We start from the raw sequence: 59,395 nt of genomic DNA, 5'->3' as shown, positions 1-59,395 counted from the left end.
TTTTATTAGTTTTTTTCAACTTAACAAGTTTACTATATAAATTGTCATAATTTAAATCATTTATTCCAGATTGTGTAGTGTTTTTGATTTCTTCATCAGATTCGATGTTAGAATCAACATGATCTGCATCTGGTCCGATATCCAGTTCTTGTTCGTTTAAAATTTTGTCAGCCATGGCTAATCGTTGAGATTCATAATCCATATAAAATTGAATTTTAGGAATATTACCGAAAACATGACTTGATATCAAAAGATGTCGAATCCTTCCGCTCAACCTGTTGCAAATTACATGAAAAATTTAAATGCACTGGGAAAGGCCAATACTACTAAAGATCAAAAATAGCAGTTAGAGCCATGTTCAAAAATAAGGCATAAGCTGTGATAACTATCACCATACCAAGACTTGTAATGGAAGCTTACCCAGAGGTTGCTAATCAGAATATAATTTATCTAATTGAAAAACTTATCTCTGTCCTGTGGAAAACATGGAAAATTTTCCTTTTATCATGGTCATATGCAAACGCAATTCTTACATGTTTTTATTTTTGTTATTCAACTTTCTGCTTCCATTCAGTGAAGTCTGTCAGTCATTGTACATCTTTACCTAGTATTGTTAGTTGGGGTGACATGACACTATGGTTGCTTCAGATCAGATGTGGAAAACCTGACCAGCACAGGAAGGCTGCATAAACTGCCAAACATCAAAGCGCATTTTGATATTGAAATACGACACCAAAAACATTCAAAGCATGTGTTCAGCCATGTGTCAGGTTATTTAAGAAAGACGCTAAACACATCCCCTGATGGTCAGACCTTTCAATACAATATTTACTTTTTAATTGAAATTTCATGTTTAGATATTATAGTGCTATCCAAAAAATATTATATTGAAATATAAATGAAGAGTCCGTCCGTAAATGAAGAGTCCTAAACCCAGCCACTGGCTGTAGTTTCTCCATTACTGCAGACTATCTTATGAAAAATTTATTTGGCTATAACAATGCCAATCACCTACCCATTCAAAGTTTCATATATTTCCACATCTTTTGCCGAATTATCTGGTTCCCATAAGATTCTACAAATATCCTGAGATGCCATAGATGATTTGGTGAATGTTAAATTTAGTTCTTGAACCTCACTGCCCAGTTCTCCAGATTCCACCAAATTCTGTAAAACAACAATAAAGGAATATAAAAATTCTAGAAAACAAATTTTTCATAATGCTGAAACCTTGCAATTCAGAAGGGGTCATTTTTTATCAAATTATACGTATAGTAGGATTTCACAAAAAAAAAATTTGTTTTTGAAAAGCACCGATGCCAGAGTGTCCCACAAGAGTATTGCGAGTTGCAGTCAAAACATACCTGAATTTCAGTTTTTAATAGGTTACTGATATTCCTCTCTCTAATGATGACATTTTCACTTAGCTTCTTTGTATTTGCTTTCTTGGGACATGTGATTGATGATGATCTGGTAGAAGAGACAAATTCTTCTTCATCCATGTTGAACTTTTTAAATTTTTTTTTTCTTGTCATAAAATTGTTCATCTGAAAAAAATATTTCTGTGATATACACAAAATGCAATTTTCCCCAACAAAATGAAGACAACATGCACCATATACTACGGGGAAGTAAATACAGCAATCAGAAATTTATAGAAAACTAAATAGATGTTTTCTTGAAGTGTTGCATACTTTCACTATAAACAAACACCCCCGATAACAGATGTGGGAAATCAGAGCTGAGAGTTCTCTTGACTGGACGGACCTAAATCAACAATATAAAATTCAACAGAATACGAATCAGCTTACATAATTATATTACTAATTCTTTGGTTCATATCTAGCTAATGTTAGCAATTACTTCCCACATTATTAACAAACTTTCTATATACTTACTAACTTTTGGGAAAATTTCTATAATACACCATAATATTATTGACAAAATTGAATTTACCTTTTGTTCCAACTGCGCTGGATTAATTTTAAACTGATTACGTCTTGTTCTTTTCTGAATGACTATCGGTGAACCACAGATGCAGACTTCACGTCCGAGGCTTATATAACCTAACCAACTCCTTTGCATCATATTTTATCACTTGTAATGAATTACAAATGTTACAGTACAAAATTCACCTAAACCAAAAGCCTAATTACATGCTTATGAAACAATAATTACAAAACAATTTTTTTTAATTTTATTCTTAGATTTTGTTCAATCAATAGAAAAGATGAATATACCATTTTTCACTGATATTTTTTCGTTTGGAAAACACAATATACTTAGCCTCAGTGATAGGACCTTAAGTAAACAAAGTATTGATCAATTATCTATAACATATTAATGCTACAAATTCCTGTTACACAGAAAAATTAGATGAAACTATTCATTGAATTCTTTATAGCCCACAAATAACTGTTCATTACTAAAAGCTATTTTATTTACATATGAAATAATAAAATAGTATTGAAAGCAAACACAGCAAAAAGCAAATCAAGAAGTTTATACAGGATGTTGAAACTGTTGGTTCATTGCGATGGGCGCATGGCATACAACCATTAGAATCAGTAAAACATGATGTGTGACTGCGTTACTGGATAGATTAAAGAGGGACTGGCGGTAAACGTTTTTCTAACATATGCCAAAGTCTTATGATGAATCCAGTCTTATTAATTTCAGCTTCTTGAGATGGATATAAAAATCATATCATTGTTATTCACCAACTCTGTGCAGATGGTCGATCAAAGAATATTTTAATCGATGGATCTTTATAAGAATGAATTTCAGCCCAAAAATGGCCATAATTTTTACTTTCATTTGCACGTAATATTTGTTCCATTTTTTCATAAGTTTCCTTATCACCTTCTTCACTTATCCAATACGTGCGACAACGATCTTCACAATATACCATGATCAATTTATCTCGATCGGATATATTATTAAGAACTTCAGCTATGTGCACTCTTACGATGAATTGTTTTCCCACATGATGAGAAACATCTGTTTTGAAGTCTTTTCCCTCTGATGGAGGACAAGATGCTCCAAGTTTTTTAGAAAGTGTAAACATCCACTCCTGATCTTTTAGAGAATCAACTTCGACCTTAGCAATCAAAAATCCCTTACAACTTTGTCTATGACCTCGTTTCCAGTCTGCTATTTGACAGTTTTTGCTGCAGTACAATTTCGCACTGCATTTTCCACAGCGTTTCAGCTTCTCTACTGAAGAACTACAATTCGCACACACCGCTCCCCTTTTCTCCTCTTTCAGATCTAAACATCGAACCATATCACAAAGCAATGATTTACACTCTTTACTTCCATTCATTACTGCAACATTGAGAGCAACTCTTCCTTCCGTCGAAGGAATTCTTGGATTCCCACCATATTGCCATAACAATTTGACAATGTGTGGCTTTTTAAAATAAGTAGCAAATAGTATTGGAGAAATGCCATCAGGTTGACGTATAAAGTTTGGATCTGCACCATTTTCAAGCAAACACTTTGCTGTCTCCAAATGATCTTTTTCACCAGTCGCGTAAAAAAGAGGAGTGTAGCCATCATCATCATGTAGATTTGGATCTCCACCTTCAGATGTCAAAAATTCAATGGTACGACATGACCTTCCAATTGTCGCATAAAAAAGTGGCCGGTTCCCAGTTTCATCTTTATGATTTAAAAATGTACTTCTTTTTTCCTTGGGAATGTCAGCAATTTTAGATTTCAGTGCTGGAAGTGCATGCGTATTTGATTCCGCATCAAGACAAAGGAATCTAACATCCATGTTATATGGAACCACCTTCTTTGCCGCCATGCTGATGGTTTACTGGCAGGTATTTAGAGTTTAGGGACTAAAATATTGAATAAAACAATGTTTTCAGATAAATAAAAGATTGACTAATTTGAGCATTAAATAACTAGTCTATTTATAAACACTGAAATAGAGTACATATAGACTATTCATTATGTTTTCCAAATTCATGACTTACCGGTGCGGTAACTACAACAAACTGGGTCCACATAACTATATACGGGAATACTGCAAAAATGGGATATTGAGCCCGTTGAGCGGTCTTACTACTTACTGAATACAGCGCGAAACACCGCAAAGAGCGCAAAACAGAGGGAAACGGCGCAAAACAGTGGGGAAACAGCGCAAAACAGCGCGGAAGAGCGCAAAACAAAGGGAAACAGCGTGAAGCAGAAAAAAATTTTGCGATGAGTTCGGGGCGCCTTGGCAGCAAATTAAAAACACAAACCAACGTATGTAGCCAGTAATGCTGTACCGATGCTGTAATGGCAGGTCTGCCCCTGCTGGTGACACATTTTGGGTACCATAATTTAAAACATTTTCCATAAGGATATGGTTGGCTTTAGGGTTAGGGTTAGGTAAAAAGGGACCTCCGGAAGTATGTGCATCAAGATAGCGCACAACCTGAAAATAGTATGTGTGTGTGTAGCGGATTAAGGTTGTGCGACATGTTGCTGCACATACTTCCGGAGCACCAAAAAGGTAGATAAAATTTTGCATGATAACCTATAATCCGGTACATAACCTTGTAAATATACCGGAAATAGCGCCATAAAACCACGGCGAGAGGCGCCGTGGTTCTTTCGTGGCAGGAGGTGGTAATGACTGCGTCTCCTGTTTTGCGCTGTTTCCCTCTGTTTTGCGCTGGTTTCATTCTGTTTCGCGCTATTTTGCGCTGTTTCGCGCTATTTTGCGCTCTTTGCGGTGTTTCGCGCTGTATTCAGTAAGTAGTAAGACCCCCCGTTGAGTCTTCGGGCAAACAAAAATGTTCACACTCTTGATCCCATACTGCAGTACTGAAAACTCTGAGTCCTTTTTTGTTTCTGAATTCTGTCTGTGCTCAACACTAATGTATTGATTCTATGGCATGTATGGCGAGTTTTTACGTTTTACATCTGTCACAACCGGATAACACTAGAAGACTGAAAGAAAATACGGATGAAGTGGTTAAAAACCGAAAGTTAAAGAGTTTTCCGTAAGATGAAAAACACGAAAACTAAAAGAAGGAAGTGAATGAAATTCTTTCTAGGTAGTATACCGGTACGGTAAATTTACGGTTTACTAAAGCCGATATAGGGTACCGTACTGTCTGACGGGTATGTATGTATGTTTATTCGTCTCGTAAAAGCAATATAAAAGAGTAAGTACTTATAAATACTGAAGACGGGATGTATGCACAAGACCATATTGGTCTAAAACACAGATGTGCGGCATACACCCCTTTGATTTATATAAATTATAATAGGGTAAATCAAATATGTACAATATGGTCCTTTATACAGGCAGTTGTGCGAGGAGGGTGGGTGGATGCGGTAACAGGGATATGGGTGGAGTGTACAAAACTGTTTGTACAAAGGAGTTTGTTAGACAAAACAACATCTATAAATAGAGACACAACACAACATGAAACACAATGCATATGAATATAGTAATAAAATTTTTTTTTAAAAAAAAAAAATTAAGAATTTGGATGAATGTACAATACCATTGAGTGATGATACCACATACTATAAAACGCGGGAATGGTCAAGTTTAAAGGGTGTGTACATATATGGTATGCACCACTCAAGGGCGACAGTGTTATAAGTGGTCTATGGCTGTTCTGGCCAAAATGTGACCCTACAGGTTTTGGCGAAATATGATAGTTTGCTGTCCAAGTTTGCAGATATAGCTTTATGAACTTATATTAATGGAGTACCTACTCTACTATAGTCTATAATATCTTCTCTGCAATGAATAATTGAAACGTCTGAGTAAACCTACCAACTTTAACTCAAAACATCAGTTACGACCTGTGGTTTAGGATCTGGAAAGATGTCAACTTCAAAATCTTGTGATGTTCCTCCAGACCCTCCAAAACGCAAAAGCCCCACCGATCGACAAGCTGGTAGTACTTTTACAGTGCCAAAATTGTCGGAGAGTAAAATCTCTGATTTGGTTACAGTGCTTGAAAGCACAATATTAAAAACATTGCGTTTAGAAATACCAGCAATCATTGAACAACATCTGGAAAGACTTGCTCAAGATGTCTCTTTAACCACTCCCACCAGCACTGGCATCCAGCAGTCCTTGTCTTCACTGGATGATTCACTGAAGGAAGTGAAAACCCAGCTGTCCTCCTTCAGTATAATAAAAGATGAAGTGGGAGAGATTAAAAGAAGCCAGGACTTCATTTCAAAAAAATTTGATGACCTTAGTGCAAACTATAAGGATCTGAACAACAAAACAGCAAAAAATAACAAAAAAATTCGCGAACTCGAACTTATCGTCGAAGATCTTGAAGAAGAAATAGATATCTTGACCGAACGCCAGCAAGATCAAGAGCGCAGATCTAGACTAGATAATCTAGAGTTTCACAACATCCCATACTCCACAGATGAAGACTGCGAAAACATAATCATGAAAGTAGCAGCTCGAATCAATGTATCACTTCAACCATTCGACATATCGAACTGCCACAGGATGTCGAAAAACAACAAGAAGAAACCATCACCGATCATAGTAAAGTTTGTCAACCGAAAAACCAGACATAATATTTTAAAAAATCGTCGTCAGCTAAGAACAGCCAACTTTCGTACCGACTTTCCACAATTACCATCATCCACCAAAATTTTTGTGGTGGAAAATTTAACCGACACTAATAAAGACTTATTTTATAAAGCCAAAGATCTCAAAGTCATTTGTGGATATAAATTTTTATGGACGCACAATGGGAGGGTACTCATTAAAAAGAACTCAATGACAAAAACCATCCCTATTGTCACTGAAGATGACCTTTCATTCATCAAGTAGGTTTTTTGATTTTATGTCTGGTCGTAATAATAATAATAATTCAGTTGTATGTCTATACAATTATTGATAGTTATATATGTTTGACTTTCCTAGATTCTGTATTTTCCTTACAATTTTTTTTTCTCACCCTTTTAAATGGCTTGTAGTAGTGTTAGTAATAGTGAATTCCAATTAGATCATCTTGATAATTCTGTCACATGCAACAATGTGGAAGTTGCAAATTTATATTCAATTCAAACCCTGTCAAACTTAAGTATTTTTCATGTGAATATCAGATCCCTCATGAAAAATTTAGATGAATTGACCACGCTTCTATCCAATTTTTCTTCACCTCCACATATAATTGCAATAAGTGAAACAAAATTATCTGATAACCATGATTTTAATATACCTATTGATGGGTACAGCTTCATACATGCGCCATCTGCCACTAAAGCAGGTGGTGTTGGTGCATTTATAAGAGATGATATCACCTACTCTGAAATTACAGAGCTTGACCTTAATAATTATTCTAACTGCGAAAATCTGTGGTTCGAAGTCAGTTTGGTGAACACTTGCAATAACCTAGTAATCGGCGTTATATATAAACATCCTCGCAATGATATTTTAAATTTTACTGATGCATTTGAAACATCTTTATCCAAAATGGCACATAAACACTTTTTGATTGTAGGGGATTTTAATATTAATTTATTTTCAACTTCTACTAATACCCAAGTTGCCAATTATGTTAACATGCTTATGTCGCATAATGCCACTTCCCTGATAACAAAGCCCACTAGAATAAGTCGTACTTCAGCAACGTTAATTGACCACATCTACACTAATATGGGCAATTCACAAATCAATTCTTATGTCATTCTGTCTGATATCACAGACCATTTTCCGATTTTGTGTTGCCTGAATGGCATAAAACCAACATCTTCTAATAATTGTGTATTGTCAAGGGACATGTCCACATTCTCTCTGGACACTTTTCGTTCAGATATAACAGGCATTCTTAACAACCAATTCACCACACTTCAATTAAATTCACAAAACTTTGACAGTGTCTTTGACGAATTTGTACAATCATTTGTTTCTTTGATTGATCGACATGCCCCTTTACAACCACTTTCACGTCGTCAGAAAAGGATAAGACTAAAACCCTGGCTAACTAAAGGATTGATTACTTGTATTCGACGCAAAAATAAATTATTCAAATCTCATTTTTTGAGGGGTAACAGCTCTCAATGCTCGTACTTTAAAAATTATCGGAATGTTCTGACAAGAACTGTAGATAGAGCAAAGCAAATTTATTACCAAAACCTTATTGCCCTAAACAGAGGCAACCCGAGATCGACATGGCAAATAGTTAACCAAATTACGCACACGCATAATAAATCAAGACAAAAAGTTAAGGAAATTTATCTGAAAAATGGCAGTATCACCAAAGATGACTTTTCGATATCAACTGAATTTAATGAGTACTTCTCAACCATAGGGTCCAGCCTCTCAGAAAAGTTTTCTAATGATTCGGGTAACTTCAAACAACTTCTTCATAATCCTCTGAGCCAGTCTATATTTTTGAGTCCGACTACTTCTAATGAATTGTTGGTAGAAATTCAAAATTTGAAGGATAGGAAGACAGTTGGGCCAGATAATATTCCAGCTCGCTTTCTTAAATTAGTTGCTGACCTCATCGCTCCATGTCTGACAGAGTTCTTCAATTGCTCACTCTCTCTCGGCATATTTCCTTCTTCTCTCAAAATTGCAAGAGTAATTCCTCTTCTAAAATCTGGAAATAAAAAACTCGTGTCAAATTATAGACCGATATCAATCCTTTCAACGATTGATAAAATTTTTGAACGACTGATTCATAAGAGGCTTACTAGTTTTTTCAATAAATATGATGTCATAAATAAATCTCAATTCGGTTTTCAAAACAGTCATTCCACATCGCATGCTATTTTAGACACTACATCATTTATCTATGATAGACTAGAAAAGAAAGAGTATGTTAGTGCAACTTTTTTAGACTTAAAAAAAGCTTTCGATACTGTAAATCATGACATCCTGATTTACAAGTTGAAACATTATGGTATTAGGGGTATAGCAAATAAACTCATTTCTAGTTACTTAAGCGGTCGATCACAGTATGTTCAAGTAGGTTCTTATTGTTCTCCTCCCTTACCAGTGACTCATGGAGTTCCACAAGGTAGCTGTTTGGGTCCATTGTTATTTTTAGTATATGTTAATGACATAACTTATTCTTCTTCATTATTCTCGAAATTATTTGCAGATGATACCAATCTCCTTGACAGTGACAAATCCTGTGCAGCCCTTGAATTAAGGGTGAACACTGAAATTGCTAAAGTAGCAAACTGGATGCGATCAAACAAATTAACAATAAACATAAATAAATCTAAAACTATGTTAATATCACCTAAAAGTAAAGCACAAAATGGTTTAGTAGTCCAAATTGATGACACAGAACTTGAAAATGTAAATTTCTATAAATATCTGGGTATTCATATTGATAACAAAATGAAGTGGGACATTCAAATATCCAAACTGGCTGTTAAACTATCCAAGTCAGTTGGGATACTATATAGACTTCGGCGATTTGCTTCACTCACAACATTACGTATGATCTACCACTCCTTATTTCAGTCACACATTCAATATGGCATTGTTGCATGGGGCTTGGCTGATAAAAATTTATTACGTAATATTGAAATTATGCAGAATCGAGCAATTCGCGCTATCTCCAATGTCGGTTATCGCACTCATCTGACTCCTATTTACCACAGTATTCGCATAATTAAAATGGTGGATATGCATAAATTCGAAGTGCTAAAAATAATGCACCAACATCACAACAAAAAACTCCCTCCTGCATTCACTAATTATTTTATGAAGCAGAGTGATGTTCACTCATATGGAACAAGGTCCTCGACCAGTTGCTCATATTTTTTGAATCGTTTTTCAACCAAACTAACCCAACGCTCAATCAAGTTCATTGGAGTAAAGTTATGGAATTTGCTTCCTGAAACAATTCGTACAAGTAACTATAATTCTTTTAAATGTAAATTGAAAACTTTATACCTTGAAGCTTATAGGTGCTAGCAGTCTAACTTGTTCCGTTATAAGTAAGTTTCCTGTACCCATCCATGTTCCTCTACTGAACAGCTGTATCCATTATTTTTTTTTTATATGACAGCTGAATGCTGTACCTGTTTTGCTGGCTGTTTCATGTTTTACTATGTCATTTTTTGCCAACTTCTCATGTGCAATTTATATAGTGCATACCGGTACTTCACCTTACTGTGCCGGAAACTCGTCGTCGTCTACTTTCCACATATAATTGCTATCAAACGGCAACCCAGTTGCTTGGGACGCTACTTCAGTCCTTTTTAGTGCTGGGTCGTATGACTCAGCATTATTTTATGTTTTGAATTCATCGATGCGCATCTTAAACACCAGATGTCGCTAATGAGCCTTCTTCTGAATGAATCGTACTGGCGGTTCTTGTAGTGTGGTTATTTACAATTAAATTTATTTCGAATCTATTGTTGTCTTTCCATGATTTGTGTATTTTATTTCGGATCTATTGTTGTCTTTCCATGATTTTTGTATTTTTGAAGATAATTTTTCCTTTTTTGTTGTCGAAACCACTGTTGTCTTTCCATGATTTGTGTATTTTATTTCGAATCTATTGTTGTATTTCAATGATTTGTGTATTTCTGAAGATAAATTTTCGCTTTTTTGTTGTTCTATATGCTTCATTGCTATATTTGCTGCTTTAATACAGCACCAAGGTGTCGCTGACTAGATGACTCATTGAGTCTATTCGCGACCCCGCGTCAATTGCAATGAATCAATGTTTTTCGTTTTTTCAGTTTACTGTGTTTTCTTTTGCCTCATATTGATTCTTGCATGACGAAATAAAATATCTGAATCTGAATCTGAATCTGTATCAAATGACTCACTATTATAAGGTTTTTTTTGAAATTCTGGATTCAGCCAAAAACAATGAAGTTTCAAAAAAAAATAAAAAAAATTAATAAAAAGCATTTCCACAAAACCTATTATGGTTGCATTTCAGCCAGAAGATTAGAAAGGTATAAAGGTACAGTGGGATAGGGAATGATAAGTTATAAAGAGAAGCCATTTTACCATGTCATGGATTTTCCAATGTAAATTAAAATAATAAAATTATATGGTATCCTGGGATGAGCAGAAGAAAAAGTGTGATTCGGTGATAGGTAGCAACAATGGAAATAAATTGAACAGCATGCTACTCAAACAAAAACCATTGTCCCTACTCCCTACTATTTGAGCATTCTATCTATAACCTAAATTGCTGTGCTTTTGTTGTTGTCTAATTACGCATGATAATGAAATTAGAATGGTGTGCTAGTTATTAATTCAGTCCATTGTTCTATATTGAATCCGGGTGAAGTATCCTGTGGAGTTATTGAAATTGTCAGCTGGGTTATGGTGACTGAAGAGGAGGACAGTTTCCTGATAGTTCATTCAATCCAAATAATCAACAGCTCTCCCTTTCAGTGTTGAACTGACCTTAAAAAAATAATCTCCAAACAGTAACATGTTCAAAGCAGAGGAAATTGCTAATATGATGATAATATATATTGTTTAAGTTTGGAACGAAATTCTGAGTTCGATTTTGAATTTTTGATGTCATCGGGTAGGGAATTCCAAGCTTTTGGTCCACATATTGCGATTGATTCTTGTGAAATACTTTTACTGACAAATGGAATAAAAAAATTATCTTTATTTCTGCTGTTTGAATTTGGGTTTGCTTGGAACAGGCTGTTCAGGCTGGACGGAAGCTCTCCAATGTGACAAGAGAACATCATATTACATAGTTCGAATTTAGCTAAATCCACAACTCGTAGTAGCCTATGCTCTTTAAATAAGTCATCAATTTTTTCGCGATTACCTCTATGAAAAACTCTTCTAATAAAGCGATTGCAAACACTTTGAATTTTTTTGAGAATGGACGATTGGCGATGAACATAAGCTGAGGCACAATAACGAATATGGCTTTCTATCAGAGAGTGGTATAGAGATATTAAACAAGATGTATTTAAGTAGTTGGCTATTTTCGTAATGGCACTAAGAGACGACCTTGTTTTCGATAGAACCATATTGGTGTGTTGTTTCCAAGACAATTTATCATCGATCGTTACACCCAGAAAGCGAGTCTGATTAACTCTTTCTATATTTATTCCATTTAATTCCAAATTTTGTTGCAGAGTTGGACACTTTTGCTTCGGTGTGCTAAATATCATATATTTAGTTTTATCGACATTAATAGTGAGTTTGTTCGCAGACAACCAAGCTTGAATATTTTCTAAGTCGGTATTTGCCTTGGTCAAAAGTTCAGGCAAGTTTTTGCCTCGAAGATATGGCGTTGAGTCATCAGCAAAAAGTATGATATCAGAGTGAAGAAGAGAATTCGGAAAGTCGTTAATAATGATTGAAAAACATAATGGAGCCAAAATAGAACCTTGTAAAGTACCTACAGTCAAATTACAGTATGTGCTAGATGTTACATCATTGTATATAACTACTTGTTTCCTTCCTGATAAGTAGCTTTTAAACCAATTATAACTCTGACCTCTAACGCCAATATGGTGCAATTTGGCTAGTAATATGTCATGGTCAATACTATCAAATGCCTTGGAAAGGTCCAAGAACATACTGAGAGTATACTCATTCTTATCAAATCCTTCTAGAATTTTACTGACAAGCAGGGATGTTGCATGAGATGTTGAATGATTTTGACGAAAGCCAAATTGTTGTGAATAAAAGAAATTTTTTTGGTCTAGGAAATGGTTGAGTCGTTTGTACATAATTTTTTCTAGAATTTTTGAAAATGCGGGAAGTAAGCTGATCGGTCGGTAGTTTTTTACATCTTTTGCATTTCCTTTTTTGAACAATGGCATAACTTTGGATAATTTGAACTGGTCTATGTATTTACCAGATTGTAATGAGCAGTTAAAGATATGTGCGAGAGCACAAATACAATTCCAGGGCATCATTCGTATAACTTTAAAGGGAATTCCATCTATTCCACAACTGGTTTTGGGTCGAAAAGATTTCAGAATATTTTGGACTTCGAAAGCTGTTGTCGGGGCAAGAAACATGGAGGTTTTACTGGGATGCCCCATATATTGCTTAAAGTCATCCCTTCTAGTATGAGTAAACCGTTCGACCATTTTATTTCCAATTGTAGAAAAGTGCGAGTTAAAATGATCTGCTATTTCGACAGGATCCGAGGTTTCCTGGCCGTTAATAGAAAATACTTTTGTTAGATTTGGTTTAGAACGCCCAAGCAGATCGTTCATAGTACGCCAAGTTTTCTTAAGATCATTACGATGTCTACCTAGTAATGACTTGTAATAATTTTGTTTCTTAGCAGTTATCAATTTCTCATATTTTTTCTTGCATTCTGAATATTTAAATTTGGTCTGCTCTGATTTTTCAGTAAGATAGTTTTTGTATAGTTTATGCTTTTTTTTCTGCATTTTTAAGAGTTCCTTGTCAAACCATTTATTATTATTTTTAATATTTCTTTTCTTCAGAGGGAAGCAAGTTTTAAAAGATTCAGAAAAATACTCATTAAAAATTCTGAAGGCTATATCAGGATCTGTTTTGCTGAACACAGCAGAAAAGTCACTTTGTTCTAACATGAGTTTAAAATTATCTAAATTTGAGATATTATATTGCCTGAAGTATTCGTTTTCTGCCTTGCGAAGTTTTTTTCTTAATGGAATGCAAACCAGGACTGGCAGGTGGTCTGAAATAGGATCCACTATTATTGCACTGCGGGGTTTACAATCAAAGATGTTTGTCCAAATATGGTCAATGATTGTAGAGCTGCTTTGAGTGATTCGAGTTGGCTTTGACACCACAGGGTAAAATGAAGCCGAATTCATCAGCTCACAAAATTCATCTACAGTCTTGTTTGTTTCCAGAAGATTATAATTGAGGTCTCCCATGATAATACAATTTTTCGATAAGGTTTGGAGTGTCGATTCCAGAATACTAATAAATTGATTATTGCTTTGACTATCTGATAAGGGAGATCTGTAAATTGTTCCACACGTCACAATTCTATCCTTCAAATAAATGTCTACGAAAGTGGATTCAAAAATTCGCTCATTCATAATTGAAATGTCAGGTCTTCAAACTATGCGAACTGTCATCCAAGACGCGCAGACGAGAACCCGAAATCGCACAGCCATTTCTCTCGTTTTCTCGTCGCAACAATCCCGATAGGAGAGGGATCGCGGACGTTAGTCAGTTCTTTATCGTCGGCGCCGATGCCATTTCGGGCAATCGTACGAGAATTTGGCAAGCTCTATGACGTCGTAGTAACGTAATTTTTGGATGGCGTAGTCAGGTGAGGGTTAGGATTGGCATGTCAAAAAATTGTTATGTTACGCCTACTAGAAGTACGGTACGTTAGGTACCGGTACGAAACTACACGAGACCCCTGTCTGACTGTATAGTCTCTCTTCTCTGCAAAATAGGATGCACCCACTACCTTCTTTTTTTGCATCCACTTTTTTTTTATCCTTGCGTCTTCTCAACGGGTGGAGGCTAACTCGCCATGAGGGCTAACTCGCCATGGACCACTCGCCATGCGACGGTGGTTAACGGGTTAGCCTGCAACTGTGCGAAGGCTCTTCTTGTATTGGGAGATGGAAAGGTGGCTGTTTGTACTAACAACTTCAATTGTATGGATAAATATATTAAATTAAATGTGTTTGGTTACAATACCTGCTGCTGTACTGTGCAATTGGTAACAAAGTGACAAGAAAACGTGCTTATATGTCGGAAGGCATACCGGTACCGTACGGTACTCGACGAGCAAAGGATGTCTCAATTTATCATTTTCATCTAAGCATGCTAAATATATCATCATATTAATTGATTGTATGAGCACTAAATCAACAACAACGCTAAATATATCAAAAGTTCTATTTATCTAGCCTTCTCAACCACAACAATAGCCTAATCCCAATTTTTGCTAAAAGTCATCGCCAAACCACTGAACAAAGAGAGAGAGAATTTATTATTTCGTCAACCAGAAAACACATAATATTAAATATAATAATAACATAATAAGTGAAACAAAAGTTTTCGGTATGACTGGGAGGTAACGATACGACCAGTTACGGTCATCTGAGTCAGTTACCACACAATACAACACATGAATAAATACATAAATTGACACAGGTTCTTTTTTTTTAACTCTCAGTTTATAGAGAACTATTTACAAAACGAGGATAAATTTTGGATTCATCTAATCAGGGTTGGGAATTTATTGTGAAAAATGACACATTTATAACAGTAACATAGGTGTGGTTTTTGTTTTAAATTAATTTAATGGTAGAAAAAGAGGAGTGCATTTCCAAAATAGATACTTAATTCTAAATGAGCCTATATATGAGAATTAATTAGTACATAATTTTAACACTGAAAAAATAAAAAAAATAAAATACTACAATAGTACATAAATAGACATATGCAAATTTAAGCAGATATGATTTATTAAAGACAAAGATGAGACAGTTACAATAGTCCAAAAACCATTTCAAATCTTACAAAAATTCATAGACTACCCCAAACGTAAACTTTGGTGGTAGTAGTATAAAAAAATGGTTAAATTGATTAAGATATCGCATATCGATAAATTTTAATCACACTCACAGTTAATTAAATAATCCATAACAACCGCTTAACAGTAATTGACAATGTAATTATATTGAGGAGCATCACATGAATTTAAAAAGTCACTTAGCGGAGCAGTGTTGGGTTACTAGGGTGGTATAACACCAGACCTAATGTTGTGCATAGATAGGATAGCAGAAAATGAATGGAAATGTTTGCAGAATGATAATGCATGAGATATATATAAAACAGTGGATTAATTTGGTTACCCCCAAACGTAAACTTTGGTGGTAGGGGTATCAAAAAATTGCCAAATGTAATAATTTATTGCAATATCGATAAATGTGATTAAATAAACCATAACAACCACATAATGGTAATTGAAACAGTAATTATATAATATCAAACCTATTGTTGTGCATAGGTGGGATATCAGAAAATGATTAGAATTGTTTGCAGAATAATAAATGACAGGAATGAAATATACATAAAACGATGGATTAATTTGGCAGGATAGACCAAGAATAATACATACAAGTACACTATAATCTAATTGTAGGGCCAAAAGAGGCCAGTTTCCAGCCATTGTAGCATGAACCGCAATTAAGGAGTGGAGGAATATATTAGAATGTAGCAAGTGAGTTTTATGATTAGAGAATAAAAAATTTATATAACAATTATATTAATGCAATTAAACAAGTTATGAATATCAATTTTAGACAAACCATGAATTCTTGAATCGTCAAAAGTAAACTGGTTGTTATAATGAAATGGTATTGTGATTCACATTCAACAGTGCATGCTTTTTTAACTATAACATATGAGATTTAATATGAAATTCACAATATGAAATTCTGATTACACTACACATCTAATTATTAAAATGAATTAGGAATACTGGATTGTATAATGAAATTCATTTAGGTTCTCACATTCAGATTTACCCAGTTAGCCCAAGTCATTGACTACTGAAAAGCATAATAACCACATATTTAAAATTTGCACATGTATGTGTACATCTCAGGAATGTCTAAGCCACTATGTAAATATATATGATGCCGTACATGAAGAGCATGTAGCAAGTATTGATAAATCTTGAACCTTGGTTTGGAAAGAAGAATAGAGTGAATAAATATCACAAAATGCTACAAAAATGTATCCTACATAATTCCAAGATCTAGCTAGGTTTTAAAACATATTGACTTGCAATTTGTTAGCCATATAGTTGGACTATACCATGACACATACAGGGTGGCCCAAAAGTAGGTTTACAGTTATTAAATTAATAACTATGAACTATCAGGCACTAGTCATATGTGTAAATCCACTAAACCAATACATGGAGAACAAGTTAAAATAAGCATATTAGACACATGTCCACATCAGTATCCCATTGAAATTGGAGGACTTAAACTTTGCATTTAATATTTGGATATGATGTATTTCATGAACTCAAATTTAAATTTTTTGTACGAGAATGTTTTTAGAATGTCTGGGATATCATTCCAAGTTTTAGGGCCTATGAATTTGATAGAATTTTGAGCAAATTTTGAATTTGTTCGTGAAATAAAAAATGCTCCCTTAGAAGCGGAACGAGTACCATAAGAATGCACAGAACTACAATCACTAAAATACAAGTCAAAGGCCTCTGGCAACATACTATGCCTGAATAGAAACATTAATTTAGCAATTTCATAGATATAAACATCATTTAATTTTAGGAGGTTCATACGCTTGTAAATGGGGCTCATACTATGATGCAAATGAGTATTGGTCATAACCCGAAGAGCTCTATTTTGTAATACAGTTATAGCATTAAGTCTAGTTTTATCAGCGGAACCCCATGCCACAATTCCATACTGTAAGTACGAATAAAAGAGAGAAAAGTAAACAGTTCGCATGATTTTTTTAGGAATCAAATTTTTTATCCTTGTCATTATTCCTACAGACCTAGATAGTTTCAATTTCAGGGAGTTGATGTGTCGGTCCCATTTGAGCTTGTTATCTATGAATATTCCAAGGTATTTAACTGCGTCATGCACGTTTAGTCTAACACCACTCAGAGTAAAATCAGGACAATGTGGATACTTGATATTTTTATTATAGGGATGATTTATTAGTAGTACCTGTGTTTTCTCAGGATTTATAGTTAACTTATTAGATTTCATCCAATTAGAAATATTTTGTAAGTTTATTTTGACTAGATTGGACAAATCAAAGATACTGGAAGATATTGACGTTATGCTTGTGTCATCAGCGAAAAGTTTGAATATTCCTGAACTACAATTAACTACATCATTTATATAAACAAGAAAAAGGGTTGGGCCGAGAACTGAGCCCTGGGGCACGCCAACAGAAACAAGTTCATGAGGTGATTCATTGGCAGAGACAGTGACAAATTGATTTCGACCGTGCAGGTAACTAGAAAATAGTTTACTCACAGTACCGCGGATCCCATAATGTTTCAATTTGCTTATAAGTATTTTGTGATCAACTGTGTCAAACGCCTTTTTTAAATCCAAAAATATACTACAGCCAACCAAACCCTTATCAACGATTTCATAATATTTACTAATTATATCTAAAATTGCATGTGTAGTCGAGTGATGATTTCGAAAGCCAAATTGATCGCTATTAATAATAGAGTGTTTATTAAGGAAATTTTGGAGGCGACTAAGCATCAACTTTTCAAAAACAATAGAGAAGCATGAAAGTATAGAGATGGGTCGATAATTGGATACATTATTTTTTTTTCCAGATTTATAAACGGGAACAACTCTGGCAACCTTAAGATGATCTGGAAATCAAAGCACCTGAACTCAACTCAAATCTCGGAAAACGCAGCGCGTCAACGCAAAGAATGTTTCCTCGAGAATTCCTTGCGTTGACGCAGTGCGTTAAAATGATGATTAACCGCAGGGTGAGCAACCTGCGGCCCGCGGGCCAAATGCGGCTCACAAGGAAATATTGTGCGGACCGCGATTTTTAATAGACACAAGATGAGCCCACAATTAGTTGGATTCGGCGAATCCGAGTACAGTAATAGGTAATGGACTCGAGTCGAATCTTTCGAGATTGTTGATTCATAATCAAAATGTGAAAAATACGTTTTTGACTTTATTGAAGCAATGCGCGCGTGAAGCCATATTTCATATCTTCTTGCCAAACTGAGCCATAGGTGGCTGTGGAACTATTTTAGGAGTATATTTCACTCATTTTTGGCCACAATATAACATTTTTAACGTCTATATAACCCAGCTGGTTTTATAATGTCGCGTTTGGTCAATGACATGAATCATTGGTTTGGTGATCATCTGGAACCAAAAAATCCGAAATTCTTCGATGAGATAAGGATGGGTCCCCGTAATAGCAGGAAATTTTGCCGTAGGCCGTACAATATGGAAATATAGCAGAAGTTATATTACTGAGTTGCATTTAATTATTTCTCACATTCAGACACATTCTCACCACGTTATACAATTTTTGTCCCTGATCCACAGTGTTTTTCGGGGGTCAAAGGTCGAGGAAAAGTCCATAGGTAGTAGGTACCGGTACTTTCCCTAACTGAAATCTTAGCGGGATTGACAAACTTGTTTGTTTTGTGGCATTTCTCGTTGTTAAGACTTGGCTAATGAATTGAATTCTGTGGATTATATTTTGAGAGTTTTATGCAAGTATGTCGTCGCGGTGTGCTAATACGCTTGCACCTCTGGCAACCGGATATGATGGCTTCTCCTTGTAATCCTGTACTAACAACCGGGAAAAAAATAAACTTGATTGATACCGGTACCTACCGGTAATCACTTGATTTTGTTGGGCAATTGATGGTCTGGATTGGATGGAGACATGATAGTATAATAAGGATTCTGTCTTGGCATTACAGTGATAAGAATGCTCGATAGGTTCAGATGTTAACTGTGTGTTATTGCATGCTTGTTCCTTTCTGCCTTTTGTATACCGGTACCTACTACAGTACTACTGACTTACGAGTGTTGGATTTAAAAGCATAAGTTAAATGTTTGTCAAATTTTCTGTGATATTCGTTATAACATTTATCAAATAATAATAAGAGGGCACAATTCGCTTGCACCTGATATTCCTTTGTGGGTTCACAGTTTCGAATCTCTCTTACCGGTACCAGTAATTATGTGTGAGATGATTGCTGGACTCCTTATCGTTCAGGTCAGCAGGTTGACATAACCTCTGGTTACGGTACTGTACCGAAATTGATTACACAATTAGCCTATATACATTTATTATAAGAAAACATGACATAGTTTCAAACGTATACTTCCGCCGATAAGCGATAGCTGGTTAAGGTTTTGAGTACCAGCAGCTTAGTATTTCTGTATTTGCAGTGAGAAACCTACTGCTGCTCGTAAATCTTTTAAGTTGTGATTATGAAATTTTTGATCCACATTCTGATTTTTCAAACAGTTTTACAAATGTGAAGGATCATGCCGTCTAGAGTTGGGCTCAGTTTTTGCAAACCTCCTGCACTTATGCCTGAAGCTGATAAATTCATCTTAGCAATTGAGAAGGATTTTTGTGAAACAATATATGATCTTCAGCAACTTATAAAATACAGATTCAAATTTTCCAGAAAATCAAATCTTCACTTGGAAATTGATGGCTTCGTTTTATTGCCATCAAATCCTCTAAGTGTTGTTAAAGAAGATGAAGTATTGACTGTATGTTACGAACAAGAAAAAAGTTACTCAAGAAAAAGAGCTAATACGAATAACATTGAAAATGTAAATTCTTCTCGAATGAAAGCCGCAAAATTAAATATCATGAATGGTAATCATGATAAAGCAATCACAAGTCATTGCTTACACGCTGATACAGTCAACTCTGCTCCTAACAACTCATCATCTGATATCAGCAAATCAATGAACAGTTCGTTTCAACAAGCTGATGATGAGATAAAAATAGGTAGTACTCCTGAAAATGTGTTTCGCACAATTTTGGAATGTGATGGGTATCCTTCTTGCTCTCCAGAAGATTCGAATAAACTAAGTGATTGGTTAAAGTCTGGCATTAATAATATGACAAAAAAGTTCTATGAGAAAAATGAGAATGAGCCTGCTGGAACATTTGATACAGACATTAATGATATTTCTGACAGTTCGACAGTACATTCCTCTGATGCCACGATGATAGAACAAAAAAATAATCAAACTTAATAAAATTGGATTATGGGATCCTTAGCACAAATACAAGGTTGAAATGTTATAATATATATTGATATGAAGAATCGATCAAAAATGTTTTATTTAAAAGCATCCTAAGGAATACCGTGTTTCCCCAAAAAAATAACACTAGGGCTTATTTTCGGGGGATGTCTTATATTTTCATTTATCAAAAACAGAATTACAAAGTAGAGAATTACAAGATTTTCAACAAGATATGGAAACGGATATTTGTTTACTTATAAATACCAATTGTTATTCAAAATAACTGCAAAACATAGATTTTTAATCATTTAAAAAGTGTAGGAGAGATTTCTTGCTATTGACTAGGTCAAAAAAATTTTTACTGGTGTTTCGTAGAGGCTTTATCTCCATTCATCATATCATTAAACAGTGAATATTGAAGCTGATTAATTTGTTAGCCATTTTGAAGGTATCAACAAAGTTCACAGATTTCTAATAATTCTCAAGAAGTCAAGTATTTTATGTTTTTTCCAAACGTTAAAATGGCCTCACAGTGTTAGTAGTTGACAATCACATATTGCTCTTAACAAGCTAGAGGCCGTTTAAGCTCTTCTATCACCTGCTCTGATATATTCGTTCATAGATAAGTGCTCTTAACATTCCTCAAAGCAATTTTAGTTGAAAAAAAGTGTTGTCATGAACCTTTATCTTAAATTGATATAGGCCTGACCTGAGCCATGTAAGATGCAATATGATGCTGTGTATTGTTGCTGTGAACTGTGTATTGTTGCAATTTTCTCAATACCTGCCTTTATATGTTCATTGCAGTTAATTGTAATTGGGCACTAGTTTATATCTTAGATTAATATAGGCCTGACCTGAGCCATGTGAGATGCAATATGATGCTGTGTATTGTGCTGTGAACTGTATTGTTGCAATTTTCTCTATACCTGCCTTCATATGTTCATTGCAGTTAATTCTAATTGGGCACTAGTGGCAAAATTTTGTTATTATACGAGGGAAATTATTATTGAAGTGTATTAAGATATGCGCAAAAATTATAGAGCATGGACATAGCAGCAATATAATAATAATATAAATTGAATACGTAAGGAAATGAACCTAGTCTTTTTTCCATCTATCTATAGCCATCAAGTAGATGAATTTTTATTCACTTAATGAATGTTGCAAGTGAATTTTCTTTAATATTAGACAGAATTTTTTTCCGAATTAGATTTATTTCTTATGTTTTGTGATTCCAGTACTGGGTTACGATCCTGTCAGTTACACACTTCCCGGACTAGGATAAATATAATTCTACTGTTATAACCAATGACTAACATACCAGCACTATCACTAATAAAACCGTTTCCTTTTTCCTAAAGCCTCATCGACCTATGTTTTACTTTTACATAGAATTGCATAATTTGTATTATAAGCAATTTATTCACATCACTCATCAGCATGACTAATCGATGTTGTGTTCCACAATGTGATAGTGTCAGAGTCAGGGGATCTTGCACCCTGTTTTTGGTACCATCCAAGCGATTTTGTTCCGGTGAAAAATTTATATGGGCAGACAAACTTGAAAAAATTGTAATGGGTCTGCGGGCTGATTCTAATATCAAATACCTGTATTTACGTGACAGAGTAAAAATTTGTGAAAGGCACTTTGAAGAAAATGACATTCAAAAAAGTGAGTTCAATAAAAAAAGAGGAATTTTCAACAAAGCCTGTGTAATAAGCTTATTCGCCAATTAACATTGCGTTTGTAATATTCTTGTGTTTTTCAGTTGGAACACAGTTGCGTCTCCGAATTGGTGCAATACCCAAGCTAAACATGCCCCAAAAAAGTTGTTCGAAGTTGCCAACTTTGAATAGATCTTCAAAAGAGAAAAAAGTAGCTGAAAAAATACATCATAAAAATTTGCAGGACTTGAAAAAAAGTGCATCAAATTATTTACCCTCTAACTGGAAATACCAGAATTCAGATGATAGTATTCAACTTTTTCTCAAGCCCAAATCAGCTGCAGAGCAATCAAGTTTAGCCATAAATATTGATTCAGAGTTGCATATCAGTGCACTTTATCATGGTTGGACTAGTGTTACATCTGAAGTCCTAAATAATATTGATATAAAACACACAACTTTATCAAATATCCTGCATACTATTTATACATCAATCATTTGTGAGGGTATAACTGGCAGCAGCAATTCCAGTTCGACAACAAGTCAACATTTTGAAGTGTCCTTTTCGAGAACTAATTCAGAAAAATTCAAACAAGGGCTTGCTTGCGTTAAGGTATTACATATTTTTCTAATCATCTGTAGCTAAGAATTCACAATGTTCACCACTGGTGTTGGTGTTGAAAATTTAACTATTTTTTCGCTCAAAGTATTTGAATCAGCATCTTTAGCTCATGTGTCTGAGCGTAGTACCGTCTAGTTACAGTATTATCTTGCGAATGACTTTACAACACTGCTATATGGGCAGTTCCTTTGAGAATGATAAGAAATGTCTGTTATCATTATTTTTAGATCACTAAATTGTGAATCATCTGGGAAAAGATGCAAACAGTGTTTTGAAGAGGAAAAAAGGACTGTCAAGTCATCAGAAAGCCAAAAAAGGGATTTTGATGCTATGGGATGTTGTTGAAATCTCTGAAAAATACCTCCGTTAAGGCTAAGGACAATGAGTACTGTATGTTTCTGTCGAATCGATGTGTCATTTGCATACTAATTGTTGTCTATAATATTGTTTTTTATGTTGCAGGCTTCATAAATTAGAAGACAGAATTGAAAAATTATTGGCAAAACAGGAATATCATGTTCTCGTTGATACTGACATTGCAGAAGATATGAATTTATCAATAAAAAAGTAAAAGGTGGTATTATACAAAGTTTGGAGTGGTTTGTTTGGTAGCACAAAAAAAAAAGTTTATTTTTCCCACATCTTTTGAGATGCATTAGGCGATTTAATCATTTTAGAAACAAAAAGTTTTGAAGTTTGTCTAAAAAATTCTAGCACTTACGATGAACTGCAGAGTTCAAGTTACTTGTTCTCCCCAGTAGGCGAACACTCATTGATTACCAGAAAGTAAAATGCCATTTTTACAACTGTGCAATTATGTGCAAGAAAAGGCCTAAATAGAGGATGAGCTTGAGATGCCTGGAGAATTCAGATATTATTTGATTGCATAATTGTTCAGAAATGTGTAAAAGCCCAGGATTTTCAGAAAGTGTTGGAGCAGAAAGCATCTGGATTACCTGACCATGAGCGCCTCATTGTATTGTCAATGGGTGAAATGAAAGGTATAAGTACTTGTGGGATCTGGCCCCTAACTTTTAATAGGATTTGTCAGTTTTCGTGCTAGTTGATGAGAAAGTGGTAGTAGGTCAACTTTGATTCATCATTGGTTAATCGCAATCATATTCGGTAATATTTTATTTTGGATTGCATTAGCAAAAGATTATTTTTCTGTACAATATTGCTATTACAAATTTAGGTACTGTAATTTCCTATTATAAAATGACTTTCATAGTTTTGAATATATACGGAAAGAACTATAACACCATAATAAACAATTTCAATTTGCTACTAATCATTAGTCGGTCGAGGAAGTGCTCGTTTAAGGATGCCGAAATATCATTTCTGGAAAGACCGGACCCAAATAATTTTGAAGTTTTGTTAGCGGACCTTCGATAAAAATAGTTGAGTAGCCCTGTCATATACTGTACAATTATTTTTTTTTCAAAAACTTTAATGTGCGAAAGAAAAATTTGGTAATTGGTTTGAAACCTGGCATAACTTTGTCTTCAACCTATCTTTATCCATTTTTAGTCAAAGAAAATATTGTCTACAATTCAAAAAAAATATGATGGTTGACTTGGGAGAGTCGAGAAAAAAGTTCCTGCACACAATGCACTGCAAGTTTATACATGTGGTTTGATTGGAAAGTTTTCAAAGCCCTTAACGTTCTATGCAACAAATTTCATTCGCTCAGACCATCTCACCAGGATTTTCATGGGAAAGTGTCGGAGAACTCCAAGAATGTGGGTTTAGGGTCATCGCACTCATTACAAATGGACTTGGAGTGCAAACCGTAAAAAGTTCCATGAATTAAATAATTTGAAGTTTCCATACAAATGTATCAATGTGTTCAGTCCTGATCATTTCATTTACCTCGTATTCGACCCTCCTCATTTACTCAAAACAGTACGCAATAATGTGTTTGCGAGTCACGCTGGTGGAACTCGCCTATTAAAAAAGAGGGCAAGTCCCGATTCTATAATCAGTTACTTTTATTTTTATCTATTATTATTATCGTATATTGCTGATTATGGAGTCGAAATAAACTTATAACTATTCTGTGGGACCATTTTCGTGCAGTACCATCCTTCTTTTCGTCTGAAGAGTTAATGCTTCTGCAAATTGACAGAATCCCATATGTGCTTACAAAGCTACACAAAAATACAGCCCAAGTGCTATCTAGGACTGTTGCAGGATTGATGCAGCAGAGAGGTGGGCCTGAGATGCAACAAAGCTCTCGATTGGCATCATCAATGGATAAATGCAGAAATGGTTTGATATTATGAATACTATGCCAAATTTTGGATATAAAAAGTGCTCCACCTCGAGGTCGATGGAACCACTCTCCTAGATGTTCAAATGTTTCCGCGTCAATATTACATGAAATAAATACGTGATTTTATTGTCATACAAGTTGTTTCAATCTTTCACCTAATCCCTCGATATCCGAACCCTACTTGGATATACTGTATGGGAAAAAACTTGAGAAATATTTCAGGCATCGACTTCCTTACTGCGTGACATTGGCCAATCAGCAAGATGCAAAAAGTGACTTAACAATGCTCCCTTCTCGCATCCGCTCAGACACTTTCCTCACTCGGACAGATTACCAAGCGTGGTCGTAAACATTACCTCGTTTTTGAACTATATTCGTTAGTTTTCAGTTGTGTTTCGAAAACTTAATATAAATCAGATAATTCAATGATCACTCTGTCTTCCTATGAGTTTTAATTTAATTGCAGTAATAAAAAATTTGTGTAGAAATTGCTGTGATAGACTAGGCTAAAATTCTTTACCGGTACTTTTGAAAAACAGGTATGCGGAGAATCATAAGGATAAGTTTGAATCACATACCCCATTTTACGGGTGCCAACTCGCAAAAGCAGGATTTTTCGGGCGTCAAAGGTCCATACTAATGCAGTACACCTCCAAAAAATATTGTTCTTGGAACATATCACATCTTAAGTAAAGTACTTTTTATCAATTCATGACCTCGGTTCATTGGAGAGTTCCCGGTAGCCAAAGTTTTGAAATAATAACAAAAAATGAAACTGTGAAATAATGATAAAAACTCTAAACGCGGTTGCCAGAAAGTCATGGATTGTGAGTAAGACTGTAAGCGCGAATGTGAGGTAGTTTTGCGAGAACGTCATCGGCGCCACTGTTTATCAGCGTTTTAATCAATTTTATAAGATTTAGCCTACGTATTTATCCCGGGGGATGGAGTGAGATGGTTGGTGAATACCGTAATGTGGGTACCGGTAATATGGTGATATTTAGACATATATTTTGCTTTTTTGTGGATGGCGCCTGACATTCTTCTTTTGTTAATCTTTATGAATGTTGGTAGCCACCATACAGTATTCAGTGATTGTCACTGTGTTTTTCCATGCTTTCATTTCGTAAATTAATTTACCTAATAACCTTTTTATATTGTTAAACTCATTGTGTAACAAGTGAGCTGTATATTTAATTGTGGATAATACATAAATATTCGAATCCTTATTCAAGTATGTATAAATACTTATGAATGCTGGTAGCAATTAAACAATATTCATCGATTGTTATTATTTTTCCCCTGCTTCTTCATGTGAACTAATTAAGGTGCCAAAAGGAGTCAAATGATACTTTTATGTCATGCACTCCATTACTGAATCTGTGATGATATTATTTTCTTGTCCCTATCTTTCAATTTTTGATCTCGGTCTGTGTCCAATAAAAAAAAATTAATTCTTCCATTGGACAATAAAAAAAAATTAATTCTTCCATTGGACATGATCGGTTACATCGGTACTTGACCTCTCAAAATCCTAAATTGCCCTTTGATAACTTTAATAATAATAACTTTAAATTGCCGACTCATTCACTCATTTCTTTATCTTAATGTATATTTTATTTAATCCCATTTGCATTTACCCATGGTACTATATTATGCCATGATAACCTTATATACAGCATTTACACAAGGGTCGGGAGCCTAGATGACCTTAATCGGTCCTGCACACCGACCCGCACAAAACAATAATCAATCGCTGTTTATTACTTATCGATCTTAAGATCGGTAAGTATGTTGATAGGTATTTGTATGTTTGTCTGTTAGATGAACGCGATATCTCACGAACGCGTGGTTGAATCTGCTCCAAATTTTGCATGTGCATGCATCTCACCTCGGACCAGAAGCCTATAGATTTTGGGTTAATTATGTCGTATAATTAGCGAGTTATTAACTAATTACCGATCTAAGATTGATAAGTCTTCGGTCTCCGACCGATATTCTCGTTGTAGCATTATCTATTATTGTTTATATTAGTGTTGATTTTGTTTTTGTGGCAATAAATCTCACTCTCTCTCTTTAGACCGTAGGCCGTATTTATATATTTGGTTTTAGCCTAGTTAGGTGTAAATATATACGGTACTGTACTACTGTGTCTGTATTCTTGATTCCATATACAATTGCAATTCCAATATGATTGACTTGTGCATTCACGATGAATTGTTGTTGTTTTTCCTCATTGTGATTTTGGAGATTACTGTTTTTTTTTTTATGTTTGCCATCGTTCACTATATTCACCAATGTAACATATACTTTGCTGCTCTAAACCAAAATTGCATCCATGATATTTCCTAAGCAACTTTAAGTCTTTATTTTTATATTTGATCACTATTAATAAATGCTCATATTTAAAGTGTCCCAAATCATGTTATAAAATGTTGCATTTTTTATTCCATAAGGCTAATATGCCAAGCTTATATGGCATTCATGATACTTTCTCTGTAAAATGAGTTCATATAATTTTACCTATTCGATTATGACTATTAAATGTTCACTCTCAAGTTGTCCCAAATCATGTTATAAAATGTTACATATTCATTTTATAAAGTTAATATGCCAAGCTAATAGCTCATTTCCCAAATAATTTGTATCTTTGAGTACCTGAGCTCAGATCTATTTCATTTCGATCATTTTTATATTTTTGAAATTCAAATTCAATGTGTGGCAAAAATAGGTTAGTTGAAGAACGGCATGCCAAAGTTTCGCTTTGATAATAAAAAATGGTAAAAACATGTATATATTGTATATAGTAAACAAATTAATTGAATTTTTATCATTCGGCCATCGATCATGCCTCCAGGCTATTGACCTTCTGTCAATATGTTACGCCTAAGTCACTACTGGTACGCTACCGTATGTCTGTATGTACAAGAAGATAGGCAACCGGTACAGTACTTGATTTTGGGTTTTTTAATTGAAACAACATGAAAATACTGGAAAATATAGGTACGATACTGTACCGGTACCGTACGCCAGTACAGCATCCTCAATCACAGCATTAACATTACATACATGCATAGCATTTACTTATTTATCCTGAAGGGAAAGGACATTGACAGTCTAGATACGGTATCGGTAGCTTATGAATATTACGCTACTGTATTAAGGTACATTACATTAACCTTTTCGGCGGTGAGGCAAATCATGCTAGGCTAAGTGTTAGGAATAGAGTCAAATTACTAAATTCAATGGGGTTTGGACGATAATAATTAGAAAAAAGTAAATAAATGGGCTATATTTACACAGTGGGAGTAATGTAATGAAGGTTTGAATCCCATGAGGCGTTAATTATGTGTCTTATCCTATTTGTCATGATCAGTCTTCTAACATTGATTTTCAGCTGAATTGTAAAATAAAGAAAGTTATTATTTTCATGTCACAACTTTGATCATCAATTCTTTTATCACTGATTTTTTTTTCTCAGCTTTATGTGTAAACTCTAAATATAATTCAATGGAAGAGGCAAGTACATCCTCTACTAATGTGGAGGAAGACGTTTCAAAGATTGAGGATGCTCAAAGCAAAAAGCAGCAAAGATTGGAACGCCTTCGAGATTTGAAAATGCGTCGCAATGAAGCCAGAAAATTAAATCGAGCTGAGGTAGTCGAGGAAGATCGCAGAAGTAAACTTCCAGTAAACTGGGAAAACCGAAAGAAAAAAGCTGAATGGGAATTAGCAGAAATTGAAAAAAAGAAACAATGTGAAGAAGATGGTGAAGAATACGATCGAGTAAAACTTCTTAATGTCAGTGCGATTGATGCAGAAAGAATTGATAAGTTTAAAAGAAGAAAAAAGAATCCGGATCAGGGATTTTCGACTTATGAGGAGGCTTCAGCAAGGCAAAATCGGCGTTTAGTAGGACAAATCAAGCCTAATATGGAAGCATACGAAAAGCAGCGACAGCAAGTTGGAGATGACATTTTCTATGCGAATGTCAATACAATATTGCCAGGAAAGGTTAAGGACACCCCTGAAGCTCTGACACGTTTAGTTGAAGATCTTGAAAAACAGAAAGAGAAATCGAAACGCTTTCATCGGAGACGATTTTTCAACGATGATAAAGATGTGGATTACATTAATGAAAGAAACTCTAAATTTAATGCTAAAGCTGAACGATTTTACGGCAAATATACTGCTGAAATTAAGCAGAATTTAGAAAGAGGAACAGCTGTATAAATATTATGTTGTATCAAGACATATTCACTTTGGCTCAATAGCAAGGTGTACATGACTAAGATTGTACAAATTGGTGTACTGGTGAGCGGTGACTTTGGTCACGGCATCAAGCTCTATATTCTCGGAGGTTTTTAACTGGAGAAGCATTTTACCACCTTGGTTTAAACCATATTTTTACTTTTTATTTGATTGTTTATACTCGCTAGATGTCGTGTGAGAAATTGTTCGGTCCTGTTATAAATTCATTCAAAATGCTGTGATTCATTTGAATTAATTCACTTGGCTGTCATGACAATATCAACCTAGTGAAAGTCGTGTTAGGGATCGCTAACAGAATTCAACATTATCATGTGGCTCTATACCAGCAAGGGGCATGTAACCCACGGCCAAATTTGATCCAGAAGGAAAAACCAACCAATCTTTTTGCCTATTTATTACCTAAGCCTTATAACAATTCCCTAACAGCGAGCTAGCTTGCACGAAACGAACAACGCATGTCATAAGATCAATAACTAAAATTTTTGTGCCTTATGTGTTATGTTGTGCCAGGGGTGTGTAATCTTCATTACAGGCGGGCCAGATACAAGTTTCTGGGTGAAGCTGCGGGCCGCACCTTCATTTATGATAGCCTTTCTAGTAGTTGTAGGCTGTAGCTGCTCTTCAAATTTATTGTTACACCGACTTTAAAACTAATTCAGTGAGAAATACGTTTTTATACTACTGTGTATTTTGCTTTGCTAATATGACAGTGGCACTCGGGTACTGGTGCATGCTTAGCGACACAAAAAGATTGGAATTGCTTGCACGTACATTAACTAAACTAAAAACGTTTCGCGGGCACACCATTCAAGATTGGCACTTCTCCACGGGCCGCAGATCGTACACCCCTGCCTAATACTACTTAGGAAGCATGATGGTCGAGTTATGGGGGCTAATTAAAGGTTGCACACCCTGCTCTGTACATCACAGGCCGCAAAAACACACCTATCGTCTACTCGATATATTTTAGACTGCCAATTAAGGATGTATGTTGTACGTATTCACTTCTAATCATGTTAATAAATACACAATTGCATATTGCAGCGGAATTTATATTTGAACGTTGTGGAATAATTCAGTTAAGCACCAGGAATGGGAGTTTAATAATTCGTTCTTTTCCAAAAATTACAGAAAAAAAGGAAATATTGCACAGATAGGCAAAATGATGATAGCAAATTAAAATTTCTGAAGAAATGGAAATACACCTATCACTCAATTTTGATCTGCTTTTAAGGTCAATACTTCATAATTGTGTATGTTATCATAGCAATATCTACATGCTGATACATTATATTTCACACGGTAGAGTTTTGGGGGAATATCTATTATCTGGCAGATAACCCCCTCGCCCTAAACATCCCCGTTTTTCTGGTTCTCACAGCACATTTCGATTATAACAGACTGGTGGTTTTTAACCAGGGTTTGTGGCAATTTACATTCAGATCTGAGAGTTCGTTCGCCAAGGTTCCGTACTACCAAAATGGTTGAAAACAACAGTTGTAGACGATGGCAAAAACAAAAATTTTTTACTCTCACAATGACAGCATAAATACCTTGGTTTGAAGTGAAGATAAAATTAGTTGCAATTAGGATTAGCCAATTATCACCCCCTAAAGTAATCCATACCTGGGCTATACCCCAAAATCTGTTCAAGGACATTTCATATATTATCTAGTTTTCAAAATAAACTTCATTCGCATAGCACTTTTTTTTTTTTTCAAATAACCAATTTGCAAAGCTTTCAATAGGTATGTCCTAAATAATTTTATATTCTATTCAAACCAAAGTACGATGCTGTTAGGAGGAACAAATATCTATCTGTCTTAACATACAAAGATAAGTTAGTATCTACAGAAAATTATTCATGTATATAGAAATATACTAAACAGAACTAAACAAAAGAAATAATAGCTTCATAACTGGAACAATAGCATTTATAACATTATGCTGAAACAACAAAACCTATTTTGATCAGTGAAGGTTATGGCAAACAATAATGAAATAACTGGATTGATAATTGTAGGGCGAAAATTGTTTTGAAAAAATTGAAATAAAAATACTTGTTAATTAATGCTTCAAACTATTACTTACTAAGAGAGCATTATTCTATGTTCATATTTCAAAAAGAGTTAAAAGTAGTTTTTTTCATGATTACGTGGATTGGTCCCGCATATTGCAATTTTAGGTCACACCTGTGTTGTCTTTTACACTTCAATTTGCCACTACATATAGGGTATTTGTATCACAAATACATTTGGCGAATTTTGTTACAAAAGTTGATATTTGGCATTGTACAAGCAAATGGGGGTTGAAATCGGCCCCTATTCAAGAATTGTCCAGTCTGAAAATATATATTTCTATTCCCTTTATTTTCAAAATGTCAGTATTAGTCCTTTTCAATTACAACCCCACTGGTGTTTAAAACCTCCATCGGTGGCTAAGAAAATTTTTTAAGCTTCATTGAATATCTGATCAATTTGATCATATTTTTTCTGAGATTTACTTCAAATGAGAAAAAATAGATGTTTTACGAAGATATAATACCTAAATAATGCTTCTGAACCATGACAAAAATCTCAAACGAGTGGTGTTATTGATACATGTATATATATAGAAACTAAAAATTTAGAAAAGCTACAATTCAGTGGTTTCGGTTTGGCAGCATTCATTTTATCCATTACGTTCTCACACAGGAATTTATAGCTCATCTCTCTTTTGAGCTTCATCTCCTTCCTTAGCTGCATTTTCAATAACAAAAGCTTTCAGAGCTTCTAGAGTACGGGCACCGCTGTACTTTTCTTTCTCCTCACCACCATCAAAGAGCTTCAGTGTAGGGTAGCCTTTCACCTTGAAAAAATAGTACAAAATTCAAATTTCATATCCTACAAAGTCGATAACCCTACATTCAATCAAATTTTTGTACATACAACGGATATTAGTCAATTAACACAGATGTACTAGTTCCAAGTTGAAAAATATTGTAATGTCAGTGATTTTCAAAGTGGGCAATATGGCCACAGAGGGAGATACAAAGGGCGATCAGCATTTTTGAGATATCAAAAGTTGAATTATCATAGTGAAACCATTCGAGAACATTAAACATTACATTACTGCTATATTGGAACAAAAAAACTAAGTGACAAGATCGCTTTGCCATCGCCGATCGCTAGCACGGCGATGGTGCCACATTGGGTGGCGCTAAATCAATTTCATCTCATGAAACAAGGTCAGACCATGGATGCTTTCATTTCCAACAAACGGGTGATTTAAGATTGCAACCCATTTAAACCACCGCATCATAGGATTAGGCCTAATTGTTTAATTGATCTGATACAGTGCCTGTGTACAATGAAAACAATGATTTACATCTCATAGTGACCAAAATACCTACTTAGGTAATTAGGTATATATATTATAACACCTAGAAGATATAAAAATATCGTACCCCATTGTCCGTACAAATTTTAGTGTGCTTGGTGCAGTCAACTTTGACAATACGAATTGGTCTTTCTGCACTACTGAAGTCTTCATCTGCCAATTGATCCCAGACCGGAGCAAGTCTTTTGCAATGTCCACACCATGGAGCATAAAACTTTACGAATGTCAAACCAGTGTCAATAACATCTTGAAAGATGTCGCTGTCAAGTTCCAAAGCTCCAGACGGTGGCGGCGCCTTTACAGAAAATAAATTAAGACTTTTTTGTCAGACTGAATAACCGATATTAATTAATTCTTCGTTAGGAATAATTTGGAATAGTTCCATTTAAAATGTCACTTTAAGCAATTTAATGGGCGCTCCAGAAGTATGTGTACAAAGGTGGAGGTAACTAATTTCGTTCGCCTACTTTACCTCAAGTTGTGTGAAGGGACTGATTACTGTGGCCGGGGGGTGTTATTCACTTGGCTAACACAGGAACTCGTAATAGAACTAAAATACGGAAAATTGGAATCAAATTATGGTCTAAACCTAACCTTGAACACATACTTCGGGACTCAATCTTTGTTTGAGTTATGTATAGCATTGAAAAATTAAAACTTTCATAAATTTATTATGCGGATTCCTATGTCACAGAATAGATTAGGATGATATTTTTATGAAGAACCGTATTAAAATACCACCAACGCAAGTGAAAAGATGCGAATCAAGGTGCCACTGGAGTTTGAGGCCTTAATATTTGTGGCAATTCTGGATCCAGTTACATCTATTACGATAAGTGTGGCTTCCCATCTCTGTTTCTAACTAAGCAGAAAAGTGATCACAAAAACTTACCTCTCCTTCATCCTGATCCTCCTCTTCCTGTTGTTCCATTGCCATCATTTTAACGGTAAACTCTTTCAAAGACTCAATGTCTCGGCCTCCCTTGGAATTTTTGATCAAATAAATATCAAGAAAAAAGTCCTCTTACTGAGGGGGAGTATAAAAACACAATCCTATCAACAAATAAGCATCCCCTACTGGCTAATAACTCTGATGTTTTATGAAAATAGGAGTGCATTACCAAAAAGAATTGAACTTAAAGAATTGAAAAAGGTGGTTTTGTTGAGCTGAAGCTTTTATATCAAAAGTTTATGATAATGCAATGGGATGTTAGGCGAGCAAGAGTTTGGAATAGACTGATTTTTACCCGATGCATAACTTCTATCAGTTCATCGTACAATCCACAGCGATTCCAAACTTGAATAGCAATATACCATATAAGTCAGAATATTTTTATCTGCGCATAATATCCTAGAAAAATACCACTCCTCGCAACAATGTATGGTCTTCCAATTTCAAATTTCAATTTCAAAGAAGTCAGTGCAAATGAATGTGCTGTAGTTGGGTCTTGTGGCTACAAAACCCTATATTATTCCATATATTACATTGTTACGACATAAAAATTGTAATAACAATGTTGACATTAGCTGCATAACGAGTAGTAGTAGTTCACCTATTGTCAGATTGAATAAAGGCCTAATTTTTTATTCGTTCAAGCTGTATATTTTGTTGAAATCACAGTTTTAAGATTTTTATTCTATCCATACCCCCCGCACATTAGTGACCGACTTCTTGTACAGAGTCTATTTCATAGCAAATGTGTTAAATTCCTTATAAACACACAAATAAAATATATTCTTTGGTTGATATACCTTAACTATTTTGAATTAGTATTTTTCATTTCCTTTATAATATTGTCATGCAAACTTTTATAATTCATATCTTACTGCTGATCCTTCCTTCTCTTCACCATTTCGAAAATATTTCAAAGTTGGGTAACCACGAACTCCTTTTGATTGGCAAACTGATTTATGTTGGGTACAATCGACCTAAAATAATAAAATCAGTGATGACAAAAATTCAGTTTCAGTCAAAATACTGAATTTCTATGACATCACCATACTATCTGAATGCTTTTTGACCAGGGATACAAAATTGTCAACAATATAGTAAAATTTGATTTTAGTTAAATTGAAAAATGTAATTTTTCAGTTATCAATTGACGTCTATATCAAGTATAGGCTCATTTACGTCAACCAAAACGCTCATTTTTCCAGTCCTCCATCTCTAGAAATACGGATTGCAAATCTGGATATGTTTACTAAATATAAAATATATGTTGATGCATGTGGCGATTCTATAAATGCACAGAAAGAGGACACTCACATTAACGAGAAAGAATATAATAAGAAATTGAGATATGGGAGACAATATGAAAAAAGAGTGATTAAAAATTCAAATTCAAATATTTTAGTATCAAAACTGCAGCATGGTGTGACAGGATTGAGTGAACATTCTGAAATTAGAAAAAAAAATTCTTCACATACATATCTGGTATAGTTCTACATACCCTTCCGATTTTAATCTTTTCATGACCTTCATATGACTTTGCAAGTTCCTTCCAAGCAGGTTCCATTCTTTTGCAATGACCACACCATGGAGCAAAAAATTTGATGAAGAAATCACCCTGAGATGTAAGAGTTTCGAAGTTTGCTTCAGTCAGTTCATACAGTCCTTCAGTAACAACATCTGCTTCTTCCTTTTGCTATAAATATAGACAACAGTAAGAAAATTTCGAACAAATTTTAAAAATATAAACATAGATACTGTTTTTTAAAAGACAATTTAATATAAACATATATCCTTTCATGTAAATATTCTAATACACGCCTCTTCATCAACTTCTTCCTCTTGTTCCTGCTGAACATCTTTCTGTTGAGCTTCTGACATTTCCGTCGTAAACTTATTTAAAGATTCAAAGTCCCGGCCACCCTGTTGAAAAGAACAATAGTGACGTTCGTAAATTGAATAAAAGTCATCAGACTTTTACACAAAAACTAGTAAACTAGTAAAAAGGGTTGGGCATTTTGAAATGAATAGTAAATTATTCGAATCAGTTTAGATGGAGACTTCAAATTGCTGCCACTTTGTTTCGAGGTGAGTCACTCATTTTTTTGTGAATCCATATTTTTAAATTGCATTTCTGACATATAACAAGACATGAGTCTATTCTTCCCAGTGAGTTGTAGATGAAACATGTTTCTTACACGCAGTGAACTGTCTGGGTGATAGATTCAGTTTCAAGAATTTATGTGTCTGGAAGACCAATTACAATAAAAAAGTCACATACAATTAGACATCTTTCAAACAAGTATCAGAAATTCAATTCGAAATAAATATTCGATTTGACTTTGAATTGTCAAGTATTCGAAAATACCAAGCCCTGGTAGTAAATGTTTAGTATAGAACATAAGTTTCGACTGAGAAGAGCCACATATTTTGAGCATTACAGTAACTGCCTACTTTGGATCTGCTTTATTTCTCGTTATGGATATTTTCATCATATGGTAATAATAATAATTGCTCTAGGATTTTTCTATTCTTTTTTGGTTTCTATATACTACTTCTGACTTTCAAAAAGACTTAATTATTTAATTCAGACTTTGTTTTGCTTGGATTACTATCAACAGAAGGGTTCTATTGATAGGCAATGAACCATTTTAGAGTTCACTGTAAGTATTATTTCACCAAATTTCCTTTCATTTCACAGGGAATACCGACTAAAATCAAGTCTCATATCTAATAGTGTTTAGTATTATAAAGAGAACTCCAAATAAAATACATCTTACCGGTGATCCATCCATCTCTTTACCGTTGCGAAAATATTTCAAAGTAGGATAACCACGAACACCTTTTGATTGGCAAACTGCTTGATTTTTTGTACAATCGACCTAGGAAATTACAAACAAAATTTTGAATAAGATTACAGTCTGTCAATGCTAATTCCATACAAAGAACTTATTATTTAACGCAACACACCCTTCCGATTTTGACCTTTTCATGACCTTCATAAGACTTTGCAAGTTCCTTCCAAGCTGGTTCCATTCTTTTGCAATGACCACACCAGGGAGCAAAAAATTTGATAAAGAAATCACCCTGGGATGTAAGAGTTTCAAAGTTTGCTTCAGTCAATTCATACAGTCCTTCAGTAACATCCAAAGCATCTTCTTCTTTCTGCTACAAGTTGGAAAATACAGAAAACAATGTAATAATCAAGATGCAGACATTATATGTAAAAAAAACTTCACACACAAAATAAAAATCCTGAATTTCAACAGCTTCAAGCTATTGTTTTTTCCATCTTTAATTTGTGTAAATTAATTTCTTCACCTTCTGAGCATTACTTTGCATTGTTCAAATTCTAATAAAACAACATCGAACAGTCTATTGTTTTTCACATTCCACAACAATCACTTTCACATTTTCAGTAGTTGAAAAAGAAAGTGTCTCCTAGAAGCTGTAACTTTTATAGCCTACTTTTCCTTTGCATACAGTGAAGCCAATGTTTCATAGTCAATTTTGTGGGGAAAATGCCAGCCCGTAGTTTTATTACATTATATATTGACAATCCACGTTCAACAAACACGGTATAGGCCAATGGCATTGTATTCATATATTTCTGCATTGTCATCTTATTTCCTATATAGCGAATGCCACAATAAGAAGTCATCTCCATGCGGACTGTTGATTCAATTATATCCATTATAAAAATAACATGGTTACTGGTCTGAAATAAATAAAATTACTTGAATGAAAATATCAACTTACTTGAACAACTTCTTTTTGTTCCTCCTCACCAGTTTTTTCGACCTTTTGATCACTTGTCATTTTATCAACATATTCCTCGAAATCTTCCAGAGATCTTCCACCCTGAAAATGGACAATTATACAACATTACCCAAGTAATCTGGTAAATTTTAATTGCATTCAATTTCATACTTGTCTTAAATGACTGATATTGGCAAACCATAAAGTTTCATAGTGGTACCATTGTTTGTTATAAGGTCAGTTCTCAATATATTTGAACAGAGTTTTATCTTATTGTAATCATTGCTTAATCAAGTAAACTACTTATGGTATTACTATTTATGAATAGAGAATATCCTTTGCAATTCAAAAAACTTGAAGAATTTATGAACAGTCCGATTCTAGGAAATTATATAGGCCATGGTATTTTAGACAAAAGAGGGTGCTCCCGAAGTATGCGAACCAAGATGGCCGACATCGGAACGTAACATGAGTAACAGGTTAGGGGTTAGGCGATAATTTTTTTCCAATTTTCCTTATTTTAGTCCTATTATCAGTTCGAAGACTAGCCAAGAGCCTCCCGTAGTATTTATACCTAAAATTATGGCCTAACCCATTACCTAGTACACATATTACATTCCGATGTCCGCCATCTTGGTTCGCATACTTCGGGAGCCCCCAAAAGAGATTCTTGGAAAAATTACCAATTTCCTAAAAATCCATCTACATAATGCTTCAATGGAGTAATTTTTAATTTCTTAATAATTCATCTATATAATGCTTCATTCAAATACTAGGAACCTGGTATGTGGAAATAAACCAACTCACAATGAACGTATATCCTGTTCATTTCAGTTTAATGACTAAGAACAATAGAAATTGATGTATAGAGATATTACAGGAAGTTCCGGTATATAAATATTCATCATTATTAAATCATGTCATCACAACAATTCCAATTACTAAACTATAGAATACCTGGTATTTTTCGACTTCCTCTCCGTTTTTAAACCATATAAGAGTAGGGTATCCTCGTACACCTTTTGATCCGCATATCTTTTGGTTCTTTGTGCAATCAACCTGAAATAGTGGGATTCATGCGAGTTAGATTGTAGAATTAGCTTTGTTACTTTCAACTATACATGCAACGCAAATTTATACCAAGAATGAATTAAGAATCTACTATTCTGTGGATATTTCAAATTAATATTTTTGAATATGAAATATTAAATTAGGGCATGTTAGCAAAAAACTTTTCATTCAATAAGTTTGAATTAGGTAATGCAGGAATACTGAATTCAACAATGATTTGATCCATTTTCTATATACCACAGTTTTTTTTTATGAAATAAATATCTTTCGTTCTTATTGCAATATTTCAATTTCACACAATGCCATTTTTTCAAACAAAATTATTTTCAGGTAATATTAAAATCATGAATGCCTAAAATGTAATTGTAATATATCAAGTTTTGATTTGAATCAGACATTCAATTTATTTTAGACACCCCTGCAACTTTTTATTGGCCCTGTTCTTCTATTAAATGTTGAATGATAATACTACTGTAGTGGCTCCGACTCCCGTCATACCACGCTCATCCGTACCTCATTTAAAAAGCAAGTGACCTGTTTTGTTATATTTTCAACACTACCAGCAATTTAAAATAGGAAATAATAATGTTTCAAATAGGAAAGCACGAATTTATTGCAAAAATAGAAATAATGAATCATACAAACCCTGCTAATTTTGACAGCATCATCATTATATTTAGCTGCAAGTGTTTTCCAAGCCGGCTCCATCCTTTGACAATGACCACACCAAGGTGCAAAAAATTTGATGAAATGATTCCCTTCAGATATGTGATCATTAAATGTGGCATCTGTGATCTCATATAACCCCTCGTTGACTTCAATATTTTCTTTTTCCTCTTTTTTGTCCTGTTCAAGGCCTAGAGTAGTTGCAATGAATTCTTTGAGAGCATCAAGATCCCTTGCTCCCTTGTACCTCGCCGATTCTTTGTCAGGCTGGAATATTTTCAGACTGTAAAATAATAGAGATAATATTTACTCTGAGAGTGAGACTTTACGTGATGAAAATGATACCAGGGTCCAGGGTGCTATCGAAAATAAGAGAAAAATTATTTTTTCAAAACTCAAAGGTAGCATGCAGTTATAGCACTGAAAAATTGCATACACAATCAGACATCTTTCTGCTAGAGCAGTGGTTACCAACCTTTTATGGCTCGTGGCCCTCTTCTTGGGCTTTTAGCACTCAGTTTATCATTTCGGTGGTATTTATAGTGTTATTTCGATTTGTAGATCTCAAATCCCAATATATTCAAACAATTTATGCTGAACAGAGGAAAAACACTCTGTGGAATAAACTTATAAACTAGGAAGAATGGGAAATTTGATGGTAAAATGGCTGTGCTATAGACTGAAAACTGTAATAAAAGATGAGCAAGAAATAAATATTATACATTGTTATTGTTATACTATGAATTTTCCAAACCAAACTATTTCAAACTAAAATTTGCTTTAAACTAAATAATGAAATTATATTGATTAAAGCAAAGGTTATAAAAGCAAAGAAATATTTGCTTACGTGGGGTAGCCGGTAACACCATTGTCAGAACAAAGTTTCGTGCTAACTGTGCAATCGACCTAAAAAAAATCAAATTGTATTATAAACTAGGTAACTAAGCTGATAACTCGAAACACAAGATGGTTAATGAGATTCATTAGTTTTAATTTTGACATACCAAGGTATGAGTGTGCAGAATTTACTCCATTCTAAAGTCATATTAAATAATTTATGATCCATACTCCTGCTTATACAAATCAATGATAACACTAATTAAAATCACTTAACAATTTTTTTTGAATGATGTGAAATCAAATCTACCATTTCATACGATAGTAATTCTATTTCTGAAATTTTTTTTTGCAGAGAGGTTTTCAAAAAACTGTAATATACATAACATCTCACTGTAATTGTCAATCTGGATCAAGTTATTATCATAATCTTTACTTACCATTTGTTCTTATGCAAATACAGTGCTATCAAAAATAGCACAACATGAGACTGTGAGATACTAGGAGTATAGTTGCCATGAATAAGAGAGTTGAATAATTTGAAAAAAATAAAATTTCACCTTAGCAATTGTAATGATATCTGTTTTTTCTTTATTGTACAACTCTGTCAATTTTTCCCATGTTGGCTTCAAAGATTTGCAGTGACCACACCTGAATAGCAAAATAGATTTAAAATGAAGTTATTTGAGGAACTTAAAAACAATAATATCTGAATACAGAAATCTGTATGTAATATGTATAATATAGATTTATTTATGGATATATATAGTATGACCCTAACCTTAATTATACCCAAATGTCTCATGTATTTGTATAGGCAATCATTATTTTTAAACAATAAATCCCAATGCAAATCAAAATCATAACTTAAACAGTCTTGTAGTTGGCAAAGCCCAGTGTTGCTATATGATGCATTTCAATGACACTACAACCATGATTTGATTTTCAGAATGAGACAAATAAAAGACAAAACTATAAGCATACCTTACAAATGGAAACATGAAAAAAATACTGTACCATGGAGCAAAAAACATAATGAAATGAGGTTCTGATTCCACAGTTTGCTGAAAATCAACTTCGTTGTAAAGAAATGGATCTTCTTCATCCTCTGAATCAGACTCCGATACTATTATCGGCAGCAATGACAACAAAACGATAAGTGCAAAACAAAAGGAAGACTTCATATTTTGACAGTGTTCTAATGATGTAGATTGTCTACACTACTATGATTTTTATACAATATTCAACTAAACTGTTCAATGATATGAAAAGTAAACTTATTACTGTAAGTTCAGTTATTTCGCACCTACAAAATCTGAAAATTAAAACTCTTCGAAAGGTGCGTTATTCACAGCAGCACCTTACAGTTGCCTAATAAAGTAATAGCTTTCCATCTGATAACTCACTGCTTTCCTACGATCATTTATATAGAAGCGTATAGAAACGCTTCCATTATACGTGTAAAGACGCTCGACGTAGCGTATGTAATACCTGGATACGTGGTCCTCAAACGCACTGCCGATCCTACGCTTCGGTAGCTCGCCGACTGTTTTACGCAACGACTAACAAATGGTCCTACGGTATTCCACTACCCTTCATCAAGCACGATATTATGAAATCGAGAGAGGATTGTGAGAGAAAGAGGAAGTGGGGTGCTGCTTACATCCCAGAGCTGCTAACATCCCAATTTTGTGATCGTGAATGAGTAAATTATGACTTTTCAAGTTTGTATACAAGTAGGCCTAAGGATTAAACTAAAAAGACCAACTCTTTTACCTCAACTATGGCCAGTGTTACCATCTAACCCAGAGCCGAAAATAAGCATGGATATCAAAAGGTTATTTATGGCCTATGGGGGTACTAAACAACGGCAAAAACGCGGAATAAAAATGAGAAAGAAATCATACACGAGTCTCTTCCGCACTCCCGATCTTTTATCCACTCAAGTTTTTTCATTCGAAGTCGCTTCGAACAAGATTTCATGCGGCCCCGAAATCGCCAAAAGCCATGGAAAGGCACGAAATCACAGCCACACGCAATCTCCAAAGTCTTCATACTTTGGTTTCCCGCAATGCTTCTTGCAAAATTCTTGTGTTTTGTGGTAGTATTGGGCGCGCTAATTGCTGTTTTCCCCATGGCTTCTAGGTTGATATCACGGTCACAATAACAGCAGTGAGCATAGCTATTAGCCTTTCGACTTTGTTTGACATTAAGAAATTTCTTTTCCTATTCGAAACGGAACTCGTGCTTACGCTTGTCTACTCATTGTCTAAATTATGGTTTGTCCTTGAAAACAGTATCACTAAAAAGTGGAATCATTTATTGTAACTGTGTCACAGTTTGCCTGGTAGTACCGCAAACAGAAAATGTTCGCTCTGAGAGTGAACAAGTGCGAGACATAAGGTCATGTCGAACGTGGATAATTGTTACGTCACAATAATAACGCAGGAAAGCGTGATTACGCATCATTGTCCTCTTTTCCACGGTAGCCTTGTACGCATGAAGACATGAAACAGTCATCTGTGTTTCTAAGACAAAATAAGCACTTTTCTTTAAAAATAAGCACTTTTCTTTAAAAATAAGCACTTTTCTTTAAAATAAGCACATGTTACTTTATAAGACGCAAGCTAGGAATAAGCACGATATGGTAACCATGCCCATGGCTGATTGATCTCTGAATGCCTGCCCTAAAGAATCACTCATGTTGGCTAAACTCGATTTAGCAGATAAATAAACTGTAACTCACGAAATTGAAGCAAGTAGCATCTATCTTATGTGTTACGTAACAATAGAGGCTGCTACACGTAACAGAAAACGACACAGAAAGGTAAAAGCAAATTTATTGATTCATATACACAGCAATAAAAATACGAAACGATAAAACATTTATAAATAATACAATATGTAAAATATTCAATCATATTTCAGTTATGTTCAACACAATTCAATTCTGTCCAACACAATTTTCGCGACACACTCCGAAACTCGCCGCGGCGCGCGCGTGCCCGCTGGCATAATTAATACCGCTGGCATAATTAATCAACAGAAATGGACTGAGAAGAATTATAATATGTTTCATGTATAATAATGAAGTCTGACTGATTAAACAACGTTGGTTTGTTTTTAGATTTGAATAACATAACTCAGGGATTGCTCTTTCTTTCCTTTCTCTTTTATGTCAAATATATATATGTATATATATACATATTGTTTTTGAGCAAAGATACTGCTATCACGTTTAGTCGATTGGGTCGTTTCAAACAATGTAGATGAGATGGAACAGTTATAAGATTACAATATGATAATTTTTATATTTCACAAATGACACCGTTATATAGCATCGATGGTTCGACGTTGTAAATTCCGTGAGCTTCGTCATTGGGATTTTCTCTCGCAAGGAAAGCTATATTTGTTCGGGATGCATCTAAATAGGGATACCCTGGATACCATATATCGCTTGCTGTGGGTATATTTTCACCAGATGTTGAGACCAATTGACCATCCTGTTAGAATACAATATATAGAACATTATAGGCCTTTAAAATAGACACGAGGGTTAGTTGACGCTGTGGTCAACGTCGTATTTTTAAGCTTTCCGGATTCGAATTTTTGAACTCCTCGAATCGGGCGTCGAATTTTGCAATTTTTTACCGATTTAGATGTTATTCACCGATTTTCCATGTTTTGACTCCACGGTTGTCAAATCGCTCGAGTTCGAATCCCACATTGTTGTACTGCTATGAAATTATTTAAACATCTTGATTACATTTCATTGTTTTATTTATACAAGTGTCGGTATATTTCTGAATAAAATCAGTTTTTCAATGGATCTTTATGAAAATTTTCTCCAAGCAAGGATACGCGCAACTAACGAAATGATAAAAAATACTGAAGACATGAAGAATTATAGAATTACGTGCCGATAAATTACGATTGCCGATTAATATGTTTGAATAATAAATTAAATTACGTGTCGGAAGCAAAATGGTAATTTCACGATATCAAATTACGGAAATACAGCCTGTTGTCACTTCCAATAAAAATGCAGTGATGTCATTAAATCACTTTGATTTTTATATTTTCCTTTCAATATATATGTATATATTTGGACTGTGAAGGTAAAATTTGGTATTTGCTGTTGTCGGAATCGTATCTTCTTTTACAGCTTAGAATTTAGCGTTGGCAAACGTTCAAATTCAAATTCGGAAATTTAGGGGAACACGACTCCAGTTATGAAAAAGATACTCCGACTTTACAGACCGTGGATTATAACCCAACACTAACCTGATATCTCACACCTGTCCAGACAGCAACTGGCAAATCATCGCTATACATCGAACGTATACGAGATAGCAACATGTTATAATGACTGAAGTCGTAAATGTCGGCAACGGTGCCGTAGTTATAATTTTTGCATAGAGATCGGGCATCAGTAAAAGTGATGTTCACTACAGAATATACTAGCATTCGGAAACATTTTGAATTGTATGTGACGTCGCAGGTACCTGGAAGAGAATCAAACTTTCAAAACTCAATCTTGATATCGCAGGTGAAACAAAAGGGCGTTGCACAAATATAAAGAAACGGAGACCAAAACGACGTCATACGAATATGCAATATGTCACAGTGAGTAGACTAGGCCTACCTGTACCAGTATTATCGTGTATTGAATGTAGGTTGATTTTAAATAAAAGTTTACTGAAATGTCGAATATTTTCGCGCACGAATCGAATCAGAAACAGATATAGAGCGAAATCACGGATTATCGTCCATTATTGAGCTTTGAATGAGCGCGCCTGCTTTATTTAACAAAAAGGAACAGGTAGTGACGAGCTGAAGCAAGATTGAGAAAGTTTAATTTGAGGTTAGTAGGTAAAATTCAAATACTTTCAACTCGTTGCTTCTTTTCAAAGTTCTTCTTGATCAATCTGACAATTTCTATAAAAAATAAAATTGTAGTTTGAACTGTTTTATGCACGCTTGACCGAAAAAAGGTTTCGAGGCTTTTATGTGGTAGTTGCAAGATATCATACAAATATCCTTTCTTTATGGGGAGGGAGGACTAAAAAGCTCTGACGACGGAAGAGGTCATGTAAATGGCGATTGTCGCCGTATATCCGACCCTTTGGACTCAGATATAATGACATCAACTGACGAAGATATGAGGTGTAAATTTCATGCCTGTAGCCTGGAATAGGCTGTAAAACAGCAAAAACGTTTCATTTCACCAAGCAGCTGTTTGCATATCAGTTATACCTTCCACATGGGTGGGAAATGCCTCATAAAAATACCAATCTTTAATTTCAGCCGAAAAAAACAATAAACAGTCAAGCTAAAGAATAATAAATATATTTAGACATGATTTCGTGGGCCAGAGGTGAAGAATGAATAGAACTTGAATTGTCCGGTAGCGCTTCCGGTTTATTCGGTATTGAAAAAAATGTTCATTTTATCTTGATATAGTTGTTTTTAAGTTGACCCTATTACTCACCAGATGCGTCTACATCTTTCTGTAAAATATAAGTGAAATTCTGATAAACGTAATTTAAGTGCGACAGGGGAATAAATCAAATGATATCCCCAAGCGTAGACTTTCTCGTTCTTTCGCAAAAACGACGAATCAACAACAAGTTAAAGAACAAATAAAATTCGTAATCAGACAATCGAACACTTTTTTAATCAGACAGACATTCAAGCATGACTGTAAAACATTCACTCGCTTTCGTGATTCAAAGTTTCATTTGCCCGGTTTAGTTATTTCCCCAAAATATAGATATAAATCAAACAACTTGGCGGTCCAAACTTAAATAATAATAAAGTTTAGCAGGGAACATCCATTGGTTAATGTAACTTCAAGTTTTGAAATATTTGTCAGTGGTTCACTCAGAAGAAGGCTCTTATTAAGCATTCATCGATACACAAGAAGTAACTAAAGTTCGTAAAAGTAGTTTGTCAGCAAACTGGTTCGGAACGACTGTCTTAAACAGAGCATGAAAAAACATTTATATTCATATTTTACCTGGCAATCTCCAGTAGAGACGAATTTACCTTTCACAATCTTGGTAACACAGACTCCATCTATATATAAAATATTAAAAGAAAAGTGACATCATTATTTTCTGACGTGTTTCATAGCTTTCTATATACATAGAGATAGCATTTTATGATAACAAGTTGGATTTTTTAAATCGAATTGATAATCGAATTGATGTTTCGAATGATAACAGCTTGTAATATTATTTCATCAAATTTCTATTCAATGTATACGCAAAATCTATTTAATATGAAACAAGCGGGCAATGCTTAAAAAAATGGACATGCATACCATCTGGTTGTTGCGCATCGGTACTAATACATTCAGGCCTTCCAGTATCATTTAGGCTGAAATGCTCATTAAACATGACCGTAGGTGGCAAGCGCGTTGGCAAAAGTGTTTTTTTCTTCTGGTAAAATAAAACAGAAAAAATTTGGGTGAAATATTGGGACCGATTTAAAATTCGAAAAAAAGTATTGAGCTTCTAGCGATCCATTTGTAGCGTACTTATTTGAAATCGATTGGTCTATCAGCTGCGGAAAAACAATTTGCAATAATTTATCCAATTACGACAACGATGTACCTTACATTTTACGCTAGTTATGTCGTTTGTGGAAATTGTTTTGCGCGAAGCGGTCGCATGAAACACAAGATCATTGCGTCCGGGTATTTCACAAGTCATTACACTTTACATATATCTATATACTTTGTACGATGAATTCCTTACCAGGTAATTGCTCGGCAAATATTCCACAAACGAAGAACAAAAGGCAGATTGTTTTCAAGATAGACATATTTTAAAACTGTCAAGGTTAGATATTGAATTCAGCTGACTAGATTTGTAAAACAACGAGAAAAATACCAATGATGGTGTTGTTCAATTATATACAGTAAAATTAAAAAATATAAAAATGTGATAGCTCTTTAAAATACATTTCCATCTCGGGCAACTGAAACCAAACACTATTGGTCCAGAAAAAAACAGCATCTTCATGAACACCATTGTGGTTATTGCTTTGAACTTTATTTCATATAGGTCCAGGATCATATCTTGGTTTCAAACCCGATGGACACCTCCACAAACTGAGTATATTAAATTGTGTGATAATTGTCTAGTAATTTGCATTTTGTCGTAATTTCAAAAAAAATTCTATCTTTGTAAATAGATATATACGCTATCGAGTAAAAAAAGGCGTAAAACATCTTATATATTAGCATTCTGTTGGGTACTCCCGAAGTATGTGAACCAAGATGGCGGACACGCACGTACGAACGTAGTATGTGTACCAGGTTAGGTCATAATTTCAAGTACAAATACTACGGGAGTCACTTGGCTAGTGCCCGAATTCGTATTAGAACTAAATAAGAAAAATTGAAATAAAATTATGGCCTAACCCTAACCTGGTACACAACAAAATAGACGTCCGGCTCATGTCAACCCTGATCTGCATAGATATATAAAGGTTGAATCGAGCTATTTAGTAGTTATCAACTATTCTCTATGATTATTTTCCCGACTTCCAATTGAGTACTCAGTATATTATTTTAAGGAAACTCATTAAAACGCACAAATACCAACAATAATGCAGTGATAGTTGAATCACTTCCTTATTTTACAGTATATATTTTATGCGATACCACGCCTACTGTATGCGAAAGAAGCCCTTTTTGTACACGTTTTCAGCCCACGATTCCATATGTTGTTTTTAGTCATTCAGAAGAAAAAAAACATTGACAATAAAACAAAGATTTCCAAATAGTATTCCATAAATGAATATATTTTATTATATTATATATCATACAAATCAGGAAAACTCGGAATAAAAATTGTTAGACTTCATATTATATATAAACAAACACATGGAATACTTAGAATATATTACTCCTTATTTAATGAAATCAAGTAGATATAAAAATTACTGGTAACAATGCGTTAGGAAAACTAACGATCGTTTTCACACATCTATAACACGCTATCCAACTATTGAGTAGTTTGCTTTTAGAAGTTTTTGAAACTGAAAACTAAGAAGTCTTCTTCACATACAAGAACAATAATACAACGACAATACAAAAACGACCACCGTTTGATTAATTACATGACCCGTGGTTATAGCCAAGGCGTTTTTATAAGCGCAACTGTAGAACATATTGATAGCGATTGCAACCATTGTAACTGTATACCTTCTTTCACATTCGATTTTAAGCATGTCAGCTTCAGAAAATTAATTGAAAAAAGAAAAATAAGTTCTCGAGAAATAACGATTTTGCAGTTGGGATTAAAAAGGTACATTTTGCTAGATGAAATTCTCCTTCATTAGATCCATGATGATGATTTCATGAATTATTAATGAGAGTTTGGCGAAGGACTTGAACTTGATATATAGGTTGCAACCAGTGATGAACTGGAAAAATCGTAACAACCCGAACGCACTTAATTCGCAAAAATGTAATATATTTACAACACGACGCGGACGTTTACAAAAAGTTTTGTCAGGCCTAAGATAGAGACGAAGAACTACAATGAAATATGAAGAAATTATCTGAACTATGTCTGTGTAAAATTACAATAATATTCATAGCGATTCAAAACAAATGTTATTATTAAAAGGTATGAGATGAATTTCCATGAGGTCAAAGGTCGGAGAAATATCTATTACACGTTACTGATGTACTAATATAAAATCATTTGCGTGATGTGATGTAAAAAGAATTACGAATTATGGTATAACAAAACATAAATTAACTAGATTCACCAGAGAAATTAGAGTTTTTGTACAATAATTTTATTTCACCAACTGGAACGCAAATGCAATAAAATGTCCAACAAACGGAACGCCGTTCCGGTGCGTTCCGGCTCTAGCTCACCACTGGTTGCAACCATTCCGTTGGCAAACTATTTCCCAAGAGTGAATATGCATGCAACTCTGTGTCTAAAAGAAAGACAGAGTACGAATAAGAGTACGGGCCATCCGGATACTTAACCCGAACACAATAGAAAATTGTCTCTAGCTTCTGTTTGTGTATGGTTACATACGAAAGTCTAGGACAATTTGCACGAAAGTTATGTATATACCAAATAACATATCGGCGTTGGAGACAGACTTCTATCCGCTGCGCAAAACCACCGGGACATAAGTGTCCCGCTTTTAGCGTCTTGTCCCGCCAAGTCAGCCGAAAATCCCGCAAAAGTTTTGCATTAATAGTAAATTGCATGTGGTCTCTTTTGTCGTGTATTAACACCTCATTGTGGGTCACACAGGAAAAATGGCAATGAAATTGAATTGAAAAAGGGAAGCACTGCAATAAATGTTTGTTGTACATCAGCTGTTACGATAGTTTTTTTTTTTAAATAAACTGTTTTTATTAATAGTTTCATATTGAACCTCCAGCCCGGTGAGTAAGTCTATTATCTGAAACCGGTCCACTCAGCAAAGTAATTGCCCACCCCTGTACTGATAATTGCAGTAATCAAAAATTAGTCTCGGAAAGGCTGCAATGGACTATGCTAAAATTAGCTATCAGTACCTGTTACCTGCATTCTAATTTGGGAAAAAATTCCGTCTAATATTAAAGAAAACTCACTTGCAACATTCAGTAAGCGATTAAAAATTCATCTACTTGATGGCTATAGATAGATGAAAAAAAGACTAGGTTTATTTCCTTACCTATTCAAGTTATATTATAATCGTATTGCTGCTATGTCCATGCTCTATAATTTTTGCCCAAATCTCAAATAACTTTAATAACAACTTCCCTCGTATAATAACAAATTCTGCAACTAGTGCCCAATTAGAAAAACAGCCCTCTAACATTCAAATTATAAGAAGAATTGCTTATGGTTTTGATCGTGGAATTCAGTTTGTAAGAGTCAACTCTCCAAAACACTCTTAAAATAAGCGTTAAAAATTTTGCTATGGTAAACCATGGTTAAGTGTCCCAAATCGTATTATAAAAGTTTACTTTTTATTTTTCATTATGTTTGCAATCCTTCGCTATATTCACCAATGTTACATATCGTGTGTTGTACTTAGTTGCTCTAAACCAAAATTTCATTTCATATTACATCCATGATATTTCCTAAGCAATTTTAACTCTCTATTTTTATATTTGATTACTATTATTTGATGTTCATATTTAAAGTGTCCCAAATCGTGTTATAAAAGGTTACTGCTTCTACGTTTGCAATCCTTCGCTATATTCACCAATGTTACATATTGTCGGTTTACTTTGCTGCTCTAAACCAAATCTCATCTTATATTACATCCATGATATTTCCTAAGCAACTTTAACTCTCTATTTTTATATTTGATTACTATTATTAAATGTTCATATTTAACGTGTGCCAAATCATGTTGTAAAATGTTGCATTCTTCATTTTTTATTCCATAGGGCTAACATGCCAAGCTTATATTGCATTCATGATATTTTCTCTGTAAAATGAGTTCATATATTCCTACAATTCGATTATGACTTAAATGTTCGCTATCAAATTGTCCCAAATCGTGTTATAAAATGTTACATTCTTTATTTTATTAAGTGAATATTCCAAGCTAATAGCTCATTTCCATCATCCCTAAATTTGTTAATCAAATCAAAATACTTCTTCATTGAGCTCCCTGTTCAATCTAATTTGCATGAATGGCCTGGACGGTATGTTAGTCGTTGGCCTGGACTAATGAATTGTATATGTTCTGTGCAATCACACTGCTATTTAATGTTTATATTCGAAGTGTCCAAAATCATTTTACGTAGGGTTATAAAAAAAAGCATCCTATATATTCCTATATCAAGTCAACTTTTTTTGCCAACTGTGTGTCTTTCATTCACTTGATTTATAATTTATTATCGACTGTATTGATTATATTGAATTTAATATTACTTTATTTATACTAAGTCAACACTATCAAATATTTGCATGAATGGCCTTGTCCAAATAAATGCATTTTGTATACAACAAAAATCTGTATTGTTTCGATGATCCAACCCGTGCTTCTGATTTATAACACTAGTATGTGTATGTTATAATGGAACTCCACCCTTGTTCAAATTCCTGCATGTTCTGTATTAACTCACCTTCACCCATAAGTTTACAAGTTTCCCAAATAAATCGTATCTTATTGGAGTACCTGGGCTCCACTAAGCAGTTTATATTTTGGAAATTCAAATTCAATATGAGGCGAATTTCGGTCAGTTGAAAGAACCGTATACCATAGTTTTCGCTTTGATAATAAAACATGTAAATATTGTATATATTAAACTAACATGAGAGGTATTAATAGATTGACACCGAACCTGTTATTTATTTTTTATGCTTATTGAATTGGGTGGCAACTGACTCTGATGACCTCCAAATGTCGTATCGTTGCCTCCCAGTCATGTACCGAAAACATTTGTTTATTTGTTATGTATGTATGTATATATTGTTTTCTTGGTTTGACAAAATGAAATAAACTCACTCTCTCTCTTAACTGAATATTCAGTTAACCACGGGTGAACTATAGGGAGTATTTCAGGGGTCAAGGGTCGGGGAAACGTCCATGAGATGTCGGAATTTTGATAAGTTAATTTTGCACAAATGCCAAAATATTACAATATTGCAAAAAAGTGCCGTACCAGCGTTTGTTGATATCGAAACCCATTACGGTATTAAATCCTAAGATATTTTTTTCCATACATACCAGTATTTAGAACTGTAGTAGTGTGTCGGTACTTCTTGACATTCAACATTCCTACTCCGATACCGAGGCGAACCTGAGGAAAGAAAGTTCAGAAGTCTGAAGCATACGGTACCGGTACCTACCGGTACAAACAGATAAAGCTATACCTACATACCAGTATACATACCGGTATATCAGTATATAGCACATTACTACGATAAGCTGGTATTACTTAAAAAAAAGTCTTGGCATAAAGTGCTCTGACCAACAAGTAAAATAAGACTTTTATAACTGGATTAACCCTTTTAACTTCTTTCATTTTTTAAATAGTCAGCCCATCATATTTGTCTCGTATTAGATAAAGTAATGAAGTATCTCAGGCTCATCAGAGATTCCACATCGAAAACTCATTTACTGAGTACTGGTATTGGTGCATACTTGGGAAGATCAAGTTCAAGATGTTCGTCACAAAATGCGATCAGTGTCAGTGGTATGTACCCACCGATTCCAACACCATTTGCTGGAGACAAGATGTCAATTTCCTATGATCAATTAGCTTCTAACTTTGATAAATGGAACAAAATGCCATTTGGAGGGTATGTTGTCCAAGGATCCAATGGTGAATACCCATTCTTGTCGACTGAAGAACGTGTAGAACTTATAAAACACGCTAGAAAAATGATTCCGAAGGACAAGCTCTTAATTGCTGGCTCTGGCTGCGAGTCCACAACTGCAACTATTGAAATGACACAGAAAATGGCTGATTGTGGAGCTGATGTTGCTTTGGTGATTACCCCTTTCTATTACAAATCTGGAATGACACAATCTGGACTTTCCAAACATTATGAACAGGTTGCAGATCAGTCACCTATCCCAATACTGATTTATAATGTTACTGTTAATACTGGATTAGATTTGCCAATAAACACCATACTTCGTCTTTCAAACCATAAGAATATTATTGGTATGAAAGATAGCAATGGAGATGTTGCAAAGTTAGCAACATTAATTAATAGAACTAAGGCTGTACCTGGTGGCTTCCAAGTTTTAGCAGGTTCAGCAAGTTTTCTTTTACCTGCTTATTCAATTGGGTGTGTGGGAGGTGTGTGTGCACTGGCCAATATATTAGGTAAAGAAGTATGCAATGTTCAAGAGCTCTTTGAGGCTGGAAAATTACAAGATGCTAAAGTATTGCAACAAAGATTAGTTGCCCCAAATGTAGCTGTTACTCGCGAATATGGTGTTCCGGGACTGAAAGCTGCTTTAGATGCATTTGGATACTATGGTGGCCCAACTCGTCTGCCGCTGGAGGATTTGGATGATCAAAAAAAGTCAGAGGTGCTGAAAATATTTCATGATAGCTGTTTTTATCAAAGGTAATTTGATTTGTCATGTTCACCTTTATAATTGTTATATTCACATTAACTATTGTAATTTTCGATAACTTCTAAATGTTGAATCATCATGTTCTTCAAAGATTTTATATTTTTACATCATATGAAAAACAGTGATAACAAACAATAGTAGCAAATTCTTCTTTCATGTTCAAGCTTGAAACCCCACTGGCATACTTTGGTACACACAAAGTGCAATATTGAATTTAATTGTTATTTGGATTTTAGTGGTCTATATTAGACTACATATATATGTATCAAATTTTAAGTATGTTTTATTTAAAATGATTATTTCATATTTTTATTTGTCACTGGAATTGTCATGTTAATATTATATTGTATCATACTGGTAATGGAATTTTTCAACTGTTAAATGTCATTTTTCAAAGAAAGTCATTGAACATAGATTGAGAGTCTCATAATTTTTCTCACCAAATGTTGAATAGGAACATGATTTATTTGCTTTTATGTTTCATACCACTTGTCTATTCTAATGCTGAATGAGGAAGAGGCTGTTTAAAAGTTATAAATGAGTTATGCAATATGTGTCATGCTCATGATGATGATATTTTATTTGTAAAAAGCACCAGGGTTGACACGACTTGAAGTATGAATTCGTAAGAATTTTCAGTTCACATATGTATGAGAACTTATTAGTTACATCAGATATGTTTTTTTTCCATTACTCAAAATATGGCTGAGAGTTCCTTTCAAGCTTAATAATTTCAGTACCTCGTCTTCTCTTTAAGTACAGACAGTTCTCCTTTGTAGGCCTACATGCGGATAACAATATATCATTGTAAAATTTAATTGCGATTTTTAACCTTTTGGTGTGTAATATGGTAATTGGAGCTCTTCTAATATCTGCTCTTGGAGTTTGTTGTTCAGTGTTCAGCATTAATTTTTTTTGTATATTTGTTGAATGCTGAAATGGAATCAATAGCAATAATAATGAATGGAATAGGTTTTGATCATATATTTCAGGATAATTACTGTACCCTGCTTTTTTTTGCCTTCTAATTCCAATGTATGTCACACTCGGACTGCACATGCCCTGCATCTCTTATTGTGAATTCTGTTGTGCCAAAAGTTGATTATGTACGCATATGCATTCATCACCGTTTTAATTCATAATGAAAATAATTCATTGGGTATTGATTTCATTTGTTTTTCCTGGAGGTGGTATGAAATACAAATATATATTCAAATACTGCAGAATCGCCTCTTTGCTACACTATTCACAAACTATTGCTTTGATCAATACTATGGAAAGCGATGGCCAGCATCTCGCTGAATCCAGGCTTCGATTCTCAATGGAGTCGAATGCATTCTAAATTCAGACTCATTATGCAGCATGCAATAATCAGAAAAACCGAGACAACCGGCCAGACAGGCCGGGTGAAAGAGAAGGTCGGAGTATATACTCCTTATGCAGCACGGTATAATGATACCGGTAGCTTATAAGAAGGCGAACCGAACAACCTGGCCAGACAGGCCGAATGAAAGAGAAGGTCTTGAGTATATCCTCATTATGCAGCATGGTATAATGATACCGGTAGTTTATAAGAAGGCGAACCGAACAACCTGGCCAGACAGGCCGAGTGAAAGAGAAGATCGGAGTATATCCTCATTATGCAGCACGGTTTAATGATACCGGTAGTTTATAAAAAGTCGAACCGAACAACCTGGTCAGTTGGGCCTAGTGAGAAGGAAGTATATGAAATAATTAATACGGCCTTAATATGCATAAACGACATGCAAATTGCAAAAGTTTTACGCGTCACGGGTTCATGAGTCCAACAGTCTCCGAAATTAATGTCAATGATAAATCAATATGTTTTCCACTACGTGGATAGGTCGTAATCTGTTTGCGGTTGGCAGCTTCCGAGCGGTGTCTCCAAAATGTCGTGTACCACTTGTCCTACTTGACATTTTGGAGACACCCGCTTCCGAGAAGTCCCGCGTTTTGTGTACGAGTTAGCTCAAATTAAGGTCCCGATTCCCTGCAAAACTGAAAGAAATACCACCGAGGCGAATGGAGCTTTAACTCGTTACTTGAAAGAGACAAGCCATGATTTTATTATGAAGGTTTACAATGCAAATATTTTACCTGCGTTTAGCAAAAGTTTTCCCGTGAATGGTATTCTGATCTGACCGCCGTCGGATGCGAACGCGGTACCAGTATTATGTGATGGAATACTGGAAAAGGAGATGCTTTTTTAGACTAAAACTCTGGAACCGGACAAATATAATTCCTCCAGTGAATCTGATTTCATAACAGTACCGATAACTGGTTGGAGCCGAAAAGACTGAAAGAGTTGTTGCAATTTTGGTGAACCATTGATCCGCCTTAACGGACTAGAAATGTTGGGTTCTCAAGCGAAATACGAACAAACCAGAGCCATTTTATAATGGCTCTGAACAAACCAACGACTAACATACCGGAACAAACGGTCAGAACAATGAATCCTGTGACATTAGAGTAAACCAATATATAATTCTATTCATTGCAAAGAATGCCCTCGATTCTTCTGAAATCTATGGAAACTTTAATTGTTAGTTTTTATGTGCAACGATTGGACTGCCTTCAAATATTGGTATTTGCATGTATGCGTGTTCTCGAGTTACCGTAGCTATATTCTACAACACAATGGGATTTTAGGTAATCACTCCCAAGTCCGAGTTCAAAAGGCTCCCGATCACCAACCGGCGCTCATTGGCACATTTGCGTACCGCGTACCCCTAACTGGAAAGGGATATTTGAAATGACGCCCCGATTTTAAATCAACATTAAGTTGCATCTAAATGAATAGTCAAATTAATAACTGGGATGTATAGTATCAGAGGAATATTTCAAAACTTGAACATTGAAGCTAAAGCTAAAAGTGCAAGGGGAGAGATGGTACTTACTAATCTAGCTCAAATTACAGATCTATATTGCTACATAGTATAACGCAGCGTATGTGGTCGAAGAGGTAACGAGTCGATCAAAATTATTGGTCATCATTCACGTTTCTAGATTTAAAATTGAATAGAATAAGATTCTCATATTTATCCCAGGGAGGAGAGGAAAGTCGATAAGATGACGCCTTAATCACGATATGGCGTAACAGGGCCTTTCATCTGGTTTCGGGGTATGGAGAAATAGTTTTTGAGTAATTTCTTTTAAACGAATGGAGGAGGAATCCGTAACAAATATCGAAACTGCGTCATAAAAGACTATGCCCTTTACGCAATATCGTAAACAAGGCCTAACAACTAACGAGACCCAATAAAAATAAACGACAGAGCAATGCTCAAAAATATATGGAACCAAAATATGTGAAACTCGAAATGAATAATTCTCCGTTCACTGTAGCAATTCATATTGGTATCAGTCTGGTATTACCCAGGTCTAGATTTAGACGATAAAGGCCCGTAGCCATAGGCTGTTTCAGTTGTGGCGCCCCTCTTTAAGAATGACGTCACAAGATTAAAGAATCTATTATGAGGTCATAACAGGTCTTTAATGTTATGTTGATAAATATGGTGCCATACACAAATTTTTAAATTGCAAAATTTTTGAACAAGCCTTTAAAATAATCTAAAAATAAATAACAATTAGGGCCCAAGGCTTGACGCTCCTAGGCTTCAGCCTACTTCTCATCCCCGGTTTTTGTAGAAAAGATCGGCAGTCCATCGTGATGGAATACCACGTGGTGGCGCTATGTACGCAAAATCAACACAATTTGGCGTGAAAAATCGGGACCCATAAGACAGGGATAGCGAATGACTCGCTCGCCACAAGTTAATCCATTGAGTTTTTTCGGTGACCCACCAACTCTTAATACAAAAACGTATTAAAATTTCAGTGATACAAAACCGGCTTTGATTCAATCTATCAATAACTAATACACGTTTATGACGGTGACCGTACATTTGAACCCACGTACATTTGAACCCATGTGTATATCCGCGGGTTCAATCTATATGCGGGTGCTAAAACCCATGGGTTAGGGTTAGTATGGGTTCTAATATCCGCAAAACAAAAAAATTCTATAGGTGCAATAGTATACAGGTGCAATTGTCGTGGGTTCAAATGTAATGGAACCGTTTATGACATAACGATACAATTGATTTTCCTATTTCTCTCAACTTGACTTGTAACAGCGGTTCTCTTTCAGAGATGCACGAACTAAGGTGGGTCGAAGAACTAAATGATTCTTTGCAGTTTATTTTTCCCGCTTAAAGGCCGGTTGAAAAATTGACTTAATTGTATTGACCTAAATTAGCGACCACAGAATAGGAAAAACAATGAAGCAGAATAGTAGTGACGCCACTCAAAAATTCTATAATTCCCTCATGGTGGAATTGCCTTTCAAACTTTTTTGAAACCATATAAAGATTTGCCAAGTTGCTCATTGATGCAAACTCTGATTAAATATCTATGATCCACGGTCTTCTTTACCACAAATTTTTTTTTTACCTATTGATTAAAAAAGGTTCACAATCCATGCAATAGGATTTATGAAAAAAGTTGTAGATTTCATTCCGTCTTTATTGAAAATTTGGTGCTCCCGAAGTATGCGAACCAAGATGGCGGACATCGGAACGTAACATGGGTAACAGGTTAGGGTTAGGCGATAATTTTTTTCCAATTTTCCTTATTTTAGTCCTATCATCAGTTCGAAGACTAGCCAAGAGCCTCCCGTAGTATTTATACCTAAAATTATGGCCTAACCCTAACCTAGTACACATATTACATTCCGATGTCCGCCATCTTGGTTCGCATACTTCGGGAGCCCCGAAAATTTAAATCGATTGGCCCATTACCTCCCGAGAGAGAATATTTTTTAGCAAACAACAACATTTGAAAAATGTTGGTATGTTCCAAATAGGCTAGGAAATTTTTCTTCTGCAAATACTAAAATTTTGTTGGAAAAAATCAGAACTCGCAAAAATCTAACACTTATCTTATACATTGCCAATAGCTCAAAGCCACGGAAGATAAAAATGCGTAGGGATTATGTGCATTATATGCCTGAATGCAATATATGTGAATATGCCTTTACTAAAATGCAAAGACCGTCATACGTTCGCGTTACATTGTTTGGTGATCATACACAGTTATAAACAAAACAAGTCTTACTCCACGAACTTTGGGATTTTACTTCAGTATCCAGGTACACAACATTTAACAACGCGCACTTGAGGCTCGCCGAGTCCGCGACTCCGTATGTAGGCAAATATTTGCATCATATCGACGAAGCGCACTATTTTGGGAATTCACATTTCTCTCTCGTTGCGTCGCTACAAAAAGACGTGACGTTGAATCAGCTGATCGGCGTACAATGGTGAACCGGCTCCGTCCAGTTGAAACCGACGAACTGAAATCGGAAGCTTAGCGTCATCGTACACCGACATACCAAGTATGCGTAGCATAAGGCCATGTGTAGTAGTTTCGTTGGCAACGTATCATTATATTCCACTGAGAGGCATACACAAAGCATACCGTACTACGGCTTTGTTTTTGTTCCACCGAAAAAAATCGATGTTGCGAAATGGTTCTTTCTCGTTTCAAAGCGACTACGGCAACCGAGTCGGTTACGTCGGGTGACTAATGTCTGCGTGTAAATTTTATGTGTACGTTTATGACATACCGTGGACTTTACCCGGTAAATTATATTTTTTAAATTCGATTATAAAAACGTTGAACCAAATAGTCTGGGAAACGGAGTAGCAGGCAGCAGGTACGAAAATCTTTTTTTTCGCTGTATACACCGAGTATATGATTATTCGACTACTATAAGAAAAATAATTGGAAATCCAAGTTACAAGAACAAGTAATTTTCGTGTTGATAAAATATAAATTCAAACGTTGGGAACAATCCACTCGAAATATAGTTAAAAATTCAAGATGATTACGAAAGTCAAGGTCTTTATTTTAAGATAAAAACTAGATTCGTCGTAAAGTAGAAAAATATATAAATGTAAAGTATAAGTTAGGAAGGGGTTTATTAAATAAGCCTGTTCTGGTCGAAGGATGAGGATTGAAAATATTGATTTCTGTAATGTCGTTATAGTTTTGAGTGTAGTCATGGGAAACAAGAGTATTCATCCGCAAAGCGCAAGATTTTGAAGCAGTGATA

At 34.8% G+C, this 59,395-nt stretch overlaps 8 protein-coding genes across 16 annotated transcripts in view; 3 read left to right on the top strand and 5 right to left on the bottom strand.

Moving 5' to 3' along the window:
- LOC120331306 (uncharacterized) overlaps positions 1–2,097 on the bottom strand; it is a 2,149-nt gene extending 52 nt beyond the window's left edge. The window contains exons 1-4 of the mRNA XM_039398377.2: positions 1,957–2,097; positions 1,365–1,547; positions 1,016–1,167; positions 1–275 (exon numbers count right to left, since the gene is read on the bottom strand). The exon at positions 1–275 is cut by the window's left edge and continues 52 nt beyond it. Of these exons, the coding sequence (XP_039254311.2) occupies positions 1–275; positions 1,016–1,167; positions 1,365–1,547; positions 1,957–2,088 (742 nt within the window). The 5' untranslated portion in view covers positions 2,089–2,097. The remainder of the gene's footprint in view (positions 276–1,015; positions 1,168–1,364; positions 1,548–1,956) is intronic.
- LOC120331738 (uncharacterized) lies at positions 2,078–3,930 on the bottom strand. Its single transcript, XM_078113932.1, has one exon. The coding sequence runs from the start codon at positions 3,809–3,811 to the stop codon at positions 2,717–2,719; it is 1,095 nt and encodes a 364-aa protein (XP_077970058.1). The 5' UTR covers positions 3,812–3,930; the 3' UTR covers positions 2,078–2,716.
- A 1,987-nt stretch (positions 3,931–5,917) lies between these two features.
- Positions 5,918–9,134, bottom strand: LOC144424376 (uncharacterized). 2 transcript variants are annotated; one of them, XM_078113628.1, is made up of 3 exons: positions 8,939–9,050; positions 8,498–8,597; positions 5,918–6,147 (listed from the first exon to the last, which is right to left on the bottom strand). In XM_078113628.1, exons 1-3 carry the CDS (start codon positions 9,033–9,035, stop codon positions 6,021–6,023), a joined length of 324 nt encoding a protein of 107 aa, XP_077969754.1. In that variant the 5' UTR covers positions 9,036–9,050; the 3' UTR covers positions 5,918–6,020. The 2 variants fall into 2 exon arrangements, 1 of the variants encoding a protein (XP_077969754.1); XR_013476666.1 differs by lacking the exon at positions 5,918–6,147 and having other exon boundaries at positions 8,146–8,597; positions 8,994–9,134.
- Positions 9,135–17,785: 8,651 nt separating this feature from the next.
- Positions 17,786–28,574, top strand: LOC120331758 (uncharacterized). Of its 7 annotated transcripts, XM_078113891.1 has the most exons (6): positions 18,642–22,360; positions 22,458–22,966; positions 23,203–23,365; positions 23,438–23,549; positions 23,874–23,976; positions 24,506–28,574. In XM_078113891.1, exons 1-3 carry the CDS (start codon positions 22,129–22,131, stop codon positions 23,215–23,217), a joined length of 756 nt encoding a protein of 251 aa, XP_077970017.1. In that variant the 5' UTR covers positions 18,642–22,128; the 3' UTR covers positions 23,218–23,365; positions 23,438–23,549; positions 23,874–23,976; positions 24,506–28,574. The 7 variants fall into 7 exon arrangements, 6 of the variants coding, with proteins under 6 accessions (XP_077970017.1, XP_077970015.1, XP_077970016.1 ...); XM_078113889.1 differs by having other exon boundaries at positions 23,438–23,976; XM_078113890.1 differs by having other exon boundaries at positions 23,203–23,549.
- A 136-nt stretch (positions 28,575–28,710) lies between these two features.
- LOC120331760 (pre-mRNA-splicing factor syf2-like) lies at positions 28,711–30,563 on the top strand. The gene has a single exon (XM_039398905.2). It carries the CDS (start codon positions 28,761–28,763, stop codon positions 29,481–29,483), a length of 723 nt encoding a protein of 240 aa, XP_039254839.1. The 5' UTR covers positions 28,711–28,760; the 3' UTR covers positions 29,484–30,563.
- Positions 30,554–41,460, bottom strand: LOC120331704 (thioredoxin domain-containing protein 5-like). 2 transcript variants are annotated; one of them, XM_039398838.2, is made up of 14 exons: positions 41,200–41,460; positions 40,743–40,833; positions 40,193–40,251; positions 39,325–39,628; positions 38,566–38,667; positions 37,609–37,710; positions 36,820–37,017; positions 36,630–36,731; positions 35,671–35,772; positions 35,351–35,545; positions 34,728–34,829; positions 33,793–33,882; positions 32,968–33,195; positions 30,554–32,369 (listed from the first exon to the last, which is right to left on the bottom strand). In XM_039398838.2, the coding sequence occupies exons 1-14, from the start codon at positions 41,364–41,366 to the stop codon at positions 32,220–32,222; spliced, it is 1,992 nt and encodes a 663-aa protein (XP_039254772.2). In that variant the 5' UTR covers positions 41,367–41,460; the 3' UTR covers positions 30,554–32,219. The 2 variants fall into 2 exon arrangements, with proteins under 2 accessions (XP_039254772.2, XP_077970013.1); XM_078113887.1 differs by having other exon boundaries at positions 36,820–37,014.
- Positions 41,461–41,957: 497 nt separating this feature from the next.
- LOC120331766 (uncharacterized) lies at positions 41,958–47,075 on the bottom strand. Its single transcript, XM_039398912.2, has 6 exons — positions 46,944–47,075; positions 46,202–46,260; positions 45,674–45,692; positions 45,070–45,120; positions 44,467–44,687; positions 41,958–43,685 (listed from the first exon to the last, which is right to left on the bottom strand). The coding sequence occupies exons 1-6, from the start codon at positions 47,008–47,010 to the stop codon at positions 43,491–43,493; spliced, it is 612 nt and encodes a 203-aa protein (XP_039254846.2). The 5' UTR covers positions 47,011–47,075; the 3' UTR covers positions 41,958–43,490.
- A 5,108-nt stretch (positions 47,076–52,183) lies between these two features.
- Positions 52,184–54,485, top strand: LOC120331743 (4-hydroxy-2-oxoglutarate aldolase, mitochondrial-like). Its single transcript, XM_039398883.2, has one exon. It carries the CDS (start codon positions 52,240–52,242, stop codon positions 53,251–53,253), a length of 1,014 nt encoding a protein of 337 aa, XP_039254817.2. The 5' UTR covers positions 52,184–52,239; the 3' UTR covers positions 53,254–54,485.
- Positions 54,486–59,395: the final 4,910 nt, after the last annotated feature.

The sequence above is a fragment of the Styela clava genome, chromosome 6 (assembly GCF_964204865.1).
Source record: "Styela clava chromosome 6, kaStyClav1.hap1.2, whole genome shotgun sequence".
Taxonomy (NCBI): domain Eukaryota; kingdom Metazoa; phylum Chordata; class Ascidiacea; order Stolidobranchia; family Styelidae; genus Styela; species Styela clava.
This window is presented reverse-complemented; position numbering and strand designations above follow the sequence as displayed.

What these genes read in the sequence shown, in the direction of transcription:
- LOC120331738 (XM_078113932.1), bottom strand. Translation starts at nt 3,811, where the DNA reads ATGGCGGCAAAGAAGGTGGTTCCATATAACATGGATGTTAGATTCCTT.
- LOC120331758 (XM_078113891.1), top strand. Translation starts at nt 22,129, where the DNA reads ATGACTAATCGATGTTGTGTTCCACAATGTGATAGTGTCAGAGTCAGG. An exon ending in AGAAAATGACATTCAAAAAA is followed by an intron (nt 22,361 to 22,457) that starts GTGAGTTCAATA and finishes TGTGTTTTTCAG; the next exon opens with TTGGAACACAGTTGCGTCTC.
- LOC120331743 (XM_039398883.2), top strand. Translation starts at nt 52,240, where the DNA reads ATGAAGTATCTCAGGCTCATCAGAGATTCCACATCGAAAACTCATTTA.
- LOC144424376 (XM_078113628.1), bottom strand. Translation starts at nt 9,035, where the DNA reads ATGGACCCAAACAGCTACCTTGTGGAACTCCATGAGTCACTGGTAAGG. An exon ending in TACTGTGATCGACCGCTTAA is followed by an intron (nt 8,598 to 8,938) that starts GTAACTAGAAAT and finishes TTTTATTTCCAG; the next exon opens with ATTTTAGAAGAGGAATTACT. An exon ending in GTCAGACATGGAGCGATGAG is followed by an intron (nt 6,148 to 8,497) that starts GTCAGCAACTAA and finishes ATTATACTGAAG; the next exon opens with GAGGACAGCTGGGTTTTCAC.
- LOC120331704 (XM_039398838.2), bottom strand. Translation starts at nt 41,366, where the DNA reads ATGAAGTCTTCCTTTTGTTTTGCACTTATCGTTTTGTTGTCATTGCTG. An exon ending in ATGCTGTCAAAATTAGCAGG is followed by an intron (nt 38,668 to 39,324) that starts GTTTGTATGATT and finishes CCACTATTTCAG; the next exon opens with GTTGATTGCACAAAGAACCA. An exon ending in AAGAGATGGATGGATCACCG is followed by an intron (nt 35,773 to 36,629) that starts GTAAGATGTATT and finishes TCTTTTCAACAG; the next exon opens with GGTGGCCGGGACTTTGAATC.
- LOC120331760 (XM_039398905.2), top strand. Translation starts at nt 28,761, where the DNA reads ATGGAAGAGGCAAGTACATCCTCTACTAATGTGGAGGAAGACGTTTCA.
- LOC120331766 (XM_039398912.2), bottom strand. Translation starts at nt 47,010, where the DNA reads ATGTCTATCTTGAAAACAATCTGCCTTTTGTTCTTCGTTTGTGGAATA. An exon ending in ATTTGCCGAGCAATTACCTG is followed by an intron (nt 46,261 to 46,943) that starts GTAAGGAATTCA and finishes TTTTATATATAG; the next exon opens with ATGGAGTCTGTGTTACCAAG. An exon ending in AAAGAAGCAACGAGTTGAAA is followed by an intron (nt 44,688 to 45,069) that starts GTATTTGAATTT and finishes ATTCTCTTCCAG; the next exon opens with GTACCTGCGACGTCACATAC.